We start from the raw sequence: 72,089 nt of genomic DNA, 5'->3' as shown, positions 1-72,089 counted from the left end.
TGCCTTTTGAGTTGGCTAAAACCAGCTGTGGAATGTGTAAAATCATGACCTGTGTACTTACCATTGATCCAACAGTGAGCATTTGCACTTTAGCTAGTAAAAGCTCTAGTTAGCCTTGAAGGTGAGAGTGTTGCTGGTTTAGAATTTGAAGCTCTGGCCTTTTCCCTCAGTTTATTACTTGACAGTTTTCTTTTTGCTTGTTTTATCTGGGATTTATGAAAATACTGTTTGCAAAATGTTTTTAGAAGCTGCCCATATGGTTGTGAGTTTTTACCCAAACTGGAATGAATCATTTGGCTACAGATTAAATCTGAATGTTCTTTTCTTTGCTTGTTGTACAGTCTATGGTTTAAAGCACATGTTAGGAAACTTTACAGTGCAGTGTATTTTTGCTCAAAGGAATCATCAAGATATGGGTCTTCTACTAGCAAAACTAGTACTAGCAAAAAGTTGATGCCTAATGCTTGGAGAAGACTTAAAAAAATCTGCAGTGGTCCAATGAGCCAAATGGGGTTTGTGAATAAGAAATAGCATTTGAAATCCTTCAATTATTTAGTAGATTGCATCCTTGGAAGAAGACCAGTCAGATTTAAATAAAAAAGGATTGAGAAAACCCTCAAAAATAAAGTTGGGCTGATCTAGCAAGATCTCAACTGCATTATTTAATTCCCTGTATTGTCTTAATCCTCTGTCCTTCTGCTGAGTGACTTGTGAAGTAACAGCACCTCTGAGTTAAGGGTTTTGTTAGTTCTCCAGCCTCACAAATTGTGCTGCTGCACATAATGATGCCATGCATTTATCAGAGCTTGTGAAATAGTTACCTGAAACCTCCAAGTCATTAGTATACTTGGCTCAGATTCACTTATTTTCAATGATATTGTTATGGAATTGTAATTCTACAAGGAGCTGGGCACTGATTAGAAAGACACAGCAATTTGATAGAAGAAGAGAGAACTGAGATAAGCATTCTTGGATTCAGATGCAGGAAGGTGTTTTTTCTAGACCTTGATTTCCCAATGGCTTGAGTTTACAGCATTTCTATTCCAGAAATTTTATTAGAGCAGCAAAGGTCTTGATATTTTCATTGGAGAGGCCATGAGGAAAGTCTGCCCAGTCTCACTGCATTCCCCTGCATGTCCTCTGGGAGTCACAGCTACGTGCCCTTTATAATGCCTTCCAAGCTGCTGGACCACGTAACTTCTGATGACAGCACTTCATACTTATGTGAGTGCTATATTCATCTGTTGCGAAGATTTCCTATAATATTCTGCTGAAAATACCTTAATTTTTTCACTAGCCAGTATGGTTTTTTTCTATTACTATTTTGTGTACCCAGTGCTCTTGAATGTCAGAGCACTTATATATTTTTTTATTTTCTGTGTAAATAGGCAACAGAGTCTTTTGTGAGTGGTAAAAACTAGGTCAGAATGCTGCTGTGTGTTCAGTGATGAGTAAATTGGGCCTATATTGTGCTCAATTTATAGGTCACAGTGCTTAAATGACTTTTATGTCAGTAGATGCAAAATTAGGTTGGATTCGTCTCTAGTATTTTTTCACCTGCTGATAATTCCATGTAATTTTAAGAGCTGAAAGAGTAATTGTACTCTAATTACCATCAATGCAGTTGTATACCTTGTGTAACTCTGCCCTTAAAGTCAGAACTCTGCTGGAAATGGTGTACTTTGGTTTGGCTAGTGGCCTGTGATGATGCAACTGGGTGCATTTATTGACATACTTAAACCCTTCAGGTAGGTTTGATGGGTCTCTTTTGCAGCTGCTTTATGGGCTTGGATAATCATACATACTTCAGTTATGTTATCAGTCATCTACAATCAGGGAAACACTATTTTTTTTTTTTTTTTGTTTCCCACTATCTGTTGCATGGAATCATTATTATCATTCCCTCTCCTTTCAGTTTGTTCATCTGCAGGGCTGTTACTGGTATTATAATTTAGGTATGATATATTAATTCCCCTTCTTCCGTTTATTGTTTGAGAGTTAGGGTCAGAGTGCCAAGTTGGTAGAGCTGAGATGAGTATGGGTCAGTAGCCTCAGAATAGACCATGGAAAGATTCAGTTCTTCTGGGTCACCTCATTTCTTTTAAAAATCATAGTTAGAATTGTTACAACCAGACCAATGGATAGTAAACAAAATTATGGTTGCAAGAAAGGTTTGTGGCTTTATAATTAAAAAATAAATAAATCAGTAAGTCATACCCTAGTATTGCTTAGGTAGCATTCAGAATCTTAAGCCCTAAATAACTCAGTTGTCCAGTTTGGTATCTAGAAACTGACTTCTAGTTAAGATTGGAGCAGGAACATTAGCACCAGAAAATTTCCCTGTGGGGGGAAGCAAGAACACTTCTCATTAGACACCATTTAAGTTAGACACTTCTGATATGGATGTGTGCCAAGTATTTGGATCCATGGAGTACATATGTTTGGATTGTAAAGCTCTAGGGAGTTCTTCACTGTAATTTGGCAATTCATTATTCTCCTGCCTCTGTATATCAAGAGGCAGTCAAATGATTGTGTGCACACAATTTTAATTGGAGAAATGCAAAATAAAATGGATTCACACCATTGATCGCTGATAGTGGTGGAAGATGACCTGCAAAAGCCATATGAGGAATTTCTGATGTTATGATCCAGAATACATGATGTCTGGTACCTTGTGGAGGGCAGACTGCAAACAGAAGCAAAACAACTCCAGAGTAGTGGTAGCTGTACTCACCCACCTAAGGTAGCCCTTTAACAGGGTAGGTGTGTGGATAAATACGAACCCAGTCACCATGCCTCACTTATGAATGCAATAACCTTCCAGCTGAGAAGATCGCTAGCTTTTAATAGCTTTGATGTTTGTACATGCTCATATTCTATTTACCATATGCTTTCCTGGAATACTATATGTGACCACATGAGCTTTAAACGAGTTTGCTTTGATACTGAAAGCAACACCACTGTGTTATTTGGTGCACTCCTTCTCAGTTGGGTAAATTAGCCATGTTACCAATCTCCTGATGAGTGAGCTTATTTAGATTTGAGATACAGATGTGGAATTACTTTGGAATGGCTTTTAAGACATTCTGGATTAACTTGATGTATACATACTTACATTTCATAGTTTTTTGTTTGTCTGCAGCTTAATTTGGTTTAGCTTACTTCCTAATAACATCAGAATGATTTTCTGCTCACAGATTTAAGTGTTGTATTTTATATCTGCACTCCATGTTATTACAAATCTTTAAACCAAAGTACTAGAAAGCAATCAAAATTCTGGCACTTTTATTGAGATTTTAAGTAGAAGCATGGGATTGTTATTCCTAAAGGATGAAAATCCAGGCTCAGGAGTGAACTGTCCAAAAGTTGGCATTTGTGTAAACTAAAAATGCTTCAGAAATGGAAGAAAGCTGAGTCCTGGATTGTGGTGGGTATTCACTGAGGTTGCAATAATCTGTAGATCAGAATCCTGCCAACTACAACCAACAGGGATGTGCATATTTGTAAATAACACATTTAATATCAACTTACTGGAGAATTTGCAGTCATTATTTCTGATAATGTTTGGTAGGGGAAAAAAAAGTTAATGCCTCCTCTCTGTGAATAAAAGCTCTGAAATTGTTTAGCTCTATTTGTGGTTCTCTTAGCAGCAGGTACAACTCAGATGGAAGAGGCTGCTGAAGTGACAGTGCAGAAATGATACAGATAGCTTGCTGAAACCACATCAAATAGAATTAATTCTCCAGATCAGGTATCCTGAGTTTTTACTTTTATGAGCTCTGGAGGTATATTTCCAAAACTGATTAGAGAAAGAAGAATCATAGTTTTGCAAATGTAAGTGGTCGTTAGGCTATCAGGGAAAGAAAAGGCATTTGTGTGAATAGATCTGTGGTCAGGTTTCAGTTGCATGAAGTACTTGAGCTGAACAGCAGAGCTGTTTGTTGCTATTGCAGATGATGGAAATGTACAGGGCTCAAAAGACGTAAAACACAGAAAGGTTGAGTGTGGGTTATGATGTGCCAGTATCTTTGTACAGGGATTTTGATCCCAAAAATAATTGAGAGTACATAAATATTTCTCTCTTTTGGCATTCAGTCACTGATGTCTGATATGGGCCACCACTGGAGAAAGTACACCAGGCTAAACATCCCTTTGATTTGTTGTGGTACATCAGCCTGATATTCACTGATGAGCTGAAGTAAGAGGCACTGAAACCGAGTGTAGTATTTCAGATAGTCAGTAGGGAGAATGAGGAACATGGTTTAGTGGGCCGTATTGGTGGTAGATGTTGGTTGGAATGGGTGATCTTAGAGTCTTTTCCAACATTCAGGATTCTAAGAACAAATGTGCAGAGAGAAACAGGAAGCCATGCAATGATTTGTGAGCTACTGTCCTGTACTGTAACTACAAGCAGGATGTGCAAAGTGGGTTTTGCTGGCTGCTTGGCTATTTCATATAAAACTGGAAACTTTATCTGAAGTTCTGGATCCACCAATCAAGGTAAATTAAAGGACAGGATCTTGAAATAGTTTGCATGTTGGTTTTTTTTTTGTGTGTGTGTGTGTGCTCATTCCTCATTCTTCCCTACAAGTACCATAGGGGATAGACACCTGGAGCAAGTTGCCAGCTCTGCTCCTGATAGTAAGCACTATGAACAGAAAGCACAGGATGGTATGTCTTGCACATGGTGAGGCAGTGAAGAATTTTCTTTGCATGAGATAAGACAGAGGCTTATCAAAGCATGTGAAGAAATAAGATTTTTGGATTAGAAAATGCATAGGGACCATCTTCACTTTCTAACTGCTTCCCTCACCTGTTTATCTCTGAACAAGTTGATTAGGTGGTTTCCTACCTGAGGAGAAGCATTTGTTTTCATATCTGACTTGAGTCTCTCATTTTGTTTGCATTTCTCTTTTGGAAAACACAAAAATACATTTAGTTATACAAAGTAATATGACTGTAACAAAGGTGACTTTCCATAGGTTTGTTCTTCATAAAACCACTTGCACAACTACTGCTGTTTCTGGAATTCCAATTATTGCAAAATGATATTGCAGGTACAGTGTTACCACGTGAAGCAGAAACAAATTTCTCCTTTGCCAAGCACAAAGACATCACCAGCACATGTTCTAGGATAATATGTTTACAGCATACACAAGACCTCTTTAAATAGGGGTGGGATGGTCCAGATTGCACGCATGAAATTACGCTTGCAGGGCTCCCAGCTAACAGACCACTGTGTCCTGCTCTGTTGCCAGGAAACAGCTCCTATTTTTCTCCCCCTTATTTTTGGTGTCTGTCTCTCTGCTTCCAGATCATTGCCAATTTCCATTTTCTGCTGCACCCTGTGATTTCATTTGGCAAAAGCTCTGCCTTAGTTTTGGTTGTGCTGAATATGCAGTGTTCCAGTTTTCAGAACTGAGTATGGCGTCCTTCAAGGGTGGAAGTATTCAGTAGCACTTCTTTTGTGTTACATTGGTGGTGGCTAATGCATCCTGGAGTTTACTGTCTCGCACTTACCTTGGTACGGAACTGAGTATGAGAGGCCGCCAGGGAGAACCCATGTAAAATGAGCAAATCAACCTGATACAGGCTGGGGAACCCACAGTTGGCAGTGACTTGTACAGAGTCTTTTTGATCCAAGTTTTTGCAGAATGACTCCATAAAGCATTTTTGTCATTATGGACTGTGTGGTCTTGTTATTAAATAAATGGGCTGTAACTCTTATCCTTGAATATTAGCATTCACACGTTTTATTTGTAAACAGAAGATGATTTTTAGGTAGTTGAAGTATTGATGATGATATGTTATCAGTCTTTGGCTTCCATCAGGCATGCTTATGAGCTGGGAGAAGCTGTTGAATGGACATAGTAAGTTTGCTAGTAGAAATCAGCAGGCACTTATTTACCTGCTGGCCTTTTGACTGGAAGCTGTTTAAGAATAGTTCTTAATTTGCTACTTGGTTATTCACTTAGCCCTATAGAGTGGATGGTGTCAGCATTTGGGGCACAAAAACAAACGATGAGATGTCTTCCATAAATGCCAGTGTAGCCAAAAGCTGAATCATTTATTCACTGTGCTTGAGCCAGCATGCCTTGGAGGGTGGTTTGGCAATCCATCATGTCCACGAGGAACTGGAAAAGGAAACAGATGCAAGGCAGCAAAGTCATGTTAGATCTGTCACTGTCAAAGTCCAGATGTTTGCAAGATGCTAAGCTACAAAAACGCTGCAGAAGGCAATATATATATTTATCTTAATAGCTCATGAATCTTTCTTATTTTTCAGTAATGTGTGAACTGATCGTTGCACAGTGTTGAAGGCCTCTTGAGAAATACTAATTGTGTGCCACTACTGTTGGCTAGAGCCCCAGAAGCTAAAATTACTTTGAGTTTAGATTATTCTTTGCAGATAGGCTAACCTCAAGGTAGTGAGTGTAGGCTAGATACCTCACACCTGAATAGCATTTGGCTACAGCAGTTCTTGATTTGAGTCAATGCTATGGAGAGGACAGAAGATTAATTCTGTTGTTCCTTTCTTATTTATACTGCATTCACATTTGTAAGTGCCAGTCATGTTATACTCCATCTGTCCCAGACTTTATTCTCTTTAAACTGAAGTCCACAAATGGAAGTGGATATGAAAAGCTGAATAAGTAGAATTAAGTAGCTAAGGTCACAAAGGAAACCACAGGCAAATGTCTGCTGGTTTCCAGTCTTCTACTGTGCCTGCAGATGCTGCGTAAGTAGCTGAAACTTCTGAAAGCTATGGTAAAGCAACAACACTTAGCAAATGCCTTCCAGGCTTTTTGACTACAAGATGTAATGCCTCTCTGTCCTGCAGTTAACCAGCTGCATGTTTACCCCTTGAAGACAAATGGAGAGGAAAGCAAGCAGCTTATAATGCAAGCTAGCCACTTCTGGGATGTGGCATAGAGCATGAAGCTCAGGGTTCATCACAGCAGCTGCAGTAGCAAAGTATTTGGTGTGACTGCTCTTGCATGTATGCAGATGGACAAGCTTGTTTGGTATAGGACGGGAGACTGGGGCCAGCAAATAAGCAGCACCAGATATAACTAGCAATGAGCTGTTGTGGCTCATTGCTATATATATATTTGTCCCCTGGTACTTCTTATCCTGTTCAGCTGTGCTGCAGTGGCTTGACCCTGGAGATGTGTAACAGTGCACTAATATTAAGTCTGCTGCAGAGAGAAAGCTGAGCTGTAGGAGAACTGAAGCTATTTTTATATTGTTTAAGGATATGTTGGAAGAAAGAAGATGTGGCCAAATAGACTTCATTTTAGATTGAATTCAAACAGAGATTCAGAAGGCATCTATAAATGTGGATTGTGTCAAATCAATACAAGCTAGTGAAGGCTAGCAGGCAGTTGCAGCAAGAGTGGCAATAAAATTTCTGGCCCAAGTACTGAGAGAAAACAGATTTAGTAGCTCAGCTGGAAGAAATAATCTGCTTTAATTAAAAAGAACTGCAATGGAAGTATGTGATATGATGGCAAATATCCATAGTCAAGGCATCATTGAGCTTAAAGCACAACTGGGTTGTGCTAAAGAAACTTTCTGGCTCAAAGCGCTAACAGTTACAGAACTAGAAAATAAAACTGGCCTTTGGAAGAATGCATGCATAGAATAACTTCCAGGTGGAAGTATAACTAAGGATGCATGTTCAGCTTTGTCATTAGCTCTTGAGTGCTAAGTGATCAAATTTGGCAGTGGATTAAAGAGCTTAAGAAAACTTTTTAGCTTTCGTGTCTTCTAAAAAAGCATGTCTTCCTCACAAGCAGAAACCAAGTTTGTAAATCAGTTGCACTTCAGCCATCAAGACTGGTGATCCCTTCACAACATCACTGATGCATGAGGATCCCAGAACATTGCCTTAGGCTGAAGTCACTATACTGCCTCTTTACTGATCAGGGAAAAGGATGCCCTCAATATGTATCAAGGAAGATGTTCTATATCAGTCTTTTTGACCTGACAAGATTTGTATTTAATAACTGTTTAATTACTTACTGTGGTTGAGAGGTTTGCCTCTTTGAGGCAAACAGGTACAGCCCCATTTACTTGTTAGAGGTTGGTGCTTAGATATATAGATTATATTTAGAGGCTTATTCTGAAACTTGCTTTTGTGTAAGACCTTGTTACGCCCCAGGTCTCTTTGCCTTAGGCCTTCAGAAGGATCTGGGAGCTGGTATCTTCTGCCTTGAATCAGCTGAATAAAAAAAAATCTGGGAATTATTGGGATGATTATTCATTGTAATTTTATACAAGAGCCAATACTTGAGAATGCTGACAACAACACAACATTAAATACAGCTCACTTGCTGATGTGGTCATCGAGAATCCAGCGTTTGCTGGAGTGGAAGCCAAGCACATACCTCCAGCTCTAGGATGATTTCAGATGGAATGTTTTCAGTTTGATTTTTGTCTGTATAAAATGGAGGGCCCTGTGTTGTTCTCTCCAAGATTTTTTTCCTTAGGCTGTTGGCCATCAATTTAAACTGGAAGAGTGATTCCAGGTAGAGCTTAGTGTAGTTTTGCAAAGTTGGTATTCTTGTCAGAAAACTTGATACCCCCCACTTAATTCCTTAATATTGTACAGAAGTTTTCTGCTTTACCATTTAACAGATTTCTCCTCAGTTTTAAAACTCTCAGAAATGGAATTTTTTGTTTTCACAAATTCAAAGTAAATGGAGGCAGTGTTTCAGAAAGTAATAATAGTTTAAAAGAAAAAAAAAGCAGCGCTTTTTCCAAAGGGCAAGGTAATCAAATATACAAATCCACTTATTTCACTTCCAGATTACATCCCATTTCTATAATGCATCAGTTATTTTAGCTTCTTTGTGAATATATCGCTGATCTCATACATCGTAACAGGTTCACTGCTCCATACCTCATATTTAACTAGCAAGGTTTTTCCTCCTTTCCTTTACAAATGAACTGGAACAAATTATATACTTTCTACCTTTAGGAGGTTTTGTAGAAGAAATGTAGTTCCATTTGAATTAATCTCAGACAAAATTAAGATAAGAACAGTGATTTGGCTAAATGCATTTCCCATTTGCTTGCTTTGCTGATGGCAGCAAAGGCTGTTAAAGCCTGGACCTGATTCTGCTATTGTTCACCTGGATAGAGAGAGGTCAGTGGAGGCAGCTGTGGGATAAGTAAGCGGAGCTGACAGAGGATGGAGCAAGCACAGGGGTGGCCCTTACTGCAAATATTCACTGGGGATTTAACCCCTGAGCCTACGGAACAAAGCTAGGTTTGCTCCTGTGTCTCAACAGAGACAAAGCCACTGGGTTAGAGCGAGGGCCCCAATGCAGGGATTCAGAATGCTCTTGAGTTTGTTATTCTGCTTTCTCTTGCACAAGGACTTTGCAGATCAGTGCAAATGGATGATTGCATGGGATATCTAATCCTTCTACCAGCACTTACTGAAAGAATTATTCTCCTGCTGTGCATTAATAAGCTGTAAGGAAATAACCACCTGAAGAACGCACTGGGGGCTCTGCTCTGCTCTCACCCTAACTGGTAAAATGTGTCCAGTGATGTGAATGGAACAAATGAGGTATAAGCACAGGAAGATTAAATGTACAGAACTTCCCTCTTACATTTCTCAGACAGCCTGCAGGGCCCTATGGAGATGTACTCCATTAAAAAAAAAAAAGCGAAAAGTGAAGTGAAATCCTGTTTTGGCACAGTTTAAGATCTGTGGTTACTGCCATGCTCAGGCTGAGAGACAAGGATGCAGAATAGAGCTGTGGAGCTGGGTTCCTGCAGGGAAGTGCTCAAGTCAAAACTTGTCATTGCAAATGCTCATCCAGCTACACCCAGCTCCCTTTACAACACTACTGCAGCTCCTTGTGGAAGTCTGTCCTCAACAGCTGCATGAGATATTTTGCCTTCTTACTGTTCTTCCTTGTATACATCCAGCTTCAAGCAAGAAATGTACATCAAGCATTTGGGAAGAGAAGCTGAAATCCTGCTCTTGTATTTCGACTGCAGAAAATAAGTTCTTTGACTCCTCAGCTCACTTGAAGACTCTCAAGACTGGAAGATGCCATTGAAGTCCATTTAAAAAATGAAAAAAAAACAAAAAAAAAAAACCAGCACTGAATATATTCTTCATGGAGAAACCATTAGACAAAGAATAGTCATGGTCCTGTCATTGTTCCAATGAAGCTGCTGGTGAAGTAGGGAGAAGCAGCATGTAATCAGCTGGGGAAGGTAAATGCCCAAATTCTTTGTTCTAGTCCTAGATATTTTAAATCCCCTGTGGCATCTTAAAGAGATAAAATTATAGTATATTACTATAGTGGCAGCTGTGCTTCCAAGCATGCCAGAAATCTCTGTTAATTATCTGTGGAAATCAATCCTTTTTGCTTTCTTTTATCAAAACCATTGGGCAGTATCTCTTCTGTGTGTCTTGTGTTTGTTGTGAGGTGAAGGCTAAGAAGTGTGAGGTGCATTTGTATTATTTTTACAGAGCTGCTCCTGCATGCTGGGGAAAACTCAGTCTTAATTTGTGCTGAGCTACTTGCTACTTGCCAGTTGAAAACCTAGTAGTAATAGTAACAGATACCTGTGGCTCATGCTGCTAATATCAGGTGTCACCACAGATAGTTATTTTACCACATGAATCACAGATGTTACTGCAGGTCTTTGTTATGAGACAGAAAAAAAAATGGTGTGAACACTTTCCAGGCTGTTTATGTGCAAGGAGAATAGATGGGTTTTAGCATTTTCACCATTAACGCCACCTGTAAACTGGGATAGGAAATTGTTCTTTCTGAGTTACAGCTGCAGCACTCAGGAACTTCTCTCAGGATTAAAGTGTAGTGCAAAAGTCTGCATTAAACTATATCAACTGTCAGTGTCCCTCAGACTCCCAAACCTCTTTGGGGGTGCAGTGCCTGTGTTTCCTTGTATCGTATTTTTTTTTGGGCTGCACCAAAAATAGGTGATGGAGAGGATGGGGCCTGAGAGGCTGCATGGGACTCAGGCAGAGACAAGCTAGCCACCACATAGAGGCATTCTGTAAGTCTTAATTCAACTCTGAAAGAAAGAGAGACCAGAAGGAAGGTAGGGCAAGCAATGGAGAAATGTAATTGGGGGGGTGGACTGAGTGTCCTGGTACTGTGCTGCCCATGGAGCTTTCCTCCTGGCTCTGTTTTACCTTGGAAATGTTATGCCAGCTGAACTCTCTATGAAAGACAGCATGCATGGAAATGTAAATAGGTTTGAATCTCTATTGTATTCCCCGCTGCAGGAAGTAGGCGTGCAGAGATGAGAACACAGCAAGTTCTCTCCTTATTTACATAAATTGTTTCTTCTTTTTCAACTGTAGTTAAGTGATACCAAAGTAAAAGAGTGTGGTGTAGAAGAAGAAACTTCATTTAAAAAGGACTTTATTTAAAAAGAAGGAGGTGGCTCAGGGGAGACATTATTGCCCTCTACAACAATTCTCTGAATAGAGGCTGTGGTGAGGTGGTGGTTGACCTCTTCTCCCAGGTAACAGTGATAGGTTGAGAGATAATGGCCTTAAGTTGTACCAGGGGAGGTTCAGGTTGGATATTAGGAACAATTTCTTCTCAGAAAGAGTAGTCAAGCAGCAGCAGATGCTGCCTAGGGAGGTGGTGGAGTCACTGTTCCTGGAGGTGTTCAAATAACAAGTAGATGTAGCACTTGGCACTGAAGGACATGGTTAGCGGGTGTGGTGGTGTTGCACTGATGGCTGATCACTTGGTGGTCTTAGTGGTCTTTTCCAATCTTAATGATTTTGTGGTTCTACAACTCAACGCCCTGCAGTTCAGCATGATGGTCACTGATGAGGGCCACGCGATGTTAGGAAAGGTTAATGAGTTGTATCCTCCTGGTAACTTTTGCATTTAATAACTAATTGGTGAATAAATAAATAAAAGTAAGCACACTGACTGTGCTAATCCATGCTTATAAACTGAGGCTTGCAGATGGGACCTTCGTAAAGTGCCCTCCAGCATGGTATTTAACAAAATGTGTGAGTTCAGTGTTTATACTGGCAAGGACTTTTGAACATCAGTCAAATAGTCTGTGCTTGGCTTTAACGGATATGGGCTATAGCAATCTTTCCCAGTGGGGAACTCTATTCTGTCATCACTGTCCCATAGTATTACAAATCATATGAAAAAAAGACAAACATAGGCATGATGCCAAAACAGATTTTTATACATAAAATGAATACAAAAAAAAGTAACACTATGTTTCTTAAGGAATCTTGTCATTTTTCTTGTGAGAAGCAGAAACGAAAAAGGTTTCCTTCCTTAAAGTGACATGCATCTACTGGGTACAGACATACATGGCTGTATTTTAGGAGACATTTCTCCTCTGGAGCCTGAAGAACAATGACATGGAAGGCTCCAGCAGCTGCCACTTTGGTTGCCATAACTTTTCCCTCCCTCAGACTTCAGTCACCCTGAGTCCCTTTGAAGGTACTGAGTGAAAGCACTGCTACAAAGCTCTGCCACATCCAAAGCAACAAATGAAAAGGTTATGCTGGGGGAGAAGGGTGATGATAGAGGTGGGGAAAAAGCAGAGGTGGAGGCAGCATCCCAGCTGCTATGCTGCCCTGGATGCTCCTTGGCCTCACCTGCTAAATCTGCACTTCCCATCAGCTTCTGGTGGCTGCTGGCATGCACCAGCTGCCATGTGCTGCCTTTCATGGGGATGGAAAGAGCAGTTTTCCAGCTCCTGATGATATGGTTTTGTTTCAGCCACAAAGAAAAGAGCATAAGTAAGAAGAAATGGAGTGGAACGATAATGAAGATGGTTTTTCACAGCAGCCTGCTATAAACCAGCAGTCCTGGCCCTGTTTGTGGTAGCACTTGTATTTTTAGTCTTTAAGGAAGCACAGAGGAGTAAACAGCATTATTGGAATAAATGTCTGGTGACAGCTATTAGCCCAGAGAATTATTATGCATGCAAATCTGAATAACCAAATGTATTGGCTCTGAAAGCATCATCCATGTACAGCAGTCTCTCTCAGCAGTGGTGACAGTCCAACATGATGGATCCTAACAGGCTGTTAATCAGTCACCACAGCCCACAAATTATACTCTGATAGTGCTTAGTATTTGCCACAACAGTTCCCCAGCAAATATCATGAATCAGCTGTGCATGTTAAACTGTTCCTATTCTGCTGCAAGAAGACAGGGGCAATTCCTCAGGCTGCTTCAGCACCACAGACATTTTAAAAGAAACTCAGAGCTGGTACAATTTTTTCTCTCCAAAACAGTGTTAAGAGTCACTCAAACTCTGCTCTCAACGTGCAACAGCAGCCACGTTCCTTTTCTGGCAGCACCATCTGCAGCTTCAGTGCTCCTTGGTGGCAGAGTGAGGAGCCCAACCTTCCCTTCAGAGCAGCCCTTGGCATGTCACTTCTGCACATCAGAAGGGGAGCAGCAGCCCTATGCTGTGCCATTCTGCTGCTCTGTGAAATGCACACCCTGGCAGTTTGGATATAAACATGCTTATTGACTGTCTGAGCCTCTTGCCAGACACCCTAAGATGATAAGCATGTGCTTAATATTCAACATCCTGTACAGTCTGTGAATTGCTGGCCAGGAAGCAAATGAGGATGCGATTTTCCACAGAACTGAAAATGAGTGTCCTGAGAACTGGAGGGTTTTTTTGCTTCGTTTTTCCATCAGATTCTTTTCTGTTAGAGGAAATGGTTTGCATAGGCATAATTACTGGCACCATTCTTGGCAAAAAGGAGCCGAGATGCTCACTTTCCTGCTCCAGAGCAAGAAATACAGCAAGGCACCTGTTAGATTCATTGACTGGTCTCTTCTAATTAGAGGGAAAAGTGAAAGTGTTTGACTTGAAGATATAAATTTCCACATTCTTGAATCCACAGAGTGATAAAAAATGCAAAGGAAGTACAGACAGAGCCAAGAGTCAATATTGAGTCTAATCAGACTTAAATAAATTTAGTTATGTGCTCTCAGGGGGCTTTTCCAGTTTCTGCTTGGAAAAGGCATGCGTTGGCTGTGAAAAACACTTCTCAATGCCAAATTTCTGAGCTGTTTGCAGAAGAATACATAGACAGGTAGTTTTAGAGAAGGAGAGTGGCTTTTCCAGGTTTGTTAGATTTTGGCACTGGCATCAAGGGCACTCATCCAAGTGAAATGGAATGTAACCAACATAGCTTGCAGCTAAGCCAGCATCACAATCCCCTTTGGTGATAGTTTCTCCCAATTGCAGACATTGCCCCCATAGAGAACTGTCAAGTTTGTCTCGTGTTTCAAATCCAATTATAAAACTGTGCTATAAAGTTCTAACAAGCCATATTATTGTCAGCAGATGGGTGTTTACATACTGCTACCCAATTCATTACCAGCATGCAACTGCTAATGAGTGCGCAGCCTGTTGTTTGCCCCCTGTGGGCCCCATCAAATGTACCTGCACTAGGTTATGGGTAGGCACCACTGGCGGCCATGGGAACACACAGCCTGCCTGCAGGCACAGCTCTGGGAACATCATTACATTAGCAGCACAGGGAGGAAGGGTAACAAACCTACTTTAGCAGCAGATGCAATAAATGCGAGCAGTTGTCTCCCTCAGCAGGGATAAAAGGCAAGTAACAAATGTCAGACAAAAGCAGAAGAAATTCCCTTCAGTGCCAATGTGGTCCCTTCAGTCCAAAGAGAGCCCATGGCCACGTGACTAGTTCTGATCACACCACATCTTTGTACTTAGCAAATTTTGGCTTACATCTTCACGACACTATATTGACTAGCATCTCTCTTTTCCATTCACCTCTTCTTTACTTCCTTGCACATTAGGTTCCTATCCCTACTTCAGGGCCTAGCCCAAACTCCTCCTTTCCCTCTCAGCCTCCCCCACAACAGAACAGCTATAGCACTCCTTCAGATTAATAAAGCATATCGAAACCTCTCACAGAATGAGAACAGTATGTTCTACCAAAATATATTTTTTCTAGCATTCCCACTTATTTGACATTGATTTCTGTTATGGTCTGAAATATTACTTGAGCGTCTCAACAGATACTGTATTTTTCTGCCCTTGGAACAAGATGTTGGGCATTTCTTGACCGTGTTCCCTCAGAGCTCACATTAACGCACGTTTTCTGCTTAGGGCAAGATAACTTATTTTTAAGCTAAGGTTGCCATCTAGTGAACAATTACATAAATACAAACTCCTCTGTTTTTCTGGAAGGGATGGGCTGCAGGAGTGATTTAAGCTCTTATTTTCATGGGGGAGTGGAGTTATATCATTGAGGTTCAGGAGAGGAATTCAGCTGAGGATACAGGACTTTTGCAAGCTTCTGACAGGAACCTCCAGGGCTGAGCTAAAGGTTTTAGATGAGTGCTGAGACTAAGTACCAAGCTAAGGTTTTAAATGCAGCCCTTGTTAGGACTGCAGGAACTAATGAGCACTACACAGCTGGAATTGCCTACAGGTATGAGAGAAATGGTGTGAGTCCTCCAGGACAGCCTGGTCTTCCTTGCATGGGGCTGCATATGAATGCCATTCAGGCACAAGCAATTGTGCAGCCCCTTAGGCACTGCTCCTAGCTGCAGTTCTCACATGCCAGGTTTGCCCCTATAAACACAAGACACTGAGGTCTGGATTGCTTCCTAACATGAGGCATGTGAGGCAGAGGTTTGCTTACTCTGGTAAAGGAGTCCCTCTTTGCATTTCAAACAACCATGATGCCACTGCTTAAGGAGTATCTTCTCACAAAGTGATAGTATAGTTCTTCTTTTGCAGAATGTGGCCCTTAACAGGTCTGTGATAGTTTTCCACATAAATAAAAACTCCAGTGGTCTGTTTGGTCCTCCTATGAAGCAAATGAGATTGGAAATGTGACCAAATCCTCTTCTCTGGGGAAAGGGTAGGCAGTCTGTATTTAAAAACTGGCCACTTGAGGACAGGAGGTAGTACTGGGGTGCTATCTCAGGCAGCTGCCAACTTACACTGGGATGTCACAATTCAATATTGAGCTCTTTCCATTAATATTGAATGCTGGAAGATAAAGACAACAGAGAAAAGCCAAGGCCAGTAGGAAGGAAGAAGCAATAAACTCAGTAATTGTCTCTATGCAAATGCAGAGGGTATGGGAAATGAGATCGGAGTGACATTACAGGAAGGAAATTATGATTTGGCTGGTAACACAGAAATGTAATGAGATAAATCAGAGAGCTGAAATGTTAATATTGATTGATGCAATCTGTGCAGAAGGGACAAAGGGAAAAAATGAGAAAAGGCTGCACTGCGCATCAAAAGACTGTGTGCAAACTGTGCAGCATAGGTGGACAGAGAAATAAGAGGTAATGGTGATATGTCATGGGTAAAGATGGCAATGATACAATACAAAAAGAAGTGTACAGGTGGCTCTGGGTATGGATTACTTGACTTGGGATGAAGAGGCTGATTGAGAAAGTTATCAGAGCTGACAGTGTTGCAGAAAGATGAGTATGACACTCACTGCCACTATACTGACATCTGTTCCTCATGTGTACTGGTTTTGGCTTAGATAGTGTTTAGTTTGTATGGTGCTGTGTTTTGTGGATTTGTGACTGATGCAGTGCTGACAGCACACCAGTGTGTTCATTGCTGCTGTACAGTGCTTGCATAGTGTTGAGACCTTTCCAGCTTCTCACAGGGCCCTGCTTTTCTGGAAATGGCTAAACATAATGGCTAAACATCTGCCTGCTGCTGCATGTAGTCAATTCCATATTTAGCCTTGCTTGCTGTGTGCAGCTTTTGCTTTACCTATTGAACTGTCTGTATTTCAACCCACAAGTTATCTCACTTTTACCCTTCTGATTTCCCCCCCACTGTGGAGGAGCAGGTGAGCAGCTGTGTAAAGTTTAGCTGTCTGCCAGGGTTTTTAATATTCCCTTTGAAGGCATTCCACTGTACAGTGGCAGGGTATGCCTGCAGCACGCGGAGCGAGAGCAGTGCTGTAGCTGAATGGTTTTAACACTAGGCTGAAGAGGAAAAGCTTGGATTTCATTCCTTCCATTACTGAATATCTAGTACAAAAATACCCAGGAGAGCAGAGCTGGAACCCCAAGTTGCCTTCTCACAGTTTAGTATTCCATCTGTTAGGCTTTTGCTAGCATCAATGATTCTGTATAACTATTCTGAATCCTGATAGTGCTTTGGAGAAGATCAGTCCTTTCTTTCTTTCATCCCAGTGTGCTTTGCACACTTGTGTTTTTGCTTACTCCCTGAGAAGGTTGAGATCCCCTTTGGGAACTGAATTCGCATCTCCCAGATCTCCCAGATGTGGGTTAAATGCTCTGGGGGCTGGGGAACTGCTAATGAGAGATGTCAGCAGCTGATGGGGATTGCATCACATCAATATCAATAAATGAAATATAACCTGCCCCAGTATGGTCCATTCCAATCACCCTACTATAATAACACTATCAGCTTTTATTCTCTGACAAGATTAGGCAGGCTACGTTCAGATTCTGCAGAGTATTTATTTCCAAAGAAATGACAACAGTAGTAATTATAAAAATCACCATTTTATTTGGATGTGCAGGAATAGAATGAAATACCAGGATGCAGTTGTGCTGAAGTGAAGGATAATACATCAGCTCTGCTTCATCCCCATCACAGGCTGTACGTGAGAGGCAGCTGTTCCTTCTTAGTGCTTATGAGTTTAAGCATAAATTATGATGCAGAGAGTATATTTACAAAGAAATTGCACCTACCTGCACTGTGAACTGATGACTGCAATCAGCTTCAAATGCAAAAGTTCCTGTGGCTTAGAGGATCTCTTGTTCACATTCACATGGCTTGGAGGATCTTTTTCCATGCTCACGTGACTTGGAAGACCTCGTGCTCTCTTTGGAGCTGTACATGAAATGATTGACAATCATCTCAAACAATAAATTGGAATTAGGAACAACAGGAAAATAGAGATATCTGCACCATTGTGCCACTCAATATGTAGGCCAGGTCATTACATCACAGCTGTAAATAAAAACAGGAGAAATAAAACACAATAAACGACACAAAACTGGGCTTCCTTCTGTCTTGGGTTTGTTTCTTTCCTTAAAAAAATGATTTGCTTGTTTGACAATGGAACTGCATTAAGGTCATTCATCACATGAAAGTGTACTGCGGGTCTCCCCCTGCAAGTAGTGTGCGATTGAGCCCCAATACAGCACATTGGCTTTTGGACATATGTCACACGTGGAAGTTAATAAATGAGAAGCGTGGAGAAACATACAGATGCTACTGAGAAGAACATCTTTTCTTTTAAGATTGGGTGCTGTTTCCTTATCTCCCAGATGCACACAGGCAGAGAAATGGCTGATCCAATCCAAGGTTCCTCCTGTTCTGGGATGAAGGCGATGCCCTTCGTCAATGACAGGAAATATAGTGAGCTGAAGGGAAAGCTTATACAGAGGATTTAGCCCAATGAGGAGACAACATGCTTTTCTAAGATGGTAAAAAAAGAAAATAGGAATGCATGATAATTTTACCAGACATGTGACAGATATTCTTTCAGAATTACAAGAATTAATTAAAGCGTTGAGTAAGAAATCTCTGACTTCATTTCTCAGAGGAAAAAAACAAGTCTACATGCACAAAGACAAAGCTGAATCAGGGTTTAGTAATTTCAGATCAGCTGACCTGCTGAGCAAAGCAGCAGTAGCTTACATAGCTTACATCTTTTTGCCCCAGATTCTTAAAAACTCTTGAGTTTGTATGTGCAGAACAGATGCTTTGCTAGATGCAATAGCCTGAACTTTCATGGAACTACACCAAAGTGGGGCAGTTACAGATCCATTAGCACTGGAAAGTTCTGGTGCACTTACAGATGCATTAGAACAGTAGATTGTGGTTTACATGTCAGAAGCTCCTCTCAAACACTGACTTATCTGTCAAATATACTGACTTTGCACTTCAAACTCTACTTTCTTGTCCAAGACTCTCATGGCCAGTATGTTTATCTTTAGCCTGATAATGCATTTTAATTCCCCTATTTGCTGTCTTTTCCCATCATACCAGCTGTGGGTCTGCACTCTTTTTTTTCTCTCTCCAGGTGAATTTTATTCAGCTGCTGTAGCAGACCAAATGCTGGATGTAGGCAAAGTAACAGAGTTCAAATTCATGTATCTTTATATTTTTGTTTAGATTCAAGTGGGGACAGCTGAAGACCACAGTTAACTGGATTTTCTTTATTAATATTAGTCATTTATTATAATGATGCCTAAAAATTAACAAAAAATGAAGCTCCATTTGTCAGACACTGTACAGAATTAATCTTTGTTCTGAACCTCTGCTCATCTGAATAACCTTTGGCACTTTTCTTCCTACATCTTCTGTTCCCAGTGACCTATAAATCCCATGTCATAATTGTCAGTTGTTTCTTCTTACTTTGTGAATAGGATGCTGGTCTGTATGGTGACAATAATGAAAAGATGATAGTGGTAAATAGCCAAAAGGTTATTTACAGGAAAAACTCACCCGTATGGAAGCCTTTAGTCTGCTGGAAAACACTGAGGCAGTGTCCACCAAGGAACAGTCTCCAAGAGATGCTGCCTTAGTGGTGGTCAGCCCTTAAATGGGGTCTAGAGGAGGTGGAGTCAAGCTCCATTCCTTCCAGGAGCACAGCTCAATTACTCTCACCTGTGCTCCCACAGCTGATCCAACACTTGGCTCAGCTGATTAATCAGAGGTTCAGGCTGTGATTACCAATTTCCCATACTAGGTCTCTCCCACAGTCATGAAACACCTCCTTTCTCTCTCTTTCAGTCATTCATAAAACCCATAAAGTCTCACAATGAAATGCTCTTGCAGGATTACCCACAAAAAGCCACACCAGGAACACAGGCTCTTCCTACTGCTCATCGTGCTGACCCAGAATTAATCTGTGCAAGTTCACATCTGGGGATTTGAAATTCAAAGAGGATCAGGTCTGAGGCTCTGATTTTGCACAATGTTTAATATGAAGAGTTTTGACCAAATCCAAGGCTCTGCTATAGAACTGTACGGTTTTAATCAGGGCACTACTAACTCATTCTAAGGTGAAAGTAGGAAGCTGAGGGTGACATATGCAGCTACCACATTCATTAATAAAAGGTATTTTACTAAGTAAGCATTGAGAGAACATAATTTTTCTCTCCGTCTTCTTCTACACTGTTGCGTCTTCCAAGGGACACCAGAGGGCGCTGCCGCCATCCCCAATGGATGTGCCTTGGGGAAGCGCTCCCCGGGCACACCCCGCCGGGTTAGGGGCAGCCGAAGCAGGTATTCTGCCCAATGCCCCCAGCTGCCGTGAAGAAACGAGCAAATCTAATTGTGCTGAACGGAAATGTACATCTTCATCGCTGATTATGATGCGGAAGAAAATGACTACAGGATTGGCACCGTAATGGCCAACGTTGAAATGTGATGACACGCCAGTATGATGTACATCTCCATTAGGAATGATAAATCAAAGGTTATTCATTTGTGCTTGATTTATTGCTGGGGAAAAGCTGCCCAGGGAAATCTTGACTTCCATCCCCTAAGTCAAACGGGGCGTCGTTAGCGCCCTCTGCTGGCAGCATTCGGAACTGCCGCCCCGCAGCGCCTGCCCCAGGTGTTACTTCTGTACAGAACCTAAACGTTTGGTTTTTTTCCATTATCCCGTCTACCAACATCTCAGTCTGTTATATTTGAAGTAATATAATTCATTGTCTTTTCTTGCATTTTATCCGCGGTTTCAGAAGTAGACTGGATAATATTTAATCCTGTGAAATCTCCCTTCAAAACCGGAGGCCTTAATCTTGCTGGTAATCTTATTCCAGGAATACAGCAGAAAACTGCACAATGTCTGCACAGTTTATTACTGAGCACGGAGGAAAGGATTTGTGTTTTCTGAGTTAGATGAGAGATGCGGCCTCGTGGGTATATGCGAGCAGAATCCAGACCGTGTGAGAACAGAAATATCACCAGGACTGCATTTCAATTCTTGGCTCAGTTGATGGTTTATCCTAAGCAGCTTCCCTATAGTTGTCTGCATTTAATAGCTGCAGAGAGAAGAGCTGAGCAGGAGATGAGGGGGAGACAGTGGCTGGACTTCTGCTAGCTCGCATCCTCTGTGCCCCCAGCCCTGCACCCACCTTGCTTCCTGACGCTGCGTACAGCATACTGTGCTATCTGTCACACATGACTGCGTGGCAGCATCGGCTCTGACCTCTGTTACATGCAGGTAAAGCCTCAATCTTTCAGCTGCTCATACCACCCCACACCCAGCCCCTACATCATCCAGCTCTTAAGGTGCATCTTCTTCAGCTCTTCCTTGCAGCTAAAATCCTTGCCTAAGTTCTCACTATTTAACAGCTCTGTTGCTGCAGCATCCTTTTCTCTGGCCCCGACACAAGCAGGATTGCCTTTACCCTAATCATACTGAATGCTGCTGTTGCTTCAAAGATCATTTTCCAAGCCTGTCACTTTGAACATGTCACCCCTCTCCTGGCATCCCCGCACCTCCTCCCCCTCCCCTATCTCACATCAACATAAGCTGCCTATCTTCATTCTCAAGGCCCCCTGGGACCCCACCTATCATCTCTCATTGTCAGGAGGCACAAACAGGGAACAGAGCAGCTCCAGTGACTGGCCTGCCTGCTGAGTCGGCTTCCAGCTCAGCTGTGCTCCATCCTCATGTACCTTTTTAGAGTGGGATATGGGTCAGCAGGACTGGTCAGGAGCAAACTAAGGGACCACTGTTGAACACGGCCGGGAATGTGTTTTAAACATTTAAACACTGCTGAAACCCTGAAACATACCCTCTCCTTTTGTCCGGTGTTACCTTCCTCCTACATTCTCATCCTCATTTTCTCTGTGGCCCCTCTTATACTTGGAGGTTACACTGCACAAGGGCTCTCAGATTTATTTTGGTAGCTCTCCAAGATCTCTTTAAAGCCCTCCTTTGCTGTGACGTCCACAAAAGCTTTGACAACCTTTATGCTGCTGGTGAGGTACTACTGCTGTCAGCCGCACTGAGCTGTTCTCATTTCCTTTATTCTCCATCTGTCTTTTTGCATTCATCTGTAGCCTTCCATCCTCTGCTTAGTTTGTAATCACTTTGGGACAGGGCCATCATTCTGTTCAGTGTTTACACAGAGCTTCAGACAATATTTGTGGTTAGGGTTCCTGTGTGGTCTAATAACACCGACAATAAATAAAAGCAGTAACAGGCTGTGGTGCTCTCTTTTTGCATAGATCTCATTGATCTCAGCCTGCGGGCAGAGCACACTGCATGGATGCAGACTGTGCCTTGTGGTATCCGAGCAAAGGGCAAAACAGAAGAGCAGCACCGCGTGTTCCGTTCTAAACGCCGGCCAAAATGCCCTTAATCAAAATCCCTTTCAGTGCTTGGGATTTTTGTTGTGTCAGGCAGCATACAGCAGACCCAAGGACAACCTTTTAACTTCATATCATTTTCTTCAGGAAGAGGGCAGGGCAGGGGGAAGAAGGCTGAAGTTTATGGGCTTTTGTTTCCTCAAGAAAAATACAACAGGAGAGCTATAAAGAGCAGGAGGAATTTAAAGAAGCGCAGCCATTGGAAGGTCTTTAGACCTCTCCTTTTGCTCTTTGTATATGGTAGAAAACTACTTAAAAAACCTAATCTTTAGCTATTTTGGTATAAATGGAGCATCTCTTTCTTTAACTGACACAGGTGCTTTAACCTCCCCCCCCCCCCCCTTTTTTTTTTTAAAGTCCTTTAAAGGCAGACAGAAATGAGTCATGAATTGTTTTTGTTATGACTTGAATTCAGTTCCATTAGCAGAACGGGTTTAAAGCTTCCATCCTGCAATGTGCTCTGACCAGCATCTAGCTGTGCCTGGTGCCTGCTGGAGAGAGGAGAGGGTATGACATGGCTGCATTGCAGAACACTCAGAAAGGATTCTCTGTGGCTCTGAATTGCAGAGCTGTCCACAGAGAGCTCACTTTAGTCTGGTATAGCTCATAAAGTGAGCAATCTTTGGGATCAGCTCAGAATCCAAATTGCTCAAAAGTGACTTAATGTGCCTTAATGAATATTGGTGGGAAGGTTCAACCTCAACTTCATGGCCTCAATTTCACAAAATAGGAGGCATTACTTTTGGAGCAGCCCTCATAGCAATAGTATAAAAACCACAGAAAGTTTTAGTGGCAATAACACCCTGCATTTTATTTAGTGCCTTGTAAGCAGAGAGCTCCTGAAACGCTTTCAGAGCAGCGATTAGGGAAATGGAGACATTCCACTGGGTTACAGAGGTAATTAATGATTAGAGATTATTAATGAAAGACAAAAAGAGCCCTGAAGGAAGACCACATCAGTGAGCATAAGGGAAACCAAGATGAGTAATGGAATGGGCAGGATGATGTAGTAGACCTCTGTAACACAAGATACAAGAGTGTAGTCAGAACATTTAGCCCCGATTTATATGTGAGAGATACTCAGCTTCTTCAAACTCACTAATTTAAATACTTTCCCCTGCCTAACGTCAGCCTTTCCTCAGCTTTAAACTAATCCTGTCTCAGCAGCTTGGCTTCTTTTCTCTCCTGTCACTAATAGTCAGACTTGGGCAGGACCTGACAACTAAATAGCAAGTTGGCTTTCCTGTTGATGTCACAGGGACCATCCCACGGTAACATTCAATTCAGGAAATATGGAGAGATATTTGTTAGGTGTTTTGGAGGGTTGGCTGGTTTTCTTTTTTGCCGACATTTAGTACATCAGTTCTAGAAGTAGAAGAAAACACAAATAGTGAGGCAGTTAAGAAAGAGACTGAGCAAGCATAAGAGCCTTGTACTTAGATGGTAGACCATGAGCCAAAGTGAAGGCATTTATTTATTGCCTCAATCAAATGGCAGCCTTAGTTTTTTCTTTTTCCTCTTATTATTAATCTTATGACATAGAAAACATTTACATTCCCCATGGAACTCCTCCAAGTCAATCCCTGTAAGGAAACCCAACCTTTAGTATATTGTAATAAATAAAACATCAGGAATAAAGATATACAGCAACACATTATAATGAATATTACCAAAAAGAATATATGGGTCTGTTCAATAATGTCTCTTTGGAAAATTCCTCTACTGATGTATCTAAGCACTTAAGAATTAACATCTGAGCCTCTCTCAGTCACTAATGGATTTTAGGCTCCCATCACTCAAAAGGCAGAAAAGTATATTGTCCTTTTACATATTTGGAACCAAATGATCAGTGTCTTGCCCAGTGCCATACATACATCTTTTGGTGGGAGTGGGAATTGGAGTCAGGGTTTCTGTATCCTTTTCCAGTACCTGAGGCCACCTTTTGACTTGTTAAGAGATGTACATGATTTCCACACTGTTCTTTGGCATTTTTAATATCCTAGGTTTTTGTAGGTTTGACTGGGAAATGAGGAAGAGTCTGCAATTAGCTTTGCCTTGAAGAGGAGATGCTCTCCCATCTACTATGTTTGCCATACCCTTAGGAGCTGTAACAACCCGTGCATCTGCAGCCTACACCACAATTAAAAGGTTGAGGAAAGGTTCAGCAGCAGGCTTTGCAGTGCATTTAAAGGCAGCTTGCTGCATACAGCTCGGTTGGGAAAATCCTCAACAAGCAAAGTGATAAAACAAACACAACAATCAAATGCAGAAAGTCCCCCTCCGGCCAAGATCTACAATAGCAGACGGCTCAGTCATGCCCGCACCCATGCCTAAGTTCTCTAACCTATACCTAAGGGAGCACTTAAGCACTCTAGCCTTAAATGCATACATAAGCAATCTCATGGCCTGGGGGTGGGGGGCCGGGTGGAATATTCATGTGCTTTGCTGACTGCCTAACTGTAGGCAGTGGTATTTCTGAAATCCTGGCCTACCTGTGTTCTGTACAGCATCCCAGATATTTGGGTCAGAATGCTCCCATGAGGGATGCTTTCTCTAAACTACCAGCAAACCAAGCGAAACAAACCAAAGGGAACGGCCACACAGCACCCTGCCCCCACCAGCTTTCCTTACCCTCAAGGTTAGTTTGGGACCCACTCTGTTCTGAATGGCTGTTGATACAAAGTCGTGCTCTTTTCCTTTTCATGTCACTTGTTTAAAGAGGAATTCTGAAGCAGTTGCTTACCGCAGCAGTGCTTGGGAAGGAAAAGAATAGTGAGTGTATTTTCAGAATGCCCTTAGCAGCTTTCTTTTTGTTTTGCTCTCCAAGCCACTGCTATTCAAGTTCTCCTTAGGGCACTAACAGCTAAATTGTTCTATGCACACAGCTCCCATTAGCAAGAGGAGTCATGCACATCATTCCCATGAACCACTCTAACAGCATAGCCCTATATGACAAGATGTGCCTCAACCAGAGAGGATGCAAGATAAATATTAACCACACAATGGTCTCATTTTAGCCTATGTTTAAAATAGCACTGGGATTTTTAAAACGTACCCTCTCGCTATTTGGCATCAGTCATCTTTGTCTTTCTGGTTTAAGAAATTAGATATGCCAGAGCATAACAAATCTGCATTAGAAGCATGGGCTTTGCTGCTTTACACTGGGAGAAAAATTTGGGGGGGGGTGGCTGACATTTGGATTTACCATGGCATAACAGTCCACAAACCCTAATTTATCAGCAACGAGTTCACATCCTTGACTTTGTATTAATTGCATTGAAATTTCTGTCAATTATTCAGACTCATAACTCATTTCACATCTCTTGCTCCATACAATCTGAGGTCCGACTGTGCTTAGATTCATTTGTGAAAAGACAGCATGATTTCTTTACACGGCAGAGACTCCCTTGGAATCTCCCTGCCCCCCGTAAAGGTTTAGTTTAATAAGAATTAAAGTATATCTCTAACTAACTCTCACACAGGAAGCGTATCAGTTTCATGGGTTGCATGAAGATCAGTCCAAGTGTAATAATAAATATATATATGTTCTCATCACATACATTCACATATACTACATGGTATAAAGAAAACAGAAATACTTACGTTGGACAGGGTGGGGAGGAGGAAAAAACAAGTTCTTTCCTAATGTCAGACAATTAGTTTCTGATTTATTTCTCAAAGCAGATCAGTTGGTAAACCTTGCGATTTCATCTTAGCTAGAGTAGCTGCGGATGGCATTACAGAGAGCTCATAAAAATTTAAAACCATTTCCTAAGTCTAGTAGACTTTTTTCTTCCCTGTTATCAATGACAGTGAATGCTGGTGTCTGGATGGGGATGCTGTAGTAAAAGTAGACCCTCTTTTGGATTAGTTTTGTTTGACTGTTATTATTATTGTCATTATTATTAAATTAGCGAAGTGCTTGTTCTTTATGGCTAGAAACAGTGCATGGCAATCACATGGGTGTTCTGTAACCATCAATGCCAATAATTAGAGAAGAAAGCCAACAGCCCCAGTTTCATAGTAAAATGGTACAAACTGTGCACCTTAACTAATTCAGTCCACACTCAAAATGGCCACACAGCTGCGCTCCAGTTCAGGGATGTAACTTAAAGAGCACAGCAACCTTCAAGGTGGAGTGCCCCCTGACAACTGTAATTCTCCAGGCAGTCCTTACCATATACCCAGAATTTTGGGCAAGGCAAAAACACTGAAGTGCTCTGAATTGTTGCATAGTACCACCATCCATCATAATGGAGTCCTTGGGGTCAGTGTTGATGTTATTTTCATACCCTTTTATCACCACCTGGGAGCCTGTGAGAGTCTGCACAGCAACAAACTGGTGAGTTTATGCAGCAAAGGGCTGCGGTGCAGACAGAAGAGAGATTTCAAGCACTGTGCTTCCACTAGGCTTATTAAACCATCACAAAATAATTAAAAATTGCTTGACCATCCTTTTCTAATTGGCTCCCCATGGAAGGGTTAATAGGAATCATCATACCTGTGTTAAAAAAAAAAAACTTAGAAAAAAAAGACAGATAAAGAAAACAGTGTAACATGAAATAATTCATATTGTCTCTGTAAATGAGGCAATAAATGCCTGGAACACGAAGCTAAGTCTGACTTCACAGCAGGGCCCAGTGCTTAATTGAAAGTCCTAACTAGACCCATTTATCAAAGAAATCACTCAGAGGGAAATTTAATTATCACAATTAATCTATATTTTTTTAGAAAGCCTCAGTAAAACACATGGAACATTTCTTTGGGAAGAACTCCGTCTCTATTTCTATGCCTCCAGCTTGAGCCTGGACTGCTGCAGAGGAGTGCTGCCATCACACCTGGAGGAGCAGATAGCAAAAAAGAGCAAGCCTATGTGGGTAGTTGTACAGTGATAATAATGAAAAATTGGTAGCTGTAAATACCCAAACAGTTATTTACAAGAAAAACTCACCTGTATGGAAGCCTTTGGTCTGCTGGGAACCGCTGAGGCAATCTCCACCAAGGAGCAATCTCCAAGAGATGCTGCCTTAGAGGTGGTCAGCCCTTAAATGAAGTCTAGAGGAGGTGGAGTCAAGTTTCGCCCCTTCCAGGAGCAGAGCTAAATTACTCTCACCTGTGCTCCCACAGCTGATCCAACACTTGCCTCAGCTGATTAATAGAGGTTCAGGCTGTGATTACCAATTTCCCATACAGTAGTGTGGCACTGGCCCTGCCTGTGTGAGGATGAAAGGCCTGAAAAAAGCATGCAGCTCTATGCCATGGTAAAAACCCCTCCAACTTTTTAGGACTTATGGACTTTAGTGTGCAGCTAGTGAAGTCAGGACCTTGCTCCTTCTCTTACAGACCGTGGAGCTCTAGCACTCACCTTGGATGCAAGGTGCAAGGAGCAGGTATTCCTGCAGTAGCTACAGTGGAGGGCAAAAGTGGGACAGGGAAAGTGGGACCGTGGATTTTCTTTCACCCAGTGTGAATTGCACAGCCCCACTCCTGCTCCTGTTCCCTTGGCTTAAAGGGAGTCTGTAATACATGCCCAGGTAGCACCATCTTGGAATCATAGAATCACCAACATTGGAAAAGCCCTCCAAGATCATCCAGTCCAACTATCCACTAAGCCATGTCCCTCGGTACAACATCTGTGTTTCCTGGACACCTCCAGGGATTGTGACTCCATGGGCAGCCTGTTCTCCTGACCACTCTTTCAAAGGAAGAAATTTTTCCTGATATCCAATCTGAAATCCTTCCCTTCTCTTCTTAGGAGTCAGGGAGCATCAGAAATGATGACCCTTCTTAACGCTTTTGTGCATGCTCTTTCCCCCTCTTCTTCAGTAGGAGAAGTTGTAGCTTGCTCTCCCAATATCACTGAAGCTGATTTCTGTGTTTTCTTCTGTGCTTCCTACATTATTCAGGTTATACCAATCACCAGATGGGAAGGAAACAACTCCAGAGCAGACTGAATTACTGTTTAATTGGGCATCCTGTGAAATAAACATTGTGACTTGGATAAGATTAAAGCATGAGTCACAAGTCGGGTGAATTTTCAAGTGCTGGAGAATGCACTGAGGGAACCAGACAGGGACAAGCAAGGAGAGAGCAACTCTGGACACAGTGGCTTGCTTTCCCAATGCTCAGATGAAAGCTCCAGGGGGCAGAATTGGGCAAAACAAACAGTAGTTCCTTTGTTAAGAAGAGTCACATCACCCAACAGATTTCCTTTAACATTCATTTACCTGCGCTGTGCCCATCTGTGAACACTCCTTGGCATTGCCCTGCTGTGCAGTCCAGCTTGGTTCTTAGATATTGGCACTTGGGAGCACTGTGAAGGACCCCACCAGCAGGGCCAACATCTCTGCACTCTGCATTTACATTTGACACTTTGTGGTACTTCTAGGCAGCAGTTTTACTGGAAGAAACAAGTGACAGACATAGAAGTGAAAACTACATTGTAGAACTTCATTAAAATAGGAATGCTAAAAGTGTAACTGTGACCATTCCCACCAGCCTCACTTGATTTACCTGCACAAACCTGGTGTTGCATTTAGGGACAGAGGCCCTTGCTCACCCAATTAAGCCTCCCCTCCTCCCCACCCCTTCATAAGCTTACCTAGGTTCAGAGGTCCTTGGGTTGCTTTCTCCTTCACCTCCCTCCCTGGCACAGCAGGAGCTGCCTGGGGTGGCAAGCTGTGATGGAGGGAGGATCCCCCTGTTCTGCACTGCACCTGAGCTGGAGGAGGTCACAGCTGGCAGCCATCTCCCAGCGGTGGCTGCACGGCAGGCAGCCTATGACGGTTCCCTGTGCTATCTGCTCCTCAGGTTATTTGTTGTGCCTCAGAAAATGCAAAGGTTGTTGGCTCGCCTTTTACCACCAGGTGGCCTAACTATTCCACCGTTCGTGAGGAATCAAGCCTCCATTAGAGAACAGCAGCTGGAACTTTTTAAGCTTTGCATATTTTTCTTACCAAGCCTCCACCTTCTCTCCTTCCCCCACATTCAGATGATTAAAAGTGAGCAGGGCTGCTCTTGTTTCTCAACCCAAACCTTTTCTCAAGGGAACGGAGAAGAATGGTGCCTCCAGCAGTCCATCCCTAGCTGTAGAGCCTGAGCTTAACCACTTCTGCTTACCTCTTAGTCTGAAAGTACTCTTGCCATAACAACGCCAATAACTGGCACTTTTCCTTGTGCCTCAGTAGCTGGACATTATTTCTTTGTTGCCTCAGATATGCCTGTGGTAACTGGTTTTGTGACCTCCCAGTTATGCGCCAGCCATGTAGGCAGGGCTTAGATCTGTCCCTGAAGAAGCACAGAATGGATTCTGTGGGCCAGAGCATTTAACTTAGTAAGAGGGAGTTGACTTTTAAAATTATAGTCATCTTGGAATGTGAGCAGTGCCCCCACTCTGTACATCCAGGGCAGCCATTTGGGCTGAAGGTGTTTACTCAGGTGTAAAGAAGAGTCAGCATTACAGCTCTCTCCATATTGTCACAGACTGACCTCCCATCTTTGGCTGATAGGAGCTGAATTTAATGATCTGAAAGGGGGAGGGAAGATAGATGCTCTCAGATGTTTGTCTCAGATTTCTTGGTGAGAGGGGTGGGGAAAACTCTAGCTGGCGTCTCAGCATTGTGAAGTGAGAGTTAACTACACTGACGCCGTCAGTGGTGTTACACACAAATGCCAGTGTTCAGAGGTCATCAGATGTCTTCTTAGGAAGAGAATAGTTTCAGGAGTAGTTTAGTTATTCCAAGTTCTATAACACTAATGGCTTAGTTTGGTATATTCTACCATCTCTATAATATCGGAAAGGTTTGGAAGATACCTTCGGAACAAATCTCAGCAACCAAAATGACCAACTGAGCTGGTTTATATGGTTATAAAACATCCCTGATTCATTTGTTTACTCATCTCCATAATAATGCATTTCTGTTTTGATGTGAGTGGGGACAGCGTACAATGATGGCAGGCACAAACATCACCTCAGAGCCCAGCAGTAGAAGCAACTTTCCCAAACGAGTTCAAATGAGCTCTTAAACCGGTGCCTGGCAATCCCAAATCAATGGCTGTAGCCTCTGAATGTATCATAATACAATTGCGGCACAAGAGGTAACTCCATCGGGGAGATTTTCCTAAAGGATGTGGTGATTGAACTTTCAAAAATACCAGTCATTTGGAGAGAATTTCAAGAGTCTTTAAATTACTTTGGTAAATGGATTTGTTATAAATAATGAATATGTGAAAATCGGTAGAGGCTTCCAGTTGCATCACAAAAATGTCATGAAGTAACACTGGCTATTTCAGCTGCTTTAACCTAGCCTTGGGCACTGAAGAGCCCGGTTCTGATCATTTGCAGGATAAGCAATCAAATTCAGGGTAACGAGACCTCAGCCAAGGCGTTACTCTGGATTTACACCTCTGCAGATAGAATCAGATGCTATCTGCTAGTCTATGCATCCTCTGAGAATAAAGTTAATTTTGAATTCTCGTATCATCTGCTTGCTTGTGCACTTATTTGCTAACTGTCTGACGGAGTGAGCTATTCTGGGTCAGTATGATTTAGGCATCCTTTATTACACAGTTTCCAATTCAGTACATTTTTTAATCAAGTCTAAATTGAAGTCAGGTTCAAGGTACGTATAAATATAATATATATTTAGGGCATACAGTGAAAATCCCCAAGTCTAATTTGGGATGTAACTATAGCAGCACAATATATAAATATATATTTAGAAAGGTTCTTTATTTTACAGAGAAGTGTTAAAATATTGTCACTTCTTAAAGACAAGCTAAGACCTATTTTCATATTTTCAAAATCACATTAGCTAAAAGCTTGTTAAGGAATAAATAGTCCAGAGGATAATTGAGACTTAGCTGGCTTAAGCATTAATGAATCAAAATCAGATGCCAGATCATTAATTAATTCTACAAATTATAATGTTGCCGTTACTGGCAAATACTTTAAGAACTAATACCAAGTAGCAAATTAAACTGCATAGTTTTCCTTCCCGCTGTGTATCTATTGCCAAAAATACAAACATTGTGGCTATTTCCGGTCCATTACTTACACTGTCTGTATTTTTAGAACTTGTGGAGGATTCTTAATTTTTAAAAACATTCACATTTATTTAACGTGCTATTTCTAGAACGCGCCTATCACAGACTGTGAGGACATTTCCATCAGTGCTGTAACCCACGGAAAGGGAAATGTAGCGAAAGTGACAGAAAAGTCAATTCAACACTTCCTGAGCCTCACAAAAATTCACACCCCTTCAAATCAGTCTCTTTGGCAAAAGGCAGAATAATGGATGGGTCTCGCAATGTGGCCTGAAGTGCAACCATCTCTAGACTCTGTCAGACCAATGGAAAATGGATTAGAGGAAGAGAGGCAAAAGGGAAGGTCCGTTGAGCATTTCTAGCCTCTTCTGATCCTACAACAAGGAGACTTTAACATAGTTAGAAAGTGACAAACTTTAAAGGCTCTTTTACAGAATGAGGGATCCATGTGGGCAGCTGGCTCCAATGGGTTACCACTGAGGCCAGAGCCTTACAAGAAGTAAAGACTCAATGGTTGTAAAGTGGTATAGCTTCACATGAAATAATGAGGTGATCTAATGGTACTCTAATCAGGATAAAGCTTTGGGGGCAAAATGACAGGTTTTGGACCCTTCCCTGAAAGCTCCCAGTATGTGAACTCTGTCTCATGCACTGGAACTTTTCTTGTTTTCCCATTGTGTGCCAGACTCCAGAGTTTCCAGATCTAGAATGAGCAGGTTCTTTTCAAGCATGTCCCTGGATGTTTAAACACACCTGAACACCATTCATAAGCCAGTGCACTGGATATTAGTGTAACGGTTTACTCACCTAAGCATCACCAACTAAGTTTCTCAGTGCAATCTCTTCTAGATGAGACTGAGTTGTCCTGAAGGATCCAACCAAGCCTGTCACACATGGCAGCCATGAAAGCACTGTGCCTGGAAGAGTGAGCTATGGAAGCACAGCCCATTTATCCTTATTCTAAATGATCCATTTTCCCCCCCATATTTATGGCACCTTCATTCCATTTTTTCCTGGTTTTAATTGGAAGAAAAAAAAAGTCAAAGTGGACCTGTTTTATTTTTTGGTAGGAATAACAGTAAGGCTTTCTGAAATAAAAATGTTCTTGCAGTTTCCCAAAACCAAACGCAGTTCAGTTTCCAGTTGGAATCAGAGACTTGTGAATCTTGTTAACGTGAGCTACATTTCAGCTGAAGAACAAGTAAGGTGCCACCGTACTTTCATTTTGTCTGTATTAAATTTTATCCCTCACTATCTGCCCACCGTCAATGGCAGACAAATCTTCGTTGCCAAAAGAAGCATATAATGTAGATCAGAGACTGCTAGCACCATGCTGATATTCTTTTATGATGGCTTCATATATATGCTGAATAGAGGAATTCTTGGTAATTTGTCATCCTTTGGGATCTCTGAGCAACCGAAAGGTGCTGACCTTTGCCATGCAATAAAAATGAAACTGGCAATAGGCAACCCTGTAGATAATAATGCATTCTAATATATCTACATTATCTACCCCCATGCTGAATTCATGGCTCTTTTCCATGTCTGGAGATGACAGATAACACCAAAGCTGTTTTATTACAACTTTTGGCTTCCTGCCAAAATTAGAGCATCTAAAAATAGATCCATAATTATGATCTGCCTCTGAAGTCGCTGTCTGGAACATGAGTCCAGAAGCTGCTGACAGCAGCCAACAGTGGGTACCCAGACAGAGCGACAGAACAAGCATGTAAGGATGGTCCTCCCCGAGGACTTTCCCCAGCCTGCAACAATTTGCAGCCCTCCAACTTCTTGAGAGATAAAACAGCCCTTATAGAAACTTTCTTTTATGAATTTGTCCACTCTTTTTGTTAAGTCTATATCAAGCCAAAAATATCACCAATATGGGTCGCTTCCATTTTTCATCTCTGATCAAGCCCTTCCCCACCGAATTGGTGGGAAGGTGACATATTTATTTTTTATGACTTAAAGCTGGAAAGGACTCTCTTTACAGGGCTGGATGGTCAAGTTTGTGGTGAAATAGCTGCTATAATTCTGCTTGGGTTTCCTATTATCACTAATGATTTGCTAGGGCACTTGAAGCCTGCAATGCAATCCCTTAAAAAGATTTTAAATCTAAACACATTGAAAAAACTGTTCATTCACTCAGCATGGATCATGTTCCTATTTTCTGACAGTACAGCCCTAATTCTTTTGACATTCTGAAGTTCGTCCCTGTGGGCAATTCATAATGCCACCATCATCAAGAACTACAGGCCCCAAATGGGAACTTGCACAGCGGTGCTGTGAAAGTGGGGAATGATCATCTGCATGAGACTGTCTTGCACTTTTGCTTTCGTTTCCATCTTTTGCCATCCATGGAAGTTAATTAATTACATCATTTAATAGAAACTTGGTGCCAAACAACCTCTGCTGGGTAAGGGAAGATAGCTGGAAGCAACTTTTTCATTTTCAATGGGAGTCCAGTGCTGGCAATGGCATTTGGGGGATAAGGAGGCAAAACAATCTTTTCTCCTTGCAAGCCAGATTTCTGTTGGCAAATAATTTATACTGACTGGCAAATGGTACCAGAATGGATGCTTATTTTTGTTTATTTGTTGTTGTCTTACAAGCTTTCATACCCTTTTGTTGAAATAATGTGTGTTGAGGTGATGTTTGTCTGTGATTTGATAGAATATATAAAAGCACAATGATGCTTATCCATGATGGCCTTATCACATAGTGCTGCATAATCAACAGACGCCTAAAGATCGGATGCTCTGGAAGAAACATAATAGATGAGGCATGATTTTAAACAAGAATAATTATGCCAATATAATGCCTCATACAGACTCTCTTATTTCCATGTAAATGTGTGTTTTTTGTCTTGAGTTGTGTAACCTTGGATGGTATTATCCTGGAATGAAAGCAACTGTATGTCAATTAAATTAAGTTCCTATAACAAAGTTATCTATAGCAATGCAAAAGGCAAAACTTTCCCAGTTGCCAAGCTGGCACTTGGCTCTTCAGGCTGAAGAATCTTCCATCCTTCATGGAAAGGCTGCAGTCCGCCATGCTGATGAATTTGCCACAGCCCTGACACTCCATACACTCCTGGTTTTATGCCCAAATGCCCCTAATCCATTTTCACCAGATAGTGTTTATATTACAAGTTCACTGGCACGCACCTTCAGTGAGCTAGGGAGCACTCCTCACTCCATTGCTATTTATGCTGAGGGATGACAGAAGAAGAAAGCAGAAGGCAATACAGAATACTCAAAGAGCTTTTTTAGATGAACCATTTGTGGAATATTATAAATCACAGCAGAAGCACCATGCTTTGCTCACCTGATTTTATGAATGCCTTCCTAGAAAGTGTGACATGACGGGGAGATCCCGCCCTTCAGAAGTTAATGGGAAGCATTACAAGGGCAGGATTTTTGTCTGTCGATATCCTGTTCCCATCCTCCTCTCCTACACTCAAACAGGAGACAAGGAATTGTACTGCTGTTATTTCAGCTGTCATTTCAAAGGAGTAAGACTGGCTTAATTCCCTATCTCCAGGTCAGTTAATTGGTTGGCGGTCATAAAGGATAACAATTTTCATTGTTCAATTTAGACATAGGCTAGTATAAAATAGTTTGAATTTTCTCAGAACATGATCTGTCTCTTGGATGAAGAAGCATAAAAGCTTCTTTTAATGGGAAGTCATGGCTGGGATTGAGAAATCTCAGCACCCAAAGTCACTGAAATAAAATTTCTCTGTGTAGCCAAATGCAATACCCGTTGTTCTTTGTAAGAATTGTGAGCAATGCTAGGTGCATTTTATCCATGTCAGCTTTTGGAACAGAAGATAAGCTCCTGGTTAGAGACTGTTAAAGCAGAGCCTGGAAAAACTGAGAAATAGATTGTGCTAATTGGTTGTGGCTAAGAGCAATATCTGTCTTTAGGATCTATCATTTCTTCAGGATTCTGCAGAGCTTTATAGCTCCAGCAGACACTGTAACCACCATAGACCAAAAATGCATGTTCTGTCATCTTAATAAACATTTTCTGGGGAAATATCCGACCTGTTTACAGAAATTGAGTAGGTGGGGAGTTTGTCCATGCTGGCACAGGATACATACCTTAAAAGCAGTTGGCTGTTTTGTCTTATGACTACACCCAAACCTCCTGAAGTCCATCACCTGGCACTCTGAAAGGCCAAGCTGTTTTTTGTAGCACCAATCTGTTGGTCATCTGACTGTGGGGGTATGAATGTGCTGACCAATGGACCCAAAAGAGGCAAAGAGGTGGAACAGAAAGCCATGGAAGGGGATGCTTTTTTGCTTTCAGAAGTTTTCAGAAGCTGTAATTACTGGCAGAGGCTCAGAAAATGCATGACCAGCCAAGAGATGCAGTGATTCTGCAGATTCAGCACTTTTCCGAAGTATCTTTTTGTCAAAAGTTTTTCTGTAGCAACTTCAACAGATTCTTGTTCAGTTCAACAGATTCAGTTGAGGGTCAGAATTTTTCACAGTGAAGACATTAATGCGGTATCAGCATAAGGTGTTTTATGGTTTGGTTGTTGGTCTTTATAACCTATACAACCTTTTCAGTTTGGATATTAGGAAGAATTTCTTCCCCAGAAGAGTGGTCAGGTGCTGGAACAGGTTGCTCAAGGAGGTGGTGAAGTTACAGTACCTGGAGGTGTTCAGGAAACATGCACATGTGATATTTAGGGACATGGGTAATGGGGGAATATTGGTGGCAGGTGGACAGTTGGACTGGATGATCTTGGAGGTCTCTTCCTACCTTAATGATTCTATGAATCAGCAAAACTAACCTCATCCAACTCCAGTATAAGACACATTCCAATATAAGACATATTCTGAGTATTAATGTATGTTGTCTGGAAACAGGTTTAGTTTTATGGATAAGAGCCACTGGAAATGGGGCATTAACTTCTCTCCAGATGCTGTGCCTGTGTTAGATACCACAGCCATCAGCAGACCACTGTCTGGCATGGATTAGATTCTAGACTGAAGAAGCCTGACTCCATCTTTCTGTCCCTTCTCTATCCAAACTGTTACTATTCAAGCAGCATCCTGAGCTTGTCCATCTTGTTACTTGATGAAGCCCTTCGGAGAGTGCTGCATTTGAACATGCTCTGTTAGACCTGGCTTACTCAGCCCCCTCTGTAAGCTGCTGGTGTGTGTCTGCACCTTCAGTGAGACGAAGCAACACAAATAGTGCTGCTCCTGTTAAGCCCAGCTGAACTGATCCACCTTTTCTCATCTGGTCCTTTAACCAGCTTCTCTTTCTTCTTCCAAATTCTTTTCTCATCCACATTTACCAGTCTAGTATTTTGAATTTTTATGCAGTCTGCTTTCATTTACTGTTAAAAATGCATCTCTGGTATCAGGCACATCATTTTTAAGCCTCCATCGTGCCAAGAGAGTTAGCAAAGCATCAGTTTTTCACTTCAGTTCCCAACCCATATGTTTTCAAGTAGCACCAGGGAAACATTTTTTAAAGGACAGACTCTAGAGATGTCTTCTAATATCATCAGCAATGATAATCAAAAGCTGCTTCTGTAGAAGCCTGCGGGATTATCAGTCTCTCAAAAGGAAATTCAGCAACTTTTCTTGCAGTAACATTTATTCTCCACTCTTCCACCTCTAGCTATCATTCACCTCGAGGTGCTGACACCCGGGACATCTCCATTTCCATAGGTGCCACCTATTTACATGTCAGGAGAGACCCATGATCTGGGGCCACAGCCCTTCCTGACTTTTCAAGGGAAATGTAACTGAAATGCTAATAGCAGCTCATCGTAGTTGATAGATTCTCCAAGTTATGCCTCATTTGCAGTTGCAAGACACACTTCAGAGGAAGTTTTTTTTTTTTTTCTTTCTTCTCAAATTTAGACATCATTTCAGCTATTCATGACATCCGTGCTAGGTCTGAGACTCCTCCACTAAGAAATGTGTTCCATTTTTCAAGCTATTTTGACTAACTCTGCTCAGGCCCAGAGCTAATGCAATATGTTCCTGACCTGTGCCTGCTGGTGTGCTGGATGTTTAGGAATATCCACCTAGCGGTCCTCCTACCTGCACATCTTCCTGCTGGTGATCTCTTTGTTACAGAGGGTAACATCAGCAGAGAGCAGAGGCAGGGTGAAGCAAATCTCCTGAAAAAAATTCATCCAAACATTTTCCAGGATTGCTTTATCACCAGCAATATCATTGTTTGCCACTCTTCCATTCCTCAGACATCTTCAGACTTTCCAGCCCCACTGGGAGCAGCTAAATATCACCTTGGCTGAGGGGCAAATGGAGCTGCAGAGCCCAGCAGTGCCCCACTGGTGCCTGCCACAGGATGCTGTGTCCTTGCCTTGTGCCTACCTCTTCTGGTGTGAGCTCCTGAGCAAAACACATCAGCCACGGGAATTCCTGTAAGGATGAGAATATGACAAAAAGAGCAATAAATGACCTCTGTAAGACCTGTTGGCTGCCCTTCCTCCCCTCAAGTGGCTGGAAGACCAGCCTGCAGTTGCCTTTAGCACCCTGAAGAGAGTGTGGGCAATGCCTGGGGCAGGTGCTGGTTAAGGCAGGAGAGCAGGATCTGATCACAGCCCTGGACTGGGCACACGTGTGGAACTGGAACAGGAGAAATTGAAATGGAAATGAAGTGCCCTGGCAATAAATTTCCCAGCAGCCTAATTTTCCCAGCAATGACACCCTGGGCAGAGCCTGTGTGGCCCAGAAAGGAGCGGGTTTTAAATTTTCTAAAATTCCCTAATCCGCTTTATCAGCCGCCTCTCCCAAAACTGCCGCTGCTCCCTGAGAGATTTAAAGCCGCCGTGGCTCCTCCAAGGCCTTTTCCTGATTATGATGTTTATTCTCATCCAGTCAAGACAGAGCAACATTAGCATGTGATTTACCGTGCATGGCCAATCGCAGATACCAGCACTCAACATCTGAAATTCAAGCAGCAGCTTCTTGCAGTAAAGTGGTCAGGATCAATCCGAAGATAAGAAGGACAGCCCTTCCTCTTTAGAAGGCAGTGGGGGTTCATATTCGAGGTCTGTCAGTCTTATCCTGCTGAGCACAATGCTCTGCATCGCTCCTAGGAATCAGTGTGAGCAATGACAGCCGCGCAGTATTAATACGTGCCCTGGTGCTGGCTTTAATTCCATTCTTTTGTTTAGATTTTTTTTGCTTGCAACCATCCGCTTCTCCTCTCGGGTTTCAAGCCTTTGTATATATCTGTCAAGCAGGCTGTGCATTCAGGACAGGTTTTCATGCCAAGGCATTCTTTTACCTAATGAAAACAAGTGAATAAAACATAAGAGAAGTTCCTTTAAATTAAAAATAGAGAAACAAAACTGAAGAAAGCCAATAGCTGAAGGAGAACATCTATTTTCCCAGAAAAAATTCCTGCTGAATGGATGAATCTTTATATATTTCTTCTAATTTAGGAAGATGCTTATAATTATACCCTAATTAAATAAGGAGAAAGGATCACACGTGGCAGCAGAGAAATACATGCATGCATGATGAGTCAAGAAAATCCAAGTAAACTTCTGATAGCAAGACACATCCATGCAGAGTAGTGACTTTCCAAAACTGAAATTTTCTCCCAAGGGCCCCCAGTTTGTATTATTAATGCCATTTTTCTTAGCCTGCATTTTCACTTCCATCTGAGTGGGGGAGAAAAAAAAAAGGCAAAAACTCCAGGAAGCTAGAAAGGACTGAGCCATCTCTAAGCCATGAGCATCAGGTGCTTTCAAGCAACCTCCAAAGGTCAGCATGAGTGGCGCTCCTGGTGCAGCTCTGTGCCACAGGGCTCAGAGCTGAGATGCAGCTAACCTGGGGCCTCCAGTCCCTTTTTGTAGCAGCTGGGGAGATTTAAGCCCTGGTGAGGCTGCCTGCTAGGAGCTGATGTATGCCTGTGCTGAAGACTTGTGGGGAGTAGAGCCGTGAGGGTCACTCCAGTCGGTCCTTCTGCATGTGCACAGATGTGCTGCCATACCCTTAATGTTTGTTGCCGACTGGCTGTCCCTCTTCTCTATTTAACATGAATATCCTGTAATTGGAGTGTTGAGGTGCTCGCTGCCATCCTGAAGCAGGAGGATACGCAGGAGGATCCAGAAGAAATCCATCTTTTCTGTAACGAATGTGTGCAGTTCAGGCCAGATAGGGCTGTTCAGATGTTTTATTCCTCCTTTTCATCTCCTTTGTGGAGGCTTTGGTGATACTAGAACACAGAGACTTCCTTTTAGGGCTTCAGACCCATCAAAGATGTGCCAGGTGCACTATGTGGGCAGGCTTTTTTTGATGCTTCTCCAAAATTTCCTCCGTATCATGTCGTATGGGAGCCTGGGGGCTGCTTTGGTTGGCTCTGAGAGGGATACAAAGAACCCATAAGCAGGCGGTTGCTGTGATGCTAACTCCTTCTTCAAGCTCTTTTTATGGCACTGGGCAGTAATTGCCACTGACTGTAAGCCATACGGCCTCTGGCATTTCCCTGCTGTTTGAAGATCTATAAATGAGATCTGTGGTACCCAAAGGCCCTGGGCTTTTTTGCCCCCAAGCTGCTGCTAGTGAAGGTTAGGATCCCTAAAGGTGCAATAGAGAACAGAAAAAGCCATCTATGCTAGCTGTCAGAAGAGAGGGGGCCAAGTCTGCCCATCACAGCACACCCACCTCAATTCATCACCTCGGGTATCATCCTGATATTGATGTTTCCCCAGTGCTCCTCAGTTTCTGGGTGCATGCCCCCCTGCCCTGTTTATTCACCTTGCTAGTTGTCCCTTCCCCATAATCTAAAAAGGTACCTGTGGGTAGGGTTGTCCACATGGCAGGCTTCCCGCTCCTCCTGCGGAGAATGCCATTTCCTCACTGACGAGCAACAGGAGATTTTAATGTTGTTTTGTTCTCTTCCCGAGAAAGATCTGAAAGTGAATGCATCACACATCTGTCCCACTGCTAAAGCTATCGATCAAACGCATAAAGATTGGATGCTTGCAGAGATCTGGAGAGCTCTGCATCTGTTTTCTAGGATCACACTTCCTTTCTTCTCAAATGCAAGATTTGCAATTCTTATCTGGGAACCCATTTTAGTATCTAATATTACTGGAGTCAAGATTAACACTTGGAATAACAGTTAGTATTGACCTCTTCCCTGTAGCTGTTTTGATCAGGCCTTTCAGGATTGTTTAACACTCATCACTGGCTACATGTGATTTCCTGCTTCTATTTATATAAATCGGACTTTTATGTACAAAGAGAAAGCTCCATAATAGATCATAGTTGGAGTGATATTCCGGACCTACCTGAACAAATACAGGAGTCATTTGTAGCCAGAAAGGCAAGTTAAGATCAGAATGTATATATTTTTGATACATAACTAAATAAGATTTCCCATGGACTTGAACAAACCATTTCTAAATGCGCATTTCAGTAGGGAGCAGGCAGACTGGATGGCCTGACTCTTAGTCTGGAGTATTTTACATCTTCTATTCATCTATTCACTTATTCACACCAAGAATTGCTTAGGAAAGAATACTAGATAAAAAAAAAAAAAAAAAAAAGTACTTCCCTGGAAAGCAAGATTTAAAAAATGGGTCCCACGAAAGTGATTCTCTGTAGATGTTCCAGAACATACTAAGCTAGCAATGTCTAGGATAAAAAATATAGCATTGATAGAAACCCTTCTTTGCAACTTTGTCCAGGATTAGCTGTCCTTATGCATTTACCTGATGCTGGTAGCCAATGTGAAGCATGACCCCAGCCTGCCTGAAATTCTAATAACAGCCTGGAAGATCAGCTGACAAAATAACAAAGGGCTGGAGAACAGTGTGAGGCCTTCTCATATTTCCCTTGTACCTTGCTGTAAGTCCTCACTCTTCCTGCTTCACATCCAAGCTGCCCGCAGGAATGGGTCGCATGTAAGCAGTGCTGGGTCAGACCATCTTATGTGTCATTACATCTCAGTGCCAGTGAGCAGGACCTGCTGGGTGAATGGTGAGCCTCCAGCAAACACGCTGCTAATTCCAAAGTATTTCAGTCCATTTTGGGGAGCCAAGGGAATACCGATTTCTGATTGTGCTTACCTCTTAGAGAGAATCAGGCAATTCTCAGTGGCAGCTTTCCATTTCAATGGATGCTGAAAGAAATCTGTTTGGGGAATTGCCTTTCCTTATTTGTGCAAAAATCCTTTTATGCCATTAAGATGCTTTGCAAAAGGAAACAAGATCCAAGGGCTTGTTGAGGCACGGTCTGCACTACCCAGTAGAGTTAGTCTCATTAAAATGGACCTCGTCTCCTCGCTGCTCCTGCACATCCTGTCACTTTATCACAGATCATCTGACATGTCTAAAATGGAAAGCATGACGTAAAGCAGGAAAAGGAGCTTGAGATTAAAAAAAAAAAAAAAAAAAAAAAAAAGAAAGAAAGAAAGAAAAAGAAAAAAAAAGTTACAAAGACTTTAAAGAAATGGCTTTCAGGGAAATAGGCTCATATACAAACTTGTCTAGGCTTTGCCATGCCTTTGTCCTCATGATGACAGGGAACAAGGGGTGCTTAGGGCCACACGCAGCTTTTCACCCTCACCCAGGCTCTTCCAAGCACTGGGGACGGCTCAAGTCCCCATAGGAAAGCTATTCCTTCAAAACCCTGCAAAGGCCCCGCCTCACTTCTCCCACACAACCCAAAAAAAAGCCAAAACATCCCAGAGGGGTTCATGGAATCATAGGATCAAGAATATCCTGGATTGGAAGAAACCCTAAAGGACTGAGAGATGCCCACACAGGACCATCCAAAACCTCAAGCCCTATGTCTGTTCCATATGTCTGTTCCTTGAACTCCAGCTGCTCAGGGCCATGCCCCCTGCCCTGGGGAGTCTGTTCCATGCCCACCACCCTCTGGTGAAGAACCTTATCCTAATATTATGGCTTGTGGGAACTCTAAACCCTCCTGCAAGACCCTGTGCTGATGGTAGTGCTATCTGGGCTTTCCCTGGTGACACATGTGGATGGATACTCTCCTGGCATGCCTTCTTCACACACCCCACGGAGTATCCAGCAGGGACATTTGAGGCTTCCAGTGCCAACAGCAGCAGGCCTAAATGTTAGCTTGCCCTTGAATTTAGTGCAGCAGACTTGGAAGTGACATAAATGTCTGGATGAAATAAAACCAGAAGTCTCACTGAGTCTCCCGTGAACACACACCAGTGCAGGGGCCGCTTGCGCACAGGAGGTTTTAGGGTGGCAACCCCAGAGCCGGGTGTTCTTGGAAGTCATCAGGATCCTGTAAGTTGGGTGAGGACCGTGACAGAAAGCAATGAGCAGAAAATTACTGCAGGGCGGAGAGGAGGTGGAGAAGGCCCTGGAGGAGGGAAGTGGAGGTCGTTAGTACATGGGGCGGTCGCGTGGCCCCTCTGAAGACCACGACAGAGGTGCCCCCGGGAAGCTTTCGGTAGGAGATGTAAATTCTCCTGTTGGTTCCTGTGGGATGGCAGGGAACTCTTTTATTGCTTCTTAAGCTTCATTTTCCACGGTTGGTTTTCCTAGGAGACGGCTTCTCTATGCAATTCTCTGTTGCCTGGACAAGAAGAACAAGGCAAATCTGAAGCCAGACTGTTACAATAGCTCTGCACATCACACCCGGTTCAGGAGTGGCAAGTGAAAAAAGGCCCAAGGATGGATGGGGAGAGAGACTGATATGGTAGAGGAGAGCATCCTGTGCTGGTGGGAAAGTCAGCAGATTGTTGACATAGACTGGCAGGGACAGGAGGGCAGATAGGGCAATGGAGGTGGTGGCTTGTCAAGAGGCTGTGGGACAAATCCCTTTGTGAATATTTATACATGCATATCTGTATGTTCAATTAGCTTTTGCACCAGTAGCACAGTTCTCGGGCAGGAAATCTCTTCCATTTAGCAGTGCAATGTGCTGCTGCATACCCCAATGAAGCATCAAACTGGGGAACTGAAATAGATCTGAGATAAAATAGCTATGGTCAGAGGGTGAGCACTGAACTAAGAAAACCCGCAGCCAAAACCTCATGGGGAAGTGCTGGGTTTGCTGCCATTCCTGCAGAGTACAGGTGACATTAGTTAACGAGTGAAAATGCCTGATGTGTCATTAGAGGAAAAACAGATTGCAAGGAGGGATGCCGGCCCTGAGATGCCAGTGCTTTCAATTCCCAGCTGCAAACACCAGGTTTGTGAATGAGTCTGCTGCTACCAGGGCTACCATGGTGCACAGCTCTCTGGGGAGTGGCATGGCACAAAGCTCCCTGAGCACTTGGGCTGGGGGCCATATGTCCATTAGAGGAAATCAGAAAGTCAAAGCGGATGCTGTATAATTTCCCTGTACTTGCATTAACTGTATTCCCAACACTCCCAGCATGGCTCACTTTAGTATAATAAAGCACTTTATTTCACCCCATCACAGCTAAGTGTTCTCATCAGATGGAGTATCACAGTGGCTGGAATTCGCTTTTCCAATAAGGAGGTGGTGCATCTTGCTGAGGCTTTGGTCTGTAGCCCCTGGAACATTTTGATTATTTTTAAGAGGCCATAACTTCCTGATGAACACTCCACTCCCAGTCACAGGGGAACTTCTAAATAGTTAAAATAATAATAATAATAAAAAAATTCTTTCATTTTTACTTTTTGGGCACTTGCTTGGGAAAAAATTTTGTCTAAAACGTGATCTGCCAATCCACTTGTTTTGCTGCATGGTGAGTTGTTTCTTTCCAAGCACCAGGACTGTTTTCCTTGTGGTAACTGTACTGCATAAACTCTTTGGAGCTCCCATGTTCAAGAGAACTGGCGATGTGTGGGCTCTGCCTTCTGAACCTGGAGCAGCTCTCTGCAGGGTGGGTGAGCAGGGCTGAACCAGGCTCTTCCCAGAGATGCTGCTTTGTGTGTCAAGAGGCACTGGTTAGGCCAAGAGGTGCTGGGTTTGACTGATGTGATCCCAAGGTCCCTCCCAACCCAGATTGCTCTGTGAGTCTGCAGTCAGCACAGGGAACAAGGGGAGTAGAATGGCAGCACTGGCAATTTGGCAAACTCTCCACATTCACTTTGTGCCAGAACCAGCCGAGACCAAGTGAGATCCTCAGACCATGGACAACCTCTGCTCACCCAGCAGGTAAGAGCGTCCTTTCTCTGTATTTTGAAACCTGGGACAGGATGAGATGGCTTTCCCTGTCTCTGACCTCCAGCATTCAGTATATGTGGGTACTTCAGTGTGCCCTGTGAAGCCGAGTTTGACAGCTTTCAGTGTTCACTGGCCAGAAAGCCTTGAAGTGAGTCAAAGAGTCTGCTGAGGTCTGCCTGGATGGGGAGGGCTGAGAGCACAATTAATACAGGAGTTCATTTCACTACCAGAAATTTCTACTCATCTTTTAGACTTTGAAGTCCTATTAGCATATTGGGCTTTTCTTTTGTGCCTGTAAAAGCATCAAAACTGTATACGGACACTGGCTGGTGTCATAACACAATTCCACTGATAAGCAAGGCCACCTTAAGCCCTGCTGAAACTTAAATGCCAGGCTGTTACTGTGGTGTGTTTACTCTCACTTTTAGCTGCATTGTGCTGTTTGGCTTCCTAAATCTCAGCAGGGAAAGGACAGCTTAGCTCCCTTGAAGGCTGAGCGGCTCTGAAATGATGGCTGTTGCTGTGGGGGAAGGGGCTGCACTCAGTGCAACATGATTTGTAGGACCCTCTATAAATCATTTACCAGCATGCCTTCACGGCAAGCCACAGGCTTGCAATTTGTGGTGCTTTAAGGAATGGAAGCAATAACAACACAGAAAGGACGGGACAAAAAAACACGAAAACAACCAACAAATGAAGAGACGGACACCTCGAAAACCATCGCCTACCACAGTGACAGCCTTGATTTAAGTCGGAAAGACGATCTCTGACAGCATTTTAATGGGCAAGTGCCTCCTGTGCAGCCACACAGACTGCTGCATGGGGAGGGGGCTTGGCCAGCTGCAGGGAGTGCCGCAACTGCCATCCCAGCGTCTCCCACTTAAAGCCCATCATAAATCACCCTGCGTGCTCACGAAGCAAGGATTTCAGCCTGCAAATCTGATTGGAAGGACAAGGGGTTGGGAAGGGGAGGGCAACACCGTGTGCTGCTGCCACCAGTGTGCGGTCGCGGACAACACCGCAGCAGCCGCTGGGGACCTGGGCGTTAATTCCTACTGCTGGAGCTGCCTCCTGGCACCATTCCTGTGCCAAATGGAAGTGCTGACAGGGGTTTCTAAGTGATAATTAATGTCAGTCAGCATTATTGTGAATAGAAGCCCTGTCTCAAAAAATACTTCTCTGTCTGAGGATGGATCTGGTGCGACGGCTCACCTCCTCCCACTGCCAGGTGCAGCGCTTGGTGCCCTGCAGCACGGTGATTAAGAAATGAGCACTCTGCAATATCAGTAAATATTGCATTAGATGGATGAAGAACTGATTTCATGAGATATTTCTGAGTGGGACTTAAACGGAGATATTTCTAGCAGTGACTGGGACAGTGAAAGCATTTTCCATCTGAGACTACCGATGGAATAACTTCACCAATTTGCTGATGGGGCAAGTCAAAAAGGGGCTGTCACAGGGCCAGGGCTGGGAGTACAACACTGATGGAGTCAAGGACTTCCTTTTTTCCCATTTAATTTCATGAAGGAACATGGATGGGGAAGATAAGCTCGCCCCAAAAAATTGCACCCAAGTACCAACAGGTGTAAAGGCTGAGGGCAGCAGGACAGCCCTGTGGTAACTACACAGGGACAAGCATCTGAACTCAGATTGCCAGGAGGAAGCCAAGCTAAAAAGAGGTGAAATAATCTCTGTATACAAGGAAGGGAATGCGGGTAGATTTAAGCACAGGCTTTTTAGGCTGCCTGCAGTCTAGATGAGGCCAGTTCCTGACAACGCGCACAGCTCCAGGTTCATCTTTTTTAATAAGGGTGTAACAAAATTGGTGACTGCACAGAAAAAAAGCTGCAGCAAGTGCCACGAAAATGATTTAAGAGCTGAAGAAAATGCTTTAGAGTGAGAGACTTAAAGAGCTCAATCTGTTTAGCTTATCAAAAAGAAGACTGAGAGGTGACTTGATTACAATGTACCATTACCTTCACGGAAAGGAAACAGAGGGAACTGTGAAGCTCTTTAATGTGGTAGATAACAAGAACCATTAGCTGGGAGCTCAAGACAGACAAATCCGAGGTGGTAGGAATACATTTTTAAGAAGACGGGGGAAAAGCTGCAAAAAAACTATAGATGGAGGTAATGAATCCTCCGCCTCTGGGCCCCAGAAGTCGCATTTTGTCAAACACATCATTGCCATCACCCTCGTTTTCATTAAAGCCATCCTTTAGCAATCCTAATGGCTGAACAGACACGTGGCAGTGAAGGGAAGGGAAAAACAGATGGGCCCAGAAGTTCTTCCCCAGAATATTTTGAAATATTCCATAATTACAGCAGATTTTCCATAATTTAAGGGAGTAGTTTGCACAAAACCTCTGATCCATACTCTTCAAAGTAAACTTCTACTAGACATGAATGTCTTCCTTTCTGCTTCTTAGAGAAAAGCTGGCAGAAACGCACTGGTGTTTATCAGACTTTGCCAGAGCTGCAGCTGTTGATGGCAGGCACCAAGATGTGGAGATGCCCAAGGAAGGCACTCATGGGCAGCAGGCAGTAACAGCAGGTATCCAGCCAAGAGCAGCTGAGCTACAAGCACAGTGACAGCTACTTCAATCACCACCTGCACAGACCTTAGCATGGGAAAGGCTCCAGGGAACGTTTTCTTTTCCATTCATACCAACATTGATACTACAGGTTTGGCCTTCCTTGTTCAGTTCTGTGAGGTCAGTGCTTGTTGGATATGGGTTTCTCTTCTGAAGAGTGGATGCCCATGGTTCAGTATGAATTCAGCTGTGTAAGCACTGAAATAACACCTGGAGATTGTTTGTAGGAATCAGCATTCAGTGGATTAAATAAGAGCTGTAGGCAATGGCTACACTGACTTCCATTAGAGTGCCTACCTACACTAATGATGCTAGTGGCTGAAGACACTGCCTAACTTGCCATAGCTGTTCTTGATCTCTGTTTCTCAGAGGAGTAGAGAAAGCAATAAAAGCTGATACTGGTGTGGAACTGCAATGTCCCTGTGGTGGCAATGCTCAGGGAACAAGTGAAATGGAGTTGAGAGCTGCTAGCCACTCCACCACAGCAGCTTTCTAGGCAAGCTCAGGTTTTGCACCATTTTCAGAATGATTATGGAATTTATTCCAAAGGTATAGCAGGAGCCACAGAACTCTGAGTGAGAAAAACAGGGGAAAGTCAAATTGTAACATAAACAGCCAGGGAAGAGACTGAGAGCGATGCTGGAGCAACAAATGTGCACAGGCATGCCCTGCCTGGGGTCTATGGCAAGGATGAGCATTCAAGACTGAGGCACTTGGACTTGCTGCTCAGATTCCTGCAGCCAGCTTGAGCTGCTGACATCACTACAGATTGGCTATGCCCATGCTAATTTGAATTGATTTCTCACTGCAGCATGAAGCCCTCCCTCCCTGCAAGAGGAGGCACGGTAGCAGGAGTCACCTTTGTAAGCAGGAAAAGTGCCTCAAATCTGCAAGCAATATCATTTGCTCAGCTATCAGCGTTCCCCATCAATAATGAAACTAAAAACGTAGCTTAATAGGCAGCAAAGCTACAGCAGCTGGTGGAGCTGCACAAATCCGGCACTCTTGCTGCTGAGTTTATTGGACATTTTATAGTCCTGGGAACTAAAGATAATGCATCCTGTTCCCATATGCTGCATCAACATGAGCTGGGACTCTGTCATGCCATTGATCTATGAGGCAGCAGTGAATAAGACCCAGACACAAATACTAAAATGAATCAATCCTAAGCTGTTAAAGAGACACCATGAAGCACTTTCCAGTTTTCTGTTCTTGCTTTCTAATCTCCATCTTGTGAAATACTCTCCCAAGGGCTCTGAAATACAACAGTTTGCAGGAGACTTTGGGATCGGGTTAAGAGGAATTGCCCCTGTGGACTGGAGAACAGAGCCGAAATTTAGAGTCCGTCACCCTTAGCAGCACTTGTGAGCTCCACCCACCCGTTGTGCAGCCAAAGCCTTTTTGGGGTTCCTCCTGTTTTAACAAGTGCTGTGTGGTTACGCTTATACAGGTTCCCAATGCAATATCCTCTCCAGGGTTCACAAAGTTATTCTCCTCGAGTGAGTGGAAAACAAACCTTGATTTATTTCCAAGTGCAGAAAACTGTAAGTAGCTACAGGCCAGAGAATAACTTCTGCAGTCTGTAGTCTAAACCTGACCAATAGCAAGTATTTCTCAGGTGCTCACACTCACTACCTTAGAAACTATGACCTCTTCTGGTTTTAGTAGATGAAGGTACTGTGGTTGCCGCAGTCTCAAATCAATTTATATTGAATCTACACATGGTGTGCTCTATTTTAGCCATTTAAAATACATCATACTCTATACTAACAAATCATTTTAAAGCAAGCATGCAAGGAAAAAAAAAAAGCCTTTAAAATAGCAGCCACTATGCTGGCAACTGTGAACATAAAACAAAGACAAGAGAGAAATGCCATGAAATAAAATCAAAGCAAGCAGAGGCTGCCTAGTTGCATCCACAAAATGGAAGTTTCACCAGGACATTATGGGATGAAATAGTTTGGAGTCACTCCTCAAATTATGGAAAGCAAAGACAATCGTCTCACTTATCCTGATTATGGATTCCAAGTGGATCTGATGACAGCCTCAGGCACTTTCACGGCTCCGCATACCCAAAATCTCTGCAAAACCTCATCAAGTGGTATTCAGTATTTAACCTTGCTGTGCCCTTATGGCAAGAAGTACATTGCTTGTTTACAAGGGCCCCACAGTAAAGTGAGGGCTTATTGGTAATATAAGCCATATTACTCAAAAATCTGGAGGGAGAACTAAAAAAATTCATTCATTACTGATGAAAAATGCCCACCGTTGAACTGCTTTCTCGTATGTGTATGTGGGTGGAGGGGAGTACCTCAGTTTCAGGAGGTGCTTTGCACGTTGGCTTGTTTTATCCTTGGGTGAATAGGGAACAACAGCTGCTCAACAGCACACCATAGTTTTCACCCTGAGGTAGAAGCAATGTCATAATTCCAAGAATTGTTATGGGTGCTCATGGTGCTACATGGGGTTGTGAGATGATTTGAATTAGTGGCTGTATGGAAGCCAGACCTAGCCTGAAGGAGCAAAGCAGAGAAAGTCCACCCACCTGCAGAGATTCGCTGGGCACGGGGAAGACCTCGAGCTCTGCACAATCCATTACTCACGTGGCAGATATTTTATCAGTGCTTGTATAAAAAATAATTGCAGTCCAGTTTTCAATGCAAAGGAAAGAAAAAGAGGAAAGAAGTCCTTCAGGATGCTCCCTGGTGGGGGTACTTAGGTGCTTGAACTGCCAACAAAGAAGAAACAAAAGCAAATGTAGGTGCAAAGGGAATGAAAGTTATCTGTGGTAAAACTCCATTGTTCCTCTAAAGAAGTCATCTGAAGACTCCAGTGTGAGATAGTGATTGAGTGGCAGCGTTCAAGAGAAGTTAGCAGACTTCTAATTGAAGTTTCTAATAGGGTCAAGACTGGGATGGACGTATGCAGCATGTCAGAAAAATAAAAAGCTTCGCTTCACTCAGCCTAGACGTGAGGTCTACTCTGGATCCTACAACCAAACATACATCAGAGATCTGAAGGGGCTGCAGGGAGCTATTCTCCTGCAGGGCTTTCCCTTGCCCCACAAAAGCCCCACTAGTAAGACCACACCAGAACATGCACACTGAGCTGTGAGAGCCATTAATTCAACCCGGGGCATAATTGAACGGCGTCTCCTTTAACAGCCACCAGCAGAAAAATAAATAAGACATCCCAGCGGAGGAGGAGAGAGTAATTTCACGTTTACGCTTCCAAGGGAAAAGGGAATTTGAAGCAAACAAAACATTTCTTTTTCCCCGCAGAAACTCTGCTGCCCGTCAAAGCAGGATCGGAGTGACACCAAGAGCTCTGTGTAAAATTCTTCTGTTTGCTTCTGCATTTGATTAGCTGCTTGTGTCGGGTGTTTTAATTTCCTGCGGTTGGAGCGCATTGCTGTCATGGTGATAGATGCTCGAGAACGGAGAAAAATAAATAAATAAAAGTTCAGAGCACTTTTGACCAAGTCGGCACTAATTAGCGTGTAAGGCAAACAGACAAACGTTTTCTGGGATTTGTGTCAGCCATATCCAGATTCCTCTGCTGCCTCTCAGCTACAGCAAAACCCTTTCTAGAAAATGAAATAAAGGAAGGCGGCAGATGGTGCTGGAAATACTCTGAGAGCGATGCCTCCATTCGAAGCCAGGTATCAGCAACAAGCCACCCATTCAGCATGCACTGTGAAGTGGCAGATATTTAGCAGGGTGGCAGGGAAGGACTGAGGAAGGTGATACTGCTGAAGGGATGTTGGGCTCAGTGGGAACCAATGAGAATGTGCGTGGTGAGAGGCTCTATGTGCAAAGGGGAAAGCTATCTAGCAGGACTCAGTGGGGTGGAGGGGAAGAGAAGGGACTTGTGTGCTGCATGGGACGAGGCAGAGCTTGGGAGGATGGAGATTGGTCTTGTTAGCATGGCTGAGAGCAGCAGGACAGAGGGCACAGTAGCACTCATCTCTGCTGGATTGCTCTAAGAAATTGAAAAAGAAACAATGGAAATTAGCACAGGATCCCAACCAAAGCATCCCAACAGTAAAACAAAGACTGTACTTCAAAAATGAAGAAAGGACTCCTCTGATTGACAGCAGAAAGGAAATATATAAAAATAACTCTTTTCCAAGCCCAAAGAGTTATTATTTATTGCAGAGCTTCTACCAGGAGCCATCATCTTCCCCTCCTGGCTGCCTTTCCTGCAGAGTCAAAGACACAGCACATATCCTCCAGCCATGTAATATTGCTGCTATTGTGCTGTCCGTGCACTTCTGATCAAACTTTCTTTGATCAGAAAATTAATCTTAACTGGAAATAGGAAACTAAAGGGATATTTACTGGATACAAACAATAGAAAATTATCAGATGATTAGTAATTTTTTTCCACAGCACCATAGTTTCTCAATCACAAATCTGACTAAGGCTGTAAGTGTAAATTCTAATCTCAGTAATGACATCTTCTGTCATACTGTTCTCCCACCTGCACATGCACTGCAATGCAAATTGCTCCAAATACAGCCTTCCCTTCAGCTTAGACAACTGTAGAAGGTTTCCAGTAGCCTAGCATGGATCTGTGGACTTGCATGATCTAACCTGTTGACTTTGACCTCTTACCAGCTGAACTGTCCACCACAGTAACTGAACCTGACTTGCTGAGAAAGTGAATCCCAACAAAATGAGAAATTTTGATCAGTGTTGCTTTTGTTACAGTGTACACGGAGCTTCTGAGCAGTCGGTGTTGGCTGTGTGTTTTCCTCCAATTGCTGCCCTCTGTACCAATGGATGCGTGCTCCAGGACCAAGGTGAGCAGGTCGGTGGCTGCAGAGGACCAGCACACCAATATGTAGCTGTGTGGTCAGGAGTGCAAGAAAAAAAGGGTGAAGTTAGATCCTGGGGTTTGAATGATAGCACGAGGGGGATCCTATAATTCTCAGTCATCCAAGGATGGGCTTTTCTGGAGACCCACTGCCTCATTGCCAGTGGATGCATCTTTATCTCGTCATGGGCTGTCATGGGAGGGCTGGGGCAGCTGTCAAAGCATGAGAAATTACCAAGTGAAGTGAAAAGTGACAGCCACGGACTACAGAAAGCAGTAGCCAAGTAGTGGAAGACAATGAATGGTGGCCAGCATAGCCTACCATAATTTCATGTACAGATAGACCTGCCTGCAGCAAACACACCAGGCAAACCAGCAATGCTCAGAGCACCTGCAAGAGCAAATTGGACAGCTGTGGGGAAAAATACATTTCACTGTGTCTGCATCACTATGAAAATAGTCTAACCTGCCGACAGGACTGCCTGCAAGTGTCTATCTAACACAGCAGGACGAAGCGAAAGGTGCCAATTTGCTGTGGCACGATACATGCGTGCAGCAACTTCTGGCAAAGATGTATGTGAGAGGCTAAGTCCATCTTTGCATCCAAAATGAAGTTCAGAAAGAAACAGTTCAGCTCTGAATAAGCAGTTCAGGTTGCCTACGTGAGTACTTTTCCCACACACAGAAAGGTTTGCAACAGGGACTGGAGGTACCCCAGAGGTGCCATGGCCTCATGCCTGAGGTCCCAGTATGCATTTCCTCCTCTTCCCAGATGCAGAATATTTGGTAGAGTTTTTTTCAAGGCCACAGCTATCGCTGGTCCTGTAAATGATTGCGGTGGCACCAGCTCCTGTCCTTGGCTGTGCTTCTTTGTCAGGCGAGGGAGCGATAGCAATCATCCCAGTGCTTAGCAAACCTGCAGATCACTATTGCCAATCTTTGTATAAACAAGGACTAATTAATCTTCACCACATCTCTCTGAAAAAGGTAAGTAGCATCATTTATTATCTTCCCTGTTTTACAAAGACGAACTGAGATGGCAAAACAAAAAAAATGGTTTGTTGAGGGCCAGGAGAGATAAACTCACTGAGGGCAGCAAAGATGGGCTTGCTCAATGGTATAAAAGGCAGAGGGTAATACTGCCAGGTTTCACCTTAGTGCAGATAATGAAAACTAGCCGTCCTCATAAATAGCCATCTACTCAATGCTGTGGAGGCTTTCCACTCTGAAAACGAGTAGAACAGAAGCCAGAATATTTTACTAATTTTATTACATAAGGAAAAAGAAGAAAAGATGAGGGGCCGGAATTTCTAAACAGAGCAGCAGCTGCACACATTTGGTTCCAGTTTTTAAAAGCAGTGCAGTTCTCATTTAGGCTTCAAAGCGGCCGCCCTGTCAAAAAGTCCACTGACATATTGAACCTCTTGACATTTTGATTTTTAATTTACCATGAAATATTGCAAAGGGATTGGTTAAGTACTGAACTTCAGTTTTATTTCAGTCCGCTGCAGTCAAATAGAGAGGAGCTGTATCTTTAAAATCTTGCCCCATTTTGTGTGTAGTAGGGACACGGAAAATTGGCTTTCTGTGAGTGCAAAGGCAAGAAAGGATATAGAAAGCTTGCTGAAAAGGAACTGAAAATTGCCTGCTTCGCTGTAGCTTTGTCTCAGTGAGATGCTCCTTGTCTGCTGCAGAAATAGCAGTCGCTTCCTACTTTGTTACTGCACGTAGAAAAATTACGCTGGCCATTTTCAGAAGCTAGTTATGAGTGAGGATTATTTTCATATCTGGTCAAATGATGAATAATGATTTCGTATTCCTGTACCATATTCTTGCAAAGTGCTTTAAACTGATTTTAGTACATAAGCCTGATATTTTCCAAACCCCTAAGTGAACAAGAAGTAGCTGAAATTGCCCTAGAAAAAAAGCACTTGGGTGGCAGGTCATTTCCTAGCTGTAAAAGGCAGGATGGAAAAAGGCAAGACAGCAGTAAAAGCAAGGGGAGAATTTCCTGGGAAGGAGCCTGTGAGCCATCCAAAGGGAAATCCCTTACGGCCTCCAAGCAGGGAAATAACTGCATTCAGCTGTCCTTCAGCAATTCAGCTCACCTTTTTTCTTTCTTTCTTTGTAAGGCAAGAACCCATATGGAGCACAATGGCCTGGATTTAGTCCCTCTTTTTATTATTTGATAAATGCTTTTTCCATATTTTTTCTCTAAATCCTAGACACTAGATGCTCGTTTTCTCCAATTAAACAGCTTGGTTAAAGAGCAATATCCAAAGGTCACCTCTCTTCTGGGTGGGCAGAGCAAACTGCTTGGAGACAGATTTAGGCATTAGCGATGCAGGAATGAAGGCAGCAATGAAAGGGAGGCCCTCCTCCTCCTCTTGGGTCTATGTTGGTCATAGAGAAAGGAAACAAGCAAATCAGAGAAAATGGTGTCACACTGGGAACATTGCTCTCCATGGGAAGGAGCTAATTCAGAGGTTCCTGAGAATATCCATTGGCTGTGGGGAGGAAGACTTGGGAAGGTCATAATGTTGAAGTAGAAGAGGAAGGATAGGTGGTTCTCCTGTAGACTTGGGCATCTCTTCAGCTGCTTCTACACAAATTTTTCAGAGACCTGTGCCCCAGCAATGGTAACTGACCCAATGCCAAGCAATTTGATGGATGAAGATCAGAAAGGAAAAACATGCACATACCAGCAAGACGGAGCACAGCACGCTCTGGAGCATAGAAATCTGGGGACAGGGAGCTCACATTCATTGAGGGACAAGAGCAGAGCCAGGAGGGCTAAGGGCAGACCAGGTGCTGCCTTGTGCTGCCCATAAAGCCAAACGAAGCCAGGGACAGCTCAGTGTGCAACAATATCCAAGAAAGGATCATAAATGAATCAGAGGTGTGCTGTTGTTTCTGGAGTCATTAAGCATGTTAATTAAAAGGGAGCTTGCCCTGCTGAAACTTAAGTGAAAGGCAGCTCATTGCCAGACTGGAGAGCATATGAGGAAGCAGTTCACCTGGGAAAGGTCCATCATCAGCCCAGAGAGAGCACCAACACAGGATGGGCATCAAAATTGCACAGCCGGAGAAACATGGGGTGGATCCTGGCTTCCTTTCTATTCCTTTAGTTAAAGGGGAGCCAGACTTGCAAGCAGACCATCTTACCGGAGTTTTAGGACAGATATGTATTGATTTGAAGTCAGAGCACTGCTGAACTGAGTGAACCTGCAATAAACTAATTTTATGGTAAGTTAAGCCTCTGACAAAATAAACAAACAAACAAACAAACAAACAAACAAACAAATAAATAGAAATCCTGCAGTCATTAAAATGAATTGATGTTTAAACAAGGTAAACTTAATTTGATAAAACCTCGGTGAGAAGATGAGGCTACCCACATCATAGCTCTGCAAGAGCATTTGAAAGGGTTACTCGTATAATTCTTGCTGCGCAGAAAGAAAAACAAACCACCCTGGATTTGAGTCTATAAAGCAATGTCAAACAGAAAGGGTTTTATGAACAGCTTTTTTAGAAAGAGAAAAAAAAAAATCACAAACCTGATTGCAATTTAAAGGCCTAGTTCTAATTCTTTGACGAACATAATTTTCTCTTGTAGTATAATTCACTATTCAGAAAGGGTAAGGTAGCAGATAGCGTCTAAAGCCAAGACAAAACAAGATGGCATGTAAAATAACCGTAATTAAACAATCAAATGTAGCAATTAAACATGAATGATTCTTTATTAGGCTGAATGAGGATGCCAAACAAGGCTCCACAGGTGGTGAGTTTATACTCCCATGCTCATTGGTGCTTTCATTAGCAGCTCTTGGCAGGGGCAGCCGTGCAAATCTCCCTGTGCCTTTAAGAGTCAGCCTGCATTTAGGCACCATTCAAACCAAGGAGGATATGCAAATATCTAGAAGGACAGGATTAAAGTATAACGTGGTGTTTGGGAGATAAATTAAAGAAGCGCACTGAGATTCAACAAAGCCAAGCAGTGCGTTCTGCTGGGCGGAGAATAATGAAATGCGCTGCTGAAAAACATCAGCAGAAAATGCTGGGAGCCATGCTGCTCCTCTGTGCGATCTGGAGGTCACTGTGAATCCCACCAAAGTGGCAGAAGCCCAGTGAGCCGGGTGAGATGGGCTCTGCAGGGTGACACAGCCACAGCCGTGACTCTGGATCATGCAAACTCTCCTTGCAGATGCTGGTTCAAAGCCGACTTCCCTGCCAGTCACCTGCTTTGCCCAGTCTGGTGCCCAGAGTGGACAGTGTCCCACCTGCACGTAGACTGTCACCAGCTCATCCTGAATCCACTGTTATGGGGCAGAGGGTCCCTAGAGCTCTTCTCTGCTTGCAGTACTCTCCTCCTTGCTTGAGCAGCCAGACAAGGTGCCCCAGAAATAAAATGGTTAATAGCAGAGCTGTGGGAAAACCAGGCGAGATAATTATGCTAATGCTGCTGCTCTCCTTCAGCAGCAGAGGCAATGGAGCACTGTGTTCAGTGTGGGGCAGCACATTTTTAAAAGGATTAATTGGGAAGAAGAGCTCACAGGAAAGCAACGAAGGTGATAAAGGGTTTGGAAAACAGGGCCTGTGAGGGAAAGGCAAAGAGAGCTGGGCATGTTCAGTCTGGAGAAGAGAGGGCTGAAGGGACACATAACTGTCTACGAGTATGTTAAGGGACATTATAAAGAGGATTGGGACCAATTCTCATTAGTCAGAGAGGACAGAACAGGAACTAATGGGTTTAACTGCAGTAGGCAAAAATTAGGTTGAATATGAGAGAAAACTTCACTCAAAGGTGAACCAGGTAATGGAGAGAAAAACCTGGAGAGTGGACAGTGTCAAAGGAGACTGACCAGTAGGTGCTGGCTGAGGGACACCAGGAGAGGCCAGGCACTGGGAGCCAAAGGTAGTGGGGAAGGCACTTCAGCAGCCCACCAGCGGCCAGGCTGGAGGTTGCTGCCAATGCACTGAGCATCATCTCTCTGCCAAAATGTTCATGAGCATGACAGGGTGCCCGAGAGGGAGCAGGCTGCACAGAAGGGCTGAAAACATTAGTGAAAACATGTTAAAAAAATAAAGAAGAGCTTTTGCTACAGAGCCGGGTACCTTGACTTCATAGTAACAGAGTCATGAAATAGCTTGAATTGGAAGGCACCTGAAAGAACATCCAGAACCAACCCCCTGTTGCAGTTGTCCAGGACTGCATCCAACCTGGCCTTGAATACCTCCAGGGATGGGGCATCCGCAGCTTCTCTGGGCATTTGTGCCAGGGTCTCACCAGCCTCATAGTGAAAAATTTATTTCTTACAGCTAATCTAAACCTGTCTGTTTTGGTTGAAAACTTACCTCTGCCAGCAGAGATCCTTCAGGTTCCCTGCAAACAGCTGTAGCTTAATTAACACTATCAAATGTGTCTGCTAGTGCATTTTCTGTTTCATTTGCCAGAGGAAAGGTGGAACGACTTCACTTTTACACTGATTCAGAGGCTGATTTTGCATTCGCCTGCTAAAGCCTTTAACCTTAGCTGAAACACATGTGTTCTGTGGCAGCAGATGTAGCCCATCAGACACCTTGTTTCTGGCAAGGCCCTCGGGAGATGGAGAGAGGGGCAAAGAGCTCAGCCCTGCCAGCAACAGCCATGCGAGGGTCTATATCCAGTGCCATTATTAGCCCACACAATCCAGCATCGGGACTCAACCCTACATCAGTAGAATGGCTTTAAACCCATGAAATACAGTAATGATAAAATTCAAGGTTTTTTTTTCTCTTCGGCCTTTTTATTTATTTCTGAAGCTCTGTGAGTAACCGAAGTCATGATTTGGAGAGGTTACGTCTCCTTTTGAAGAAGAGAGATGTTCATTTACTTCAGAAGCATGTGATTTAACAAACTCCCTTGCCTCCAGGAGCCAGAATTTTGAGGAAGACAAGAGTAGGGACCCTACAGAAGAACCACAAGCACTGATTGGGCTGCAGCCGCACAGGAGACATGTTTGTTTTTCTCCCCATGCCACCATATTCACCCACTGGGCTGAGAGACCCAAATCTTTATTTATAAAGCTGGCTTTTGTCGTATCCTGCCCAGCATCTAAATCAGAGCTCTCTCATGCACCAGTGCTGATGTTTCCACAGAAGATGGATTAATCTTTTTTTTTTCTTCTTTTTTTTTTTTTTCTTTTTTCCCACTGATCTGGGGCTTTGGGGAGGGATGCAGATAGCAAACAGGAGGGGATTTAAGCCTTTCTCTTCACCTTTAAAAAAAGCCCTGCACAGCATTGCTCTCCCAGGAATAGGCCCACATTATTACTGCAGCCACAGCCACATCATCAGAGCTACAGTGCTCAGAGTTGTAGATCATCAGCCTGCTGTCACGGCCGTGATGTATGATGGAAAAAGCCATCCATCTGAAAGCATTGCAGCACAAAGGGCTGGGGCTGGAGCCATGCAGCGTGGCAGGGCCAACATACGCTGCACTGAGCACTTTCCAACCCAAACAAGGCACAAATGTGGTAAACTGAGGTTCATTAGGAGGAAAGGGGAACACTTTCAAAGCCTCTCACTCGCAGGTGTCCAAAATAGCAAAATGCAAGCACGCTCAGGGATTGAGAAACAAATCCAGCTACTGCTTCCTCCACACACACACCTCTTTCCCTTAAAGCTTACATTTGATTTTCTTTTCCAGTGTAAAACCTCAATCATATTTACACCAGCTTTAGGATCTTTACAGACAAAGACATTTAAGGCTGTGAAATCTTGGGCAAAAGTAAAATGACATGGTGGATCAATCAGCTGATGCTTCTTCCCTGCACAGCAGGGGACTCCAGCAAACCTCTTGTATTTTGTGCAGAGACTCAGCTCCGACTGAATTTTTCCTTTGGCACTATAAGAGCAAAAAGATATTTAATGAAAAAAAAAAAAAGAAAGAAAGGAGAGAGCAAGGGAGAAGGAGTGAGCATGAGCCCTTATGCATGGCTCCAGGTTCCTCAGCTAAAATGAACTATTGCCTTTCCAGGAGAGAAACCATTTCACGTCTATTATTCTCCTGCACAACACTCCAAGTGTGGGTGCAGAAATAGTTCACCCTAAAAAAACTCAAATTAGAAGAAGACATGGTGTGTATGGATCACAGAGGTGCATCCCAGGGTGCCGCTCACCCACACGTGGTTGTCCCGAGTTGTTAACATCTGTCACCATGCAACAGGCAAAACAGACGACTTTATGAAAGCAGATGTTCAGGAAGTTCTGTTATTTCCCTCTACATGTGAGAAATGGCTCAATTAAAGAAACAGAAATGGTGATCCCTGTAAAGGTAAGGAGCAGGTGCTGCAGGAACGGGCACTTCAGCAGCCCTGCCTTAGGAGCAGCAGCAGAGGGATCAGTTGTTCAGTTTCAAATAGCCACAGAGTAATTTTCAAAACATCTATCTCACTGTAACATAGCACACCTGAAATACCACATTCCTGTTCATTAATAGTAAATTATGGCACATACACCCTCCTGTTATTGAGAATGTTAGTCCGAAGGCCTCTGACAAACACATCCCCTGATTGTGGGCATGAAAGAAAACCAGCAGCTGAAGTGACGTCCCATCTAACACAACACCATTCTTCAGAGACCTGATGATGAATCTGTTGGTGCCATGGGAAAGAAAGAGAACACTGACAATAAAAAAGGCAGCAAACTTTGAGCTGGAGGGATCTCAGAACACTCACAAGTGTGCAACTGTGTGTGGCTGTGGCTCAGGAGATCTTTTCAGTTATTCTGCTTGAAATTCTGCCCTGTTTGGTGTTCTTTTTCTTAAGCTACTTTATTCTGTGCCAACTCTTGAAAACTGGGAGGAAAGAGCTCAAGGAAAGACTTATTTTTTCTTGCCTAAAGAGCCAGGCCAGCTGTTTAAAGAGCCAACAAAGGCACAGGCTGCATTCTCCACGACACTTGACCAATCATGGTCAACTGTCCCATTTAATTCAGGAACTGAGCTTGGCTAACTGTTAGCCTTAAATAGACCTATATGTAGTCAAAAGTTACAGGTAAGTCTTGGTAAATTATCTGGGAGGTGAACATCCTTTTTACATGGCACTTTCAGCAACTTGATTTACGTTGCCTAAATGGCACCCGCCTCCACTCTGTTTGACTTTTGTGATTCTAGGGCTGGAGCAACTATAATTAAGGAGCATTTTTTGAGTGAGCACAGCACTATGCAGCATAACGCAACATTCAGAATATATCAGTGTCACTTCACACAGGAGTTCTGATTACTTGTACAAGTGCGCTTCAGCCCTGTCATTCATCCCTAGTGAAGCTCATCTGCTTCAAACCATGGTGTCTCACCTGTGTCATGTGGTTTTACCTCTGCCACTTTAATCACGTGTTTAATTCTTAAGGTAAACAATTCTATTTGCATGTTAATGATTCTACCAGCCTATTGCCTATTACAAACAGTCCTGAAATAGGGCAGCTCTCCAACGTGGATGTGAGACGTGAGCATCCAGGCAGTATCGCCCATTCACACAGCAAGGCATGTCTGTAACGGGAAGAGAGATCTATATTTTTTTTTCCACATGATTCCAGCAGGAGCTGAGACTGCTCTTTGATTCAGCGATAATGAGTGAAACAACGACATTTACATTTTTCAGCGGTAAGGAAAAGACAAGACTGTTCTTCTGGGTTCAGATTCTGCTCCCCAAATGAATGCTGATTTCCTGAACTTTGAGCCCTCTGAGCCGCCTCCTGATGCAAACGAACATCCTGGCAATTAGCAAAAGGCGACATCAGATGTGATAGGTAAACATGGCACAGGCAATGCCTCCTGGAGGCTCCCCATCTCAGAAGCACATTAACCCAACTTCCTCCTCTCTTTCCCCTGCTGTAAGTGAAATCAAATTTTCATCAGTTTCTGCCGTATCTGCTTCACTGGGAAACCTTCTGAAAATATATCAGAAGGGCTGTCGGAGGCCCTCCGCCGTGCTGCCACGTGCCGTGTCCAACTATTATCCAGGCTCCCTGCTGACTGCTGCTGCTGAAGCAGGCTGAACTTTCACATCAGGGAGATGGCAAGATGCGGTTTGGTGTGTGCCTCACATGCCAGGAAGGAAGAAGCTGTGCTTTTCCTCTAGTGTGGATCCCTGAGGCCCTCAACAAGGGCCGCGGTGGCTCAGCAGGAGCTGGGGGGCACTGACAGCCCCTCCAGGCTGGAGCTCACCTGAAGGCTCTGCTTTCCTTCCCTGCTGGCTAGCAACAAAAGAGTGACTGTCACATGGGCACTGGCCAGGGTTAGGGCTGTAAAAAGATGTGTGTGCGGATGTACAGCACCGCTACGCATCCTGACACACTGGGATAAAGCTGAGGCAAGGAAATAACAAGATCTGGTTCTTTTCATTGACCAGTGTTGTAGCATGGACAGTACTGCTATTCTTTATGGAATTCTGGTTGTAGCAGAAATGCTAAGTTACAGCTTGAACCAGAGATTGAGCAGCTGGTGGGAAGGCAGGACCAACCCAGGGGAGCTCAGCTGTATGCAATGAACCTGAGTAACTAGAAGCAGTGGAGCCAGGATCCATCCCTTCCCAGATCTCACCTGAGGGTTGGCAGTGGAGGTGAGGATATCTCTTGTGGGAGATCCTTGCCTACTTGAGGCCTTCTGAAGGTCAGCAGCTTTTTTTATTATTATTATTTGTGTATTTGTTTTATTTCAGCAAATTCTCACTTGCTGTAGCCTGGGGTCTTGCTGCTCTGCTGTCATTGTTGTGCTTTCCATGTTACACTGGTCTAAACTAGAAACACTGCATAGCCTACCAAGTTGTGAGGAACAATTCCTTGAGCATCTCAATGACTGTGTACCCTACCCTAGAAGTAACTGTTATCACAGGATCAAAGAATGGTATGGGTTGGAAGGGACCTCTGGGTATCACTGAGTCCAGCTCCTTGCTAAAGCAGGTTCCCTAGACCATGTTGCACAGGGAAGTATCAAGATGGGTGTTGAATGTCTCCTGAGAAAGAGACTTGTTTTTCTGTGCATTTGTGTTGTACCCACCATGAGTTCCATGCTTTCTCTGAAATAACAATATAGACCGTTTTCAGGTAGAGGAATAAGTGTCCTAAAGATGAGAAACCAACCATCCTACATAACTACAGCAGCTCACATCTTATAATCAAGATACAACAAACACTTCTCTAGTAGCAGAGGGCCTGTATAACTCCTAGGTGGTTTCAGATGTTGCCAGTAGAGCCATCCTCAGCACCTCACATTGAAACTGGGTCTTTTACCCATGGACTGCCTTCAACAAACTACTAGAGACTTGCCTCCTGTCTTGTTAACTGAATCTCTGTTGCCCAAGCTATTAAAGGCACCCAGCCCATCTGAACACATCTTTCTCCTCCCTAGAACACAGGGAGGAGGTGGCTCTATTTGTTTTGCTGTGGTTAAGGAGGAAGAACCTGAGCTACCAGCACTTGCAGCTTCCCAGTCATGAATTAAGAGAAATGGCTGTCCAGTTTTTTCCTCCATAAAGGATGCACTTAAGCAATTTTTGGTACATTTCCTTTCTGTTTTTGATGAGAAAAAATAGTGTTCTCATTCTTCCATTAGAAACTATTATATAGCAGCTACTATATTTATGGACAGTAAAAGCAAGCACACCAGTTAACATTTTGCTGGCCAAGTCTACCACTGCAAGAACAACAATTTTAAAAATTAAGGGCTAAAAACGAAGTCCTCTTTCAGCTCTTAGCACTTTGTTGACACAAGCAATAGAAAAATACTCCCAAGTCTTACTCCAGCTACCAAAGGAACATGCTGAATCTTTGGCCTCCTTGCCCACAAGGTGCAGGCTGGAGAAGTGCACTGCTCAGGTCCTCTGTGACATGCCTACTCGGTGACACAGCACTGATGCCTCACTCAGAGTGCTTCCAAACCCCAGGTGGATGCCGACCTAATTTTATTCCCTCCCTCTCTACCCACAGCTCTTTATATCCCTTGTTCCTCCTTTCCTATCTGTTAATTTATTATACGAGGGCAGTGGCACACGACAGATTAAAATCATGAAAGCGAGGCTCATTAGGATTCTATGTCCTTTGAGTGGTACGTAAAATAAGATTCTGTGTGAAATGTCATGAAAGTAGATTTTGAAGCTTTGACAGATGTGAGAAAAGAAGAAATGTTTGCCATTTGTCTTAATGACATTTTAGTACATTTGGAAAGCCAAGGGGGGGGGGGGGAACCACCCAGCAACAATTTGGGAGGTATGTGAGCTGCTTCCAGAAGCAAGGTTGGGCTGAGAGCATACCCACAGGATAGCAGGGAGCCTGTTTCTCTGCACAGACCTCCCCCAGCAGGATTGCAGTAGTTTGGGCTCCTTGAGCACATCCATCAGTATGAACAGAAACAAGTAAATCTTTTAGGAGTTTAAGGGAAAGTATTTGCGTGTAATTACCAACCAAGTTAACAAAACTGTTTTCAATGCCATATCTGGACAAAATACCTGTTGTGTAAAATCCAGTTCTACAGCAGTCAGATGCCAAGTTTCCAACAACCTGAAACTGTCCAATGGAGTTTTAGGTTTCATTCATGCTGGAGAAAGCAGGAGTTGTGGCTTCACTAATTTCTTTTGACTCCTGAGTTTAGAAGATAATATAACAGGAAAATGAACCCTTGGAAAAAGCCTTGGTGAATAACTGGTATCTATGACCAATGGCCAGTGGGTGCCAACACTGAGTCATGGCATTTCAGCCATTCTCTGCCCCATTAAAGAGAAGCCCAGGTGGAAAAGGACACAGCATCAAACAGAGGAAGCCGAGGAACAGTGTGGCACCCTGCTGTAGGGAAAGGGGCTGAGGGGGCAGGACTTGTTTTTCCACAAGCCAAAAGTTGTATGTAACCTTGATTTCATGATTCAATGAGTAGGGAGTCAAAACTGTTATGGGTAAACCATGCCATGGCAGAGCAGCATGCTGATTTGAGTTAGAAATGAGAAATGTGCAATGCCTTATTGTGAGGAACTAGTTCTGGGAGAGCTATTCAAAGCAAAGAATTGATTCATTGAATTTACCTTTTTCTGTGTGTGCCTTGTCCTGAAAGTGATCACAATTTCCATGCGTGTGTCCAGCTCTCCAAATTATCTGACAAGCGATGCAAGCACATTCCAGGCTGAACTGCTGGTAAGCTGCTTGCTGTGACTGCTGCTTGGCATAGATGGTGTTAAGAGCAGAGCTGCTGCTCCACAGGCAGGGAGCTCACCTGGTTTGTCATCTGCCCCCCGGATCAGCAGGGCTTGTTCACTGCATTCATATCATGAGCTGATTGCTGGCACTGTCCACTCTGTCCCTCATTTGTCCACAGCTGTTTGGCTTTCCAGACCATGATCTCAGGGAGTTGAATTGCACCCAAGACCCATCTATGGTTAGGGCCACAGGGCCAGCCAGATGCTGACTAGCAATATGACTCTGGAATAGTCATAAATAATATTTTTTTAAAAAAAGAGCAGCTTCTTTGAGCTTTCGTTTTGCTATGAAGACAACACAGCACAAAGCTGATGTGAAGTCTGCATAATTAATGCCATGCTGACTCCTCTCTCTATATGGGAAGAGAGGAAAAGCCAGGTGTGGGCTGCCCTGCTTTCCAACCCTCAAAGCTTGCCCAGCTCTGTCCAGAACCTCTCACACCAGCCAGACCACTGCCCCATAAACAGTATCATCCTCATTGCCTGTGAGTGGGTAACAATTCCTGCCCTGGCTTGTGCTTTCATTTGCAGCTGTAGGTGATCATTTGCAGGGGTTGCAGGCTGCGTGTGAAGCCACTCTGGTGAAGCTCTGCAAGCAGGGCCGGTTCTCCATTAGGCAAGTCATGGTTAAACTGTAGTGACCACAAAGAGAATTTGGGAAGCCATCACATCTATTAACTTCTTCCTCTATTTTGTGCTGATTTCCTCACAGATCTCCCATCAATTTTTTTTTTTCAATTTTGGTAAATAAAGGTGACCTAAATATCTCAATTATCTTTTTCCCTCCTTCAGCACTTAAATCTATGTTATTATTTAACCATACACCTCATAGCTGTTATTCCGCAAGCTGTCATGTGGCAGATCAGCACGCCCATGCCCCTGTGAGAGGTGAACCCTTTCCATTTCCAGCAGCCCTGTATCTGCTGATCCATCTTGCAGCCTGCTACAATTACAGGTTGCTTTCACCTCTCACATTTCCCACTTTAAAGAAAACCACGTTGCTGGGAAGCATGTTTGTTCCCAACCTGCAGCAGTACCTGAGCCTACAGCAGCCTTCTGCTGCAGGAAAGGGCTTTTCTTTTCTTCAGCATTACTGCAAGAGAAATATGCAGTGTTAAAAGCAAAATGACTAGGAAGGTTTTCCCCTTGTACCGTGTGAATGATACTGAATTCTGTCTGTCTGTGGGTGCAGCGAAGTGAAAAATGGAAAACCTGCACTGCCTGACCCCATGGGCCCCCCTTTACATCTGCAGAACTAAACATGGCGCTCCAGGAAACACGAGCATGAGCTGTTTAGAATGGAAGGGGGGAAAAAAACAAACTACAAACACATATTTTTAATTTACTGCTGCTGTTATTTAAGATAAATCCTTGGGCTGCAGCATTGGAAAGAAAGAGTGGATGTGCTTGGTGCCAGCACCTCCCTGCCCTGATGCAGCCAATGGGGCACAGGCCAGAGGATGCTTACTGGTACAGCTCTGGGAAGCTGGCACCCCATCCCTTGGGCTCTGCAGCCCCGTGCTCCTGCACAGTAAGCCATTCCCTGCACAGCTCTGCCAGCTTCCATGGTTTAATCGGGCTCTGCCTCCAAATATTAACGGCATAAATAAAGTTATGGACTATGAAGCACTTCAAGAGGTCAGCTGGCCTGTTTCCTTGATTTAAGGTTGCATTAGTCACAGTATATCAGTCCTGCTGAAGAGAGATGCAATCTGCTCTTAGAGATCCTCAGCAGTTGAGGTATGAGAGCCTCCAGGGGCTGTCGCCTCACCACCATTATCATTACAAAATCACTCCTTGGCACCTAACTGGATTCTTCCTTGCAGCAACTGAAGACCATATAGCCCCTTCCCATGGGGAAGCAATGGAAGAGGTTTCCTCCAGACTAACTGGTGGTGACCTTTCATGCCTGTGGAGACCTGCACATCACTTCCATCTTCATCCCTAGAGGACAAATACAGAACGAGTCATTTCCTGGAGGCACGTTTCTTTCTTTTCCCATTCCATATGGATGGGGGCAAGCAAACCAAATCAGAGCAGGTGCAGAACTGTGGAGAAGGCTTGTGCCTGAGCAAAACTGCCTGAGAGAAACCCTAATGTGCTACTTGGCATTTACACAGCCAGTTGTGCAACTATTTACCAAGCACAGTACACAGGGTTTTTAACCATGGCAACCTCTGTATCATACAGCCCACATGCACAGACAGCTGTGGCGAATAAACAGGTGACAGACCCGAAACAGCAACACACTATTGCCTTAATTGTTAGCCCACTGATCTTGTAGTGGGTGTAAATAGAGTGCTTCTGGTGGAAAGAAACAGGAATCTTAATCAGCCCTGATCAAAAAGGGCACCGTGCAAAGACCACGCAATAAAAGGTATGGCAAAAAATTGCTTCCTCGCTGAATCAGCCCAAATGTGCAGAAAACAAAACAAACAAACAAAAAAAAAAAACCAACTTGTCTGATATGACAGCCACCTGCTGCTAAAACCTGTTTTTGCTGCTGTTCTTACTGTGCGTGTGTGCCAACATTAATGGTAATTATAACCTGCAAATATTGCTTTAATATCCAGGCCCTCATTCTGGGGGAGATGATCCCAAGATCCCCACGTGATGTCCATCCTAGTGCTGGTAACATCTGCCAGGCGGTGTTGGGCTCAGTGCCTTGGTGGCTGAGTGGTGGTTTGCAGACAGCAGCCTGGCATCATAACCCCCAAATCCATGTTCCCCTGGACATAAACCCATAATCCCAAATTCCTTGTGCTCAATATGAGGGCACAGTGGCAGTGGGCTACTAATGAGGAGGGTGAAATCCCTCTTGCAACAGCTACAGGGAAGGCAGCTGAGACCTCCGAGCCAGGTCCCTTCCAGCCCCAGGGATACATCTTCACACCTGAACCCTTCAACTGCTGTCTTGTGGGGCTTCACAAGATTTCCCCACCTGCTTCAGCCTTCCCTTCTCTATCCTTCCCCCCCATTGACTGATACAGAGTGCTCCAAGCTTGAAGTTTTGAAGGGTTAATTGAAAAACCCCAACACAGTAATTCCCTTTGAACATCCAGTTCATGTGGTCTTGCACCCAAGAGCCTGAACAGCAGCTGCTGCAGAAAATAACCTATTCATCAGGCTTAGAAGGAGAGCTGGTCAAATTACTCAATACAAATAATTTAGCTGACAATTTTCTCTTTGCAAGTCATCTACACATGGGCTTTTTCTCACAGGCACAAAACTGCCAGGCGTCAGTGAGCCATGGGATGGGTATGGCCCCACTGCAGGAGCTGGCCCAGAGTTTAATATGGCAAGCATTCTGCTCCCCATTAATATTAGGAAGAGAGGGGGAAGAGAAACACGATGCCCTTGGCGGAGTTAGTGGATCCCAAATGTAAAGGCGCCTGGCTGAGAAAAACAGACGTATAAAAGCTGGTATCTGTTGGCTGGTTAGCAAGTTTACATTCCATTTTCTGTTGTCACGCTGACACAAATTATTTGCTCTTGTGTCTGGATTGCTATTTGCCAAGGGTGCAGTGACTCCCCTCAGCCTTCCTCACTTGATTAACCGTCTGAGAACCGCAGCTCTGAGCAGGCAGGGAGTTCCCCACTGGCTGGCCCTGCCCTGCTGAGAACAGCATGCTGCTATTAGCGTGCTATGCCGGGGGTGTCACAGCTCACCCCACACACTATGCAATGAACCGCAGGGCTCTGTGATGCCACAGGACCCTGGCACAAGCCAAGGGCTGAGCCCCAGCCAACTTTAAATAGAAACCACCATCTCCCTGCCTGCACCGGGGCTTGTATGTCAGCCTGGGGCGTGATGACTGATGGCCCAGCTGCTGCTGCGGCCGCCTTTGGAGACCTCTAATTTAATTAATGGCTTTGGCATGTGTGGAGCATCGCTCCCGCGGCACCCGGCCTCTGGCTCTGTTTCTCTGTGCAGTGTGCAAGTAGAAGAGCCGGGAGCTGGGTTTTCCCCATGGCCGGCAGCAAGGGGAGACACAAAAGGGTTAATGGGGTTTGCTCAGCCAAGATCTTAAAAAACTAAATAAAAAGCCGAAGCTGTCCTAAGCTTTGCTGACATCTACAGAACTCAGAGGGACCTGAGAAAAATCTTTTCCCTTTTGCAAAATGTAGCAGGATGGTTTTCTGTTCTTTCACAGTGCCCTCAATCCTCTTTGAGAGCATGGGATGTCATAGAATCATAGCATGGTTTGGTTGGAAGGGACATCAAGGATCATCTAGTTCCAGCCTCTGTGCCACAGGCTGGGCTGCCAACTGATGGATCCAGTACACGATCAGGCTGCCCAGAGCCCTATCCAGCCTGGCCTTGAACACCTCCAGGGATGGCATATTTACAGCCTCTCTGGGCAGACTGTGCTAAAGCCTCATGACCATCTCAGTAAAAAACTTCCTGACATCTAATCTGAATCTTCCTTCAGTTTAAAACCATTCCCCCTTGTACTATCCCTACTGCTTTGGAGCAAGGCTCCAGCTTAGAGAAAAGTTAGCTAGAATGTCCCACCCCCCATAAAAAAGTTCAATAAGAGATTGTTCCTGCACCCACCCCCCAGTCAGGCCTGAAGCCAGGGTCACAGAGTGCTTGGACATCTGGGGTTAGCTCTTGGAAATAAAGAGAACAAGGGCAAAGAGAAGAAAAGGCTCAGAAAGCTTCAGCTCCCAGAAGGGTCCCCAGATGAACGGATTTGGGATAAAGGGGAAGTGCTTTATTTTCTTCAGCATGCCCTTCAGCGTTTGTCCATCATTTGCTTTGAGATGCTCGGGGCTCACTCAGCTCCACTGTTTACAGGTAAAAAAGGCAGCTCTGCAGCCAGGCATCCCAAGCAGCATTTCCCTCTGCTCATCAGCCCGGTCACCTTTGGGCCAGGCTTTAAAAATAGTAAGATTATAAGGTTCTACCTTTACTTTTTAAATTCTTCCCTTGCTTCTTCCTTTCCATCACCACCGTATGCGTGGAGAGAGAACGCTCCCACGCTGGGAGCGTTCAGCTGGACCAGAGCCTTCTGCCTGCATGCAGTGATGTGTGGAGCTGTAGCCGGGCCTCAGCAATGAGCTCTGACTTGTTAGACGCCAAGCAGCAGATTAAACAGTGACAATGATATGACTGAAAATAAAACAAAAAATAATCATCAAGAATAATAGGGAATAAACAATAAATAATAATAAATAATAAATAAATGAAGTATTAAGTAAAGATAGAATTAGAGAGGGGAAAAAAGAATAATAGTAAAATAATAATAAAGAAAATATAAAATGTGGTGAAATAAAATAATAAAGAAAAATGAAAAAATAATATTAAAATAAAAACAAAATAAATAATAAAAATAAAAAAATAAGATAATAAAAATAAAGGTGAAATAAAATAACATAAGAATAGTAAAAACAAAACAAGCTAATATTTAAAATGAAAAATAAAATATTTTTTTAAAAAATGAAATAAAAATAAATTAAAAATTAAAAAATAATGATTGTAAAAATAAAAGTTAAAAAACAAAATGAGGAAATGAAATCAAATATAAAAAATAACAAAGTAAAATGAAAGAAATCAGATATTAAGATAAGAACATCAATCAGACCTCTCCCATATTTAGGCTGTGAGGCCCTCGGTGCCACTGCTCTGAAGCACACGCCCCACTCCAGCACAGCAGCATTGCCAGCCTTTTGTTCATGTTTTACCTCCAGGTAAATGTGACCACAAGTTTAACCCAAAGAGTCATGCCATATACCCCAAGGTGGCTGGTAATGGTCAGGGGAAGGGGTCATTGTTCCCAGAGGTGTTCAACAACCGCATGGACGTGGCACTGAGGGACATGGTTAGTAGGCACGGTGTGGATGTGCTGGTGGTTGGACAGGATGATCTTAGTAGTCTTTTCCAACTTAAATGATTCTGTGATCCGCTAAAGTGGCGGCAGTGTTGTTCTCATGCAAAAGTTTCCATTCCAGTGGTGTCCAGGAAAAAAATAATAAGCATTATTTACTTTGTTCTAGAAATCTTTTAAGGATTTAAAAGTATCCCATAATAGATACGATGTAGTTACTCCTTCAACATACACTATAAAAGCAAAAATACTTTGTATCTCATTCAAATCTATAAAGGAACATTACGGAAAATTGTTACTTTTATTACACAACCTGAACTTCTATGAGTACCTACTCGATTAGATTTACACCCCGACTTCTGAAAGTTAGAAACAACACTATAAAGCACAGCAAGAGGTGGGGTATTTATTCTGGAAGGCCACATTACCACTGACTTTCTGGTAACAGCTCTTTCTCCGTTCATCTCATCGGCTTGTAGCTCCCCCAACCCATGTCCTCGAGCAAATGGAGTGGTGTGACAGCAGCTTGCAAAGCACTCTGAGATATGTGGGAGATCCATGTGCTCCTTAGAGAGCTAGCACTGGTGTCCCCTACCAACCTATGCCACCCCACAGAAGGTGTCCTGCTTTGGGCACGCGTGACCCTGGCACCCAGAACCTGCCCTAATAACCCTAAATCATGTGCTGGCGCTGCTCAGCATTGCTGAGTGCTTGGATGGAGGCAGGAGGGGCAGCTCAGTCCTCGGAATACAAATAAATAAATAAATTAGTAGGTAGATAGATAGGTAGGTAAATAAATAACAGGACTGTCGGCTATAGCACTCAAAGCCTACAGCTTCAGGCAGCCCATTCCACTGCCTGTCACTTTTATATATGCATATATATAAAAAGTGTGATAGCCTGTCACTTTCTACATATCAAAGTTTTACAGCGGCCACTAGTAGCGACCACTCTGTTGCAGCGCACAGAGCGATTTCCATGGGGGCACCACCTGGGCTTTGCCTCCTTGTGGGTTCCCTGGGCATCACTGGGACAGTAGCTCTGTGTGCTCTCTTTCTGGAGGTCACAGGTCTCCCCAAAGCAAAGTTCTTCCACACACGAATGTGTGAGAGAGGAATTGCTTGTAGGAAGCATCTCACATTATCACAGACGGTAATGATGGTTCAGCTGGGTTAGCTTCTCCTTTTAATTGGAAACAAAAGTGAGTTTGATTTGATAGGGATGCAACAAGTAGCCCTTTTGGAGACCTTCTGCAAGCTGACTGAGCTGCACAGCCTTGCAAAATCGGATTTATTTCTATGTAGGAAGCACACTGGGTATGCTGGCGTAGAGTAGGAGCCTCCTGCATTCTCATAACCTACTTATTGCTGCTTATCTATTAATGAATAAGGCCTCGGGAAGTCAGGTTTAAAACAAAAACAAAATTGATAGCTAGGAGGAATGAAAAAGAAAGGGAATTTTCAAAAGCACTTAGCATCGACTCCTAATGAGCACATTGATTTCCAACAGCATTGCCAGTGAAATACTTGCAGTACATGAAATAGCTCCTACAGATAGCGAAGACCCGACACCAAATGTCAGCATCTCACACCACAGTGTTCAGAGCAGGGCTGGAAAACATGGCTGGGCATGTGGAGGACCTTCTCTTCTGGGGTTTATCTCAAAACATTCTCACATGTTGTTTGTGCTTTGCCAACAAAGGCTGGAAATGCTCCGGAAAGTTAGAAGGCTCTTCAGGAGCATCTTCATGCACAGCAAAAGAAAGCTGCATGGGAATGCTGGCTATCATATGCAGCAAAAAGGAAGGCATCCAAAAGACAAAAATCCTCACAGCAGTATGCAGAAAACAAAGCAAGGACTGTTAAAAGGTCAGTGGTGGAGGAAACAAACCTGAAAGGGAAAAGAAATCTAAATAGATGTAAATCCATTCAGCCTTGCCTCCTACAAGACATGAAATACTCACAGGCAGTGCTGCATGGCTGCTCTGCACACACGGACTGTGGGCTGGCTGTGAGAGGGTGCAACTGTGGGGACTGAAAGCTCATGGTGACACAT

General features: G+C 43.5%; 1 long non-coding RNA gene across 1 annotated transcript; it reads right to left on the bottom strand.

The window, feature by feature from the left end:
- Positions 1–27,494: 27,494 nt before the first annotated feature.
- Positions 27,495–40,453, bottom strand: LOC107313317. The gene is made up of 4 exons (XR_001554919.2): positions 40,235–40,453; positions 38,339–38,718; positions 28,991–37,847; positions 27,495–28,789 (listed from the first exon to the last, which is right to left on the bottom strand). It is a non-coding gene; the product is annotated as an uncharacterized LOC107313317 (long non-coding RNA).
- Positions 40,454–72,089: the final 31,636 nt, after the last annotated feature.

This window comes from Coturnix japonica, chromosome 4 (genome assembly GCF_001577835.2).
Source record: "Coturnix japonica isolate 7356 chromosome 4, Coturnix japonica 2.1, whole genome shotgun sequence".
Lineage (NCBI taxonomy): Eukaryota > Metazoa > Chordata > Aves > Galliformes > Phasianidae > Coturnix > Coturnix japonica.
This window is presented reverse-complemented; position numbering and strand designations above follow the sequence as displayed.